General features: G+C 48.4%; 3 protein-coding genes across 10 annotated transcripts in view; 1 reads left to right on the top strand and 2 right to left on the bottom strand.

Moving 5' to 3' along the window:
• LOC123180616 (non-specific lipid-transfer protein 2) overlaps positions 1–524 on the bottom strand; it is a 579-nt gene extending 55 nt beyond the window's left edge. The window contains exon 1 of the mRNA XM_044592691.1: positions 1–524. This exon is cut by the window's left edge and continues 55 nt beyond it. Coding sequence (XP_044448626.1) covers positions 139–429 — 291 coding nt within the window. The 5' untranslated portion in view covers positions 430–524 and the 3' untranslated portion in view covers positions 1–138.
• Positions 525–15992: 15468 nt separating this feature from the next.
• On the top strand, positions 15993–50738 carry LOC123066511 (polyubiquitin 11). 6 transcript variants are annotated; one of them, XM_044489589.1, is made up of 5 exons: positions 15993–16317; positions 16416–16488; positions 49240–49313; positions 49416–49793; positions 50190–50738. In XM_044489589.1, exons 1-5 carry the CDS (start codon positions 16162–16164, stop codon positions 50556–50558), a joined length of 1050 nt encoding a protein of 349 aa, XP_044345524.1. In that variant the 5' UTR covers positions 15993–16161; the 3' UTR covers positions 50559–50738. The 6 variants fall into 6 exon arrangements, 5 of the variants coding, with proteins under 5 accessions (XP_044345524.1, XP_044345530.1, XP_044345536.1 ...); XM_044489575.1 differs by lacking the exons at positions 15993–16317; positions 16416–16488 and adding exons at positions 48497–48804; positions 48897–48969; XM_044489595.1 differs by lacking the exons at positions 49240–49313; positions 49416–49793; positions 50190–50738 and adding exons at positions 18302–19162; positions 24094–25274 and having other exon boundaries at positions 16242–16317; positions 16416–17634.
• LOC123066486 (CAP-Gly domain-containing linker protein 1) lies at positions 29554–34379 on the bottom strand. Of its 3 annotated transcripts, none has more exons than XM_044489564.1 (6): positions 34221–34379; positions 34050–34122; positions 33858–33931; positions 33378–33755; positions 31954–32785; positions 29554–31253 (listed from the first exon to the last, which is right to left on the bottom strand). In XM_044489564.1, exons 1-6 carry the CDS (start codon positions 34374–34376, stop codon positions 30595–30597), a joined length of 2172 nt encoding a protein of 723 aa, XP_044345499.1. In that variant the 5' UTR covers positions 34377–34379; the 3' UTR covers positions 29554–30594. The 3 variants fall into 3 exon arrangements, with proteins under 3 accessions (XP_044345499.1, XP_044345494.1, XP_044345505.1); XM_044489559.1 differs by having other exon boundaries at positions 29559–31253; positions 31954–32791; XM_044489570.1 differs by having other exon boundaries at positions 31017–31253; positions 31841–32791.
• Positions 50739–70955: the final 20217 nt, after the last annotated feature.

The following is a 70955-nucleotide window of genomic DNA, read 5'->3' as shown; positions in this document are numbered from 1 at the left end:
ATCGTCAGGGTAGCTAGACAGTGTTGGGAAACAAGCAAACACTGACACATCAACACACATGAAACATGCAGCGAGAGGCCAGAGAGGAGCGCGTGCGCGCTGGGCTCTCTCGTGTGGATCGATCATATATGCGTCGATCTAGCATGATGGCACGGGCACCTTGCAGGCGGCCATGACCTTCTTGCCGTTGGGGGAGTCGACGTACTGCTTCAGGTTGGGGTCGCGCGCGTACTGGCACATGCACGGCTGCTGCTCCTTCATCTTGCTGCAGCACGACGCCGTGGGCGCCGCGCTCCCGATGATGGCCCCCGCGCACGGGGTCAGCTGCAGCGCGTTGCAGGTCGCCGCCTCCGCGCCCGCCGGCGCCACCATCAGCACCACCGCCGAGAAGGCCAGGAGCGCCACCACCACCTGCCCCAAGTACTTCATGGCGTCTTTCTGAAACAACAGATTGATCGACTAGTAGTGAGCTAGTGGCTTCTGCAAGTATGGCTTCAGATGGATGTGAGCGTTTGTGGTGAGATGGGTGGTATTTATAGGCTCTCGATTGAGAGAGTGAGGCAGTGTTGCTGGGATGGTGATGATGGTGAGCTGAGCACAAGTTTAGACGTGGCTAGCTAGTGCGGTACAGGCGTGCAACGCATATTGGCTGAATTCATATATGTGCCTTCTTGTCAGAAGCACATAGCGTTCATGGAAGACAAGATGATGAGCAGAAATGGTCCACGCACTGCACCACTACGCCACTCGATGCAAAACTGAAAGGGGATAATATATACTGGCCGGTTTTAGTCGCGCTGAAAGCAACTCCAACTAGCATAACAATGCCGCGCGCACTAGCTCTGTGCAGCACCGCAAGTGTCGAAAAATGCAGGTTAGGTGGAGGTTTGTTAACTAAGCTGCTTAAAAGCACCACGAAAAGAAGGTTCAGTTGCTTTGATGCTAGTTAGTCCGGTTGCTTCGCAAAGCCAAGGGAACATAAAACATCTGTGGTAGTAATTAAGAGCTAAATGTAACAGTTAGAAATGTAAGTGATTGGTTCAGGCCTGCATGTCTGGCTCGGTGTATGTTCAGGACACTGGATCCGATCTAGTACACACATTTGCCTCTCACACTAATAGCTTCCATTTGCAGTATTATGCCACATTTAAGAGTAAAAAGTATCTGGACAACGCATACTGTTCTTTCTCAGAAAAAAATATAGACGTGCCACAAACGCTACAGAATGGTGGCAACCCCCCCTAAAAAAAGGATGGTGGCAATGACACTTTCCCAGGTCATCTTATTCAGCTAACCGCGTCACACTCACACAACGTTGTACTGTTTGCTAATTACAGTATGTTCCATGGCCCCTAAATCCTAATGAACGATCTGTCATTCGGCCATCTTCCTTGTGTGGTTGCAAGGATGGACCTGTTGCAGCCTTCTTCCATCAATTGTGTGACGCCCCGAGACCGATGTGCCAGGTGTCTTTCAGCTATTCGCCATCGTTGTCATGTCTTTCACTTGCGTGCTGCATCTTGTCATGTCATCATGTGCATTGCATCATCATGTTTTCAAAACTTGCATCGTTCGGGTTCTCCGAGTTCTCTCCGTTGTCCGTTCTGAGCCCAGACACATTTGCACGCGCCCGCGGCATGTCTGAAATAGTATTTTATAAGTGGCCGGGAAATGTTCTCGGAATGGGATGAGAGTTGACGTGTGGTCTTATTACAGTGTAGATAGATCGCCTGTCAAGTTTCATCGCATTTGGAGTTTGTTTGACGCCCCAACGGATAACTATAGCGGCAGTATAGCCGGTCTAACGTCGGACGTTTTCGGTCTCCGGAAACAGTCGCCGGGCCTCCCCCTCTTCTCTCCTCTCAGCTCGAGACCGTCTACACAGCCCACCTAGTCCATCCTCCTTCCCCTCTTCGCTTCTGGAGTTGTCCGATGCGACCGAACGGTCTGAAACCCTCTCTGCACAGTGCATCGAACCCCTCACGTGCGCGTCCGAAGTTGTCCCGGACCCGACCTGGGTTGTCGCCACCGTTGTGTCCGGATCATCCCCAAACGTCTACAAAACGTCACCGTTTTCTTATTTGGACTTCCTAGCTATTTTATTTGCGATTGTTCGATTGCGATCGGAGGGACGATATACCCCTAAGTCTAACCCACCTACCTGCTATATAACCAGACCAAACCCTAAAATCTAGGAAGATGTCCCATCCATTCCATCACCGCGCCACCACTCCATCCGGTCTCTCCTTCCACCTCGGGATCTTCCCAGATCCAAATCCATCCCCTCCTCGATTTCACACCAGTCATCCAAATCCAGCCAATTCCATCGATCCATCCATCCACCGCTCCACCACCTCACCTCGACGACCGGCGCCGCTGCCGATGACCACCTCCAGGAGTTCCAGCGCCATGGCCATCCCGAGCTCGGCCCGCGTGCCCCGAGGAAACGCACAAGGTTGTCCTCCTCGTCCCCGCACCTCTGCTTCGCCATGGATTGGCCTCATCGTCGCCCTCGTCCGAGAGCACCCGAGGCTCCTGCCTCCTCCTCGTCACCCGCGCCTGCAGCTCCTCGCCGGAGCAGGCAACCGGACTGTGTCACCAGGCCATGCCCTCCTTCTCCTCCTTCCCCGCTGCTCTCTCTCTCTGAATCGCTCTCCCCGTCCCGTTGTTCCTCGCAGGGAGCCATGGCCGCCGGCCACCGAAGCAGCAGCAGTCCCGAGCGTCGCCCGACCCTGCTTCCACCTCGTTTTCTCACCGGAGCAAGCCCCACCACACCGTCCGCCGGCGCCCTGAGCTCCTCATCGCCCGAGCGCCTACAGAGAACCCCGCAGGTTCCCGTCGCCATGGACGACCTCCTCGTCGCCCGTCCGTCGCCTGAGGCTCCGCAGCCGCGCCAAGTTCCTCGCTGTCGTCCTCGCCCTGCTGACCTCGCCGGAGACCTCCTGCGCCCGCCTGAGTTCTTCGTGCGCCAAGTTCGCCGTCATCGCTCCCGCCGCCGGCGTCCTCTGCTTCCAGGACGAGCAGAGCAGCTCGCCCGACCCCTCGCCCGTTGACCGATCGAGCTAGGCTCCCAGATCCAGCAGGCCCAGCGCTGCCGCACCAAGCCCAGCCTGCCAGCTTCCTCCTCCACCCACCGGGCCAAAGCCCATGGGTGAGAAGCCCCAGCGCCTCATGGTGTTTTTTTTTCCTTTCCCCCGCTGTTGGGCTAGCAGATTCGACCCGTATATGTTCTTTTTCCTGGTTCTGTGATTTGTCCAATTATCCAGAGATTTACTGTTTTATAGATTGGACCCTATACTTCATGCATATAATAACTCTCAGACCATGCATCATATGTAAAACCTTTATATATGAAAAATGCTTAGAATTATGTGTAGGTTAATTATATGCCATTTCCATCCATGTTTAAAATTCTTAAAATGATGTTTGCTTTAGTTTACTCCTATGCCATGCTAAAATGCTTTAATTCATAACTAAATAACCGTAACTCGGGTTTTAATAAACTTTATATGTAAATGGGGTAGAATTTTGCCTAGCTTAACATGGTGGCATCATCTTGCATGTTTAACAACTCTAAAATATGGCTTAGGGAAGAACGGTACCAAATCTATAATATGCTCATGGGGTTTTACCAGAATTGTTGTTCCTTACTTTCGGCCTCATTTAAACTTGACTAGATAGGTAGTTTTACTTTGCTTCACCCTCTTGCCATGTTTAACAACATTTAAATTTGTTGAGTACCTAACCGAGAGTGAACTAAATAATTGATGTGGTGTTCCGTCAATATGCAACTCGTTACATATTGAGCTCCACTTAAGTTGTAGGATTGCTTGTGCATTTTGCCATGCCATGCCTCTTTAAACCGGACATGCATCATACTTGTTGTGCATCATGCCATGATCGTGTGATAGTTGTTTACTATGTTGTGTGCTTCTTTCCAGTGTTGCTTCTTCGGGTTGGTTCCGATGACGTCGCGTTTGTGAGGACCCGTTCGTCTATGTCCGTTTGTCTTCTTCATGGACTCGTTCTTTTTCCTTGCGGGATTTCCGGCAAGATGACCATACCCTGAAATCACTTCTATCTTTGCTTGCTGGTTGCTCGCTCTTTTGCTATGCCTATGCTGCGATACCTACCACTTGCTTATCATGCCTCCCATATTATTGAACCAAGCCTCTAACCCACCTTGTCCTAGCAAACCATTGTTTGGCTATGTTACCGCTTTGCTCGGCCCCTCTTATAGCGTTGTTAGTTGCAGGTGAAGATTGAAGTTTGTTCCTTGTTGGAATATGGAGATGTTGTTCCTTGTTGGAACATGTTTACTTGTTGGGATGACACAATATATCTTATTTAATTAATGCATCTATATACTTGGTAAAGGGTGGAAGGCTTGGACTTATGCCTGGTGTTTTGTTCCACTCTTGCCGCCCTAGTTTCCGTCATATCGGTGTTATGTTCCCAGATTTTGCGTTCCTTACGCGGTTGGGTAATAATGGGAACCCCTTGACAGTTCGCCTTGAGTAAAACTCTTCCAGCAATGCCCAACATTGGTTTTACCATTCGCCACCTAGCCTTTTCTTTCCCTTGGGTTCTGCAGACTCAAGGGTCATCATTATTTTAACCCCCCCGGGCCAGTGCTCCTCTGAGTGTTGGTCCAACCTGTCAGCTGCCGGTGGCCACCAGGGGCAACTCTGGGCTGGCCTACCCGTACCTTGGACAATCTGACTGTGCCCTGAGAACGAGATATGTGCAGCTCCTATCGCGATTTACCGGCACATTCGGGCGGTGTTGCTGGATTTGTTTTAACTTGTCGAAGTGTCTTGTAGAACCGGGATGCCGAGTCTGATCGGAATGTCTCGGGAGAAGGTATATCCTTTGTTGACCGTGAGAGCTTGTCATGGGCTAAGTTGGGACTCCCCTGCAGGGTTATGAATTTTCGAAAGCCGTGCCCGTGGTTATGGGCAGATGGGAATTTGTTAATGTCCGGTTGTAGAAAACCTGAAGTTGACCTTAATTAAAATGCATCAACCATGCGTGTAACCGTGATGGTCTCTTTCTGGCAGAGTCCGGGAAGTGAACACGATGTTGGAGTTATGCTTGACGTAGGTTGTTCTAGGATCACTTCTTGATCATAGATTCTCGACCGTGCTTTGCCTTCTCTTCTCGCTCTCTTTTGCGTATGTTAGCCACCATATATGCTAGTCGCTTGCTGCAGCTCCACCTCATACCTTTTACCTTACCCATAAGCTTAAATAGTCTTGATCACGAGGGTGTGAGATTGTTGAGTCCCCGTGACTCACAGATACTTCCAAACCAGCTTGCAGGTGCCGTTGAACCGTGCAGATGACGCAACCAAGCTCAAGGTGGAGCTCGATGAAGACTTTGTTCGTTGTGTTGTTTTCCGTTTCCAGTTGATCAGTAGTGGAGCCCAGTCGGGACGATCGGGGATCTATGTAGCATTTGGGGTAGTCTTCTTTTATTTTGATTCCGTAGTTGGGCCTTGATTGTATTTGGATGATGTAATGCTTTATTCATGTATTTGTGTGAAGTGGCGATTGTAAGCCAGCTATGTATCCTTTCCCCTTTAATTATATTACATGGGTTGTGTGAAGATTACCTCATTTACGACATTGCTTTAAATGCGGTTATGCCTCTAAGTCATGCTTCGACACGTGGGAGATATAGCCGCATCGAGGGCGTAACAAGTTGGTATCAGAGCCTTCCCCGACCTTAGGAGCCCCCACTGCTTGATCATTTTTAGCAGCCGTTGTTGAGTCTAGAAAAAAATGTTTTGAGTCTTTTAGGAACTATATATCAGAGAGTTTAGGAATTCTTTTTACTCCCCAGTCTCCTCATCACTCTGGTAAGGCATCCTGACATAGTGTTTTGACTCTTCTCTTCTCAAATTTCGCTAATTTTTTTTAGGATCACGCGGGTATCTTGGAATCGTTCCGATCGATTTGTGATGAGAACATTGTTCTTGGTGCCTCCTGTCTTTAGGGGTTGTGGCAGTGTCCCGGGGAGTTGAGCTCCGAGGTGTTGTCGTCACAATTTTATCGTTGCAGTTCTGGAATACCTGAGATTAGTTTCGCCGACATCGAAAATCTCTTTTATGCAGTTGTTGGTGAGATAACCTCGACGCCACCCAGTACTGGGGCGGGAGTTCGGGAGTATTGCCATAACTCGTATAACGGATGCTTTTCGAAGGTTGAGGTAGATGATTTCCGAAGGTTTCTTGGTTATGTGTTGAAGGATGGATACAGCTGGATGTAGGATTTGCTAGTTTTGGGTGAGATATTATGCTTCCCCTGTATCCCCAACACTTGATTGCATAACCGAAATTTTTTGGGAGTTTATAAGTGGGAATTCAAGTAGCTCTTAGGATATCTTTCCGACAAATGTATTATATGAAATTGGGGTTCGACGTCTAGTGGTCCACCTATCCACGGTTGGTTTTACATTGGTCTCATTGTGTCTTAAAGAGTCCTTGGCTATGCCGACTCGGGGACGCTTCGTATGTCATGTGCACTGCCTTGTACATGATGGTGCTGTACGGTCGAGCCCGTGTAGGCCCCACCACAAAAACTTCGGACGAAATCTCTATCATATGTTTGTTCTGGCTTATTTTGCAAGCCAATCCTTTGTTTTTGTTTTGAGTTGTGGTATTCGAGTTGCTTCGGAGTCAAATGTTGATTCCATACCTTCTCTAAACGGTGTCCTCATACTCCGATGTGAATACCAATCCTTCTTAATCATCAAGATTGTTTTGTCAATCCTTTTCAACCGGTGTGTCTCTCTTCAAGTGGATCCGATCACGTCAACATCCGCAAGATCAATTATCAGTTCTTCTCAACGGTGTTTATTTCATTCGTTCCAAGCTTCCTTTGTTTTCCCACCCACCCACCCTTTTTCTTCAAGGACTTGGATTTCTTAATAAAGTATCCATTTTATTCATGTGAAGACTCTTCATTTTTGTCTTTGAATGTTCTTATCCGGTTATTCTCTTGAAGATCCTAACGGAGCTTCAAGTTCATCATTCGTCATTCTTTTCTTCTCCGATGGATTCAATTCAAGCTTTGTTGATCATATTCCTTTCCTCGTTTTAAATGTTGTCTCATGCCGGTGCACCTCTTAATCATCCACTTCTCACTATTCAATTGATCCGGAGTGCTGAAGATATCTCTGAAGGCTCGTCTTTTCATTCAAGATCCGTTCAAACATATCTTTGAGGACGTTCTCTCATTCAAAACTTTTTATTCAACCGGTGCAATCTCTCCTTCAAATCGTTCTACGGTGTATCTTTTGAGTGGGCCCTAACCCACAGGTCTTTTCCTAGGATCTTACCTGACTCTTCTAATTTTCCCGGAGCTATCCTAAATTCTTTTCGATGTTTGGCGTTAGGATGATTCATCATCAGTCAAGTGCCTTTCTCCAAGATCGTTTTCAAATTCTTTTCATTGTTGGCTCTACCTCTTCGCTTTTCATTCTCCCGGAGTATCTCAACAATTCTTGGTGGTGTTTCTCCTTGTCATTCTCGGATTTTGAAGACCGAAGAAGAGTTTTTCCTCCATATCTTATCTATTCTCTCAAAGATTCATGGTTCTAGAGTGATGACATCCTCTCATAATTGTTTTGATCGTGAGAATTCTTTTCACCCATCCGGAGCAATTCAAGATTCTGTTCAGTTTGATCATCCGGAGCCCATCACCTCAGGAGTACTCATTCTCAGCTTTCAGCTCTCATTCTCCAAATCATACCGGTGCTTAAATCAAGGATTCTCTAATCAGCTCGTAATCTCGTCGTTCTCATGGATCTAAATTCTCTCAAGCATCTTCGTGTATTTGCTAATCCTTCCTGGTATTCTTCATGTTTTATTCGTTCTTTTTCAATTCTTACGGTGGTTCGTTCAAGAGTCTTCTTCCTTCGTGTATCATATCTATGCATTCGTGCTCTTAAAATTCTACCGGTGGATCGTTGAAGACTTTCTCAAGTTTGTGCCATATCTCTCTAAAACCTTCCAGCGGGAATAAGTTGTTTGCAATCCGTTGCTTGTCATCAACTTAAATTGAGGAAGGATACGCATAACATAATTCTTATTCTTGTTTCATTCTAGTGATCTAATTTCCTGCTTTCCGGCGTGGTTAATCATATCACATTCTCGGTTTGAGATGCTTTATCTTTCTTTTCCGGAGTTCCAAGCTCTCGCATTTATATCATCACGGAGCACCTAAAGCATTACAAGGTTTCACCTTGTGTTTTCTACTTCCCTTTTCTTCTCGCTATCCTTTTGTTACCGGAGTTCTTCACGGAGGTTCTACATGATGGTCCATCTATGATTTAATTCATTCTCGAAGTGTTCATCGAGATTCTTTTCTAAGGACCTTAAGTTTCTTCATCTTGCTATCCGGAGTGCAATTCTTTCTTCCGTATCATTGGAGGTGGTATTATGTCATTCTTGATAACTTGAGTTCATGTTTCATGATTCACATGCTGTTAAGGATGAGATATTTTAAATCCATCATCTCGTCATTGGAGTTACCTTGGGTTATATTTCACCTAAAGCCTTCCCTAAGGATTGTTGTTATATGGTGCTCATAAATGACCCAAGTTCTTCATGTATCCTTCCGGTGATAAGTTTCTCGTCTCCTTGTTCATTCCAATCCAATACTTTTTCCGTGAGTGGCAGGTTGTCACCTCATAATTTGAGATGTATTCCATAAGACCATATCAAGCTTATTATTTTCGTTGTTGGTTTTCCAACAACTCCGTTCTAGCTGTTGTTGTAAGAATGCTCCCTCGAGATCGTGTTTCCCTTCGTTCACTCCATTCCAATCTTACTTTTGTTCCGGAGGCATTGTGATGTTGCTCTCTTCGCCCCTTCTTCTTATTTTGTCAGGACCTTATTATTTTCATGCTTATCCATTTAACCGCAGTGTGGTGCCATTTTGCTCAAGTTCTTCCGTTATCAAGCCGTGCATATCTTGCCAATCGGAGTGCTGCCCGAATTTGTTCTTCCTCGTTACTCTTCTCAAACGGAGTGCGGTCTCACTCGTTTATTAAAGAGGCAACTTAGTTTTACCTCTTCTCTTGCTCTTCTGTTTTTCCCTCCGGTGCCATTCTAGATCTCGGGACGAGATCCTCTCGTAGTGGTGGAGTGTTGTGACGCCCCGAGACCGATGTGCCAGGTGTCTTCCAGCTATTCGCCGTCGTTGCCATGTCTTTCGCTTGCGTATTGCATCTTGTCATGTCATCATGTGCATTGCATCATCATGTTTTCAAAACTTGCATTCGTTCGGGTTCTCCGAGTTCTCTCCGTTGTCCGTTCTGAGCCCAGACACACTTGCACATGCCCGCGGCATGTCTGAAATAGTATTTTATAAGTGGCCGGGAAATGTTCTCGGAATGGGATGAGAGTTGACGTGTGGTCTTATTATAGTGTAGATAGACCGCCTGTCAAGTTTCATCGCATTTGGAGTTTGTTTGACGCCCCAATGGATAACTATAGCAGCAGTATAGCCGGTCTAACGTCGGACGTTTTCGGTCTCCGGAAACAATCGCGGGCCTCCCCCTCTTCTCTCCTCTCAGCTCGAGACTGTCTACACAGCCCACCTAGTCCATCCTCCTTCCCCTCTTCGCTTCCGGAGTTGTCCGATGCGACCGCACGGTCTGAAACCCTCTCTGCAGAGTGCATCGAACCCCTCACGTGCGCGTCCGAAGTTGTCCCGGACCCGACCCGGGCTGTCGCCACCGTTGTGTCCGGATCATCCCCAAACATCTACAAAACGTCACCGTTTTCTTATTTGGACTTCCTAGCTATTTTATTTGTGATCGTTCGATTGCGATCGGAGGGAGGATATACCTCTAAGTCTAACCCACCTACCTGCTATATAACCAGACCAAACCCTAAAATCTAGGGAGATGTCCCATCCATTCCATCACCGCGCCGCCACTCCATCCGGTCTCTCCTTCCACCTCGGGATCTTCCCAGATCCAAATCCATACCCTCCTTGATTTCACACCAGTCATCCAAATCCAGCCAATTCCATCGATCCATCCATCCACCGCTCCACCACCTCACCTCGACGACCGGCGCCGCTGCCGATGACCACCTCCAGGACTTCCAGCGCCATGGCCATCCCGAGCTTGGCCCGCGTGCCCCGAGGGAATGCACAAGGCTGTCCTTCTCATCCCCGCACCTCTACTTCGCCATGGATTGGCCTCATCGTCGCCCTCGTCCGAGAGCACCCGAGGCTCCTGCCTCCTCCTCGTCGCCCGCGCCTACAGCTCCTCACCGGAGCAGGCAACCGGACTGCGTCACCAGGCCATGCCCTCCTTCTCCTCCTTCCCTGCTGCTCTCTCTCTCTCTCTGAATCGCTCTCCCCGTCCCGTTGTTCCTCGCAGGGAGCCATGGCCGCCGGCCACCGAAGCAGCAGCAGTCCCGAGCGTCGCCCGACCCTGCTTCCACCTCGTTTTCTCACCGGAGCAAGCCCCACCACACCGTCCGCCGGCGCCCTGACCTCCTCATCGCCCGAGCGCCTACAGAGAACCCCACAGGTTCCTGTCGCCCGTCCATCGCCTGAGGCTCCGCAGCCGCGCCAAGTTCCTCGATGTCGTCCTCGCCCTGCTGACCTCGCCGGAGACCTCCTGCGCCCGCCTGAGTTCTTCGCGCGCCAAGTTCGCCGTCATCGCTCCCGCCGCTGGCGTCCTCTGCTTCCAGGACGAGCAGAGCAGCTTGCCCGACCCCTCGCCCGTTGACCGATCGAGCTAGGCTCCCAGATCCAGCAGGCCCAGCGCTGCCGCACCAAGCCCAGCCTGCCAGCTTCCTCCTCCACCCACCAGGCCAAAGCCCATGGGTGAGAAGCCCCAGCGCCTCATGTTGTTTTTTTCCTTTCCCCCGCTGTTGGGCTGGCAGATTCGACCCGTATATGTTCTTTTTCCTGGTTTTGTGATTTGTCCAATTATCCAGAGATTTACTGTTTTACATATTGGACCCTATACTTCATGCATATAATAACTCTCAGACCATGCATCATATGTAAAACCTTGATATATGAAAAATGCTTAGAATTATGTGTAGGTTAATTATATGCCATTTCCATCCATGTTTAAAATGCTTAAAATGATGTTTTCTTTAGTTTGCTCCTATGCCATGCTAAAATGCTTTAATTCATAACTAAATAACCGTAACTCGGGTTTTAATAAACTTTATATGTAAATGGGGTAGAATTTTGCCTAGTTTAACATGGTGGCATCATCTTGCATGTTTAACAACTCTAAAATATGGCTTAGGGAAGAACAATACCAAATCTATAATATGCTCATGGGGTTTTACCGGAATTGTTGTTCGTTACTTCCGGCCTCATTTAAACTTGACTAGATAGGTAGTTTTACTTTGCTTCACCCTCTTGCCATGTTTAACAACATTTAAATTTGTTGAGTACCTAACCGAGAGTGAACTAAATAATTGATGTGGTGTTCCGTCAATATGCAACTCGTTGCATATTGAGCTCCACTTAAGTTGTAGGATTGCTTGTGCATTTTGCCATGCCATGCCTCTTTAAACCGAACATGCATCATACTTGTTGTGCATCATGCCATGATCGTGTGATAGTTGTTTACTATGTTGTGTGCTTCTTTCCGGTGTTGCTTCTTCGGGTTGGTTCCGGTAACGTCGCGTTTGTGAGGACCCGTTCGTCTACATCCGTTTGTCTTCTTCATGGACTCGTTCTTCTTTCTTGCGGGATTTCCGGCAAGATGACCATACCCTCGAAATCACTTCTATCTTTGCTTGCTGGTTTCTCGCTCTTTTGCTATGCCTATGCTGCGATACCTACCACTTGCTTATCATGCCTCCCATATTATTGAACCAAGCCTCTAACCCACCTTGTCCTAGAAAACCATTGTTTGGCTATGTTACCGCTTTGCTCAGCCCCTCTTATAGCGTTGTTAGTTGCAGGTGAAGATTGAAGTTTGTTCCTTGTTGGAACATGGAGATGTTGTTCCTTGTTGGAACATGTTTACTTGTTGGGATAACACAATATATCTTATTTAATTAATGCATCTATATACTTGGTAAAGGGTGAAAGACTTGGACTTATGCCTGGTGTTTTGTTCCACTCTTGCCGCCCTAGTTTCCGTCATATCGGTGTTATGTTCCCGGATTTTGCGTTCCTTACGCGGTTGGGTAATAATGGGAACCCTTGACAGTTCGCCTTGAGTAAAACTCTTCCAGCAATGCCCAACATTGGTTTTACCATTCGCCCCTAGCCTTTTCTTTCCCTTGGGTTCTGCAGACTCAAGGGTCATCATTATTTTAACCCCCCCGGGCCAGTGCTCCTCTGAGTGTTGGTCCAACCTGTCAGCTGCCGGTGGCCACCAGGGGCAACTCTGGGCTGGCCTACCCGTACCTTGGACAATCTGACTGTGCCCTTAGAACGAGATATGTGCAGCTCCTATCGCGATTTATCAGCACATTCGGGCGGTGTTGCTGGATTTGTTTTAACTTGTCGAAGTGTCTTGTAGAACCGGGATGCCGAGTCTGATCGGAATGTCTCGGGAGAAGGTATATCCTTCATTGACCGTGAGAGCTTGTCATGGGCTAAGTTGGGACTCCCCTGCAGGGTTATGAACTTTCGAAAGCCGTGCCCGCGGTTATGGGCAGATGGGAATTTGTTAATGTCCGGTTGTAGAAAACCTGAAGTTGACCTTAATTAAAATGCATCAACCGCGTGTGTAACTGTGATGGTCTCTTTCCGGTGGAGTCCGGGAAGTGAATACGGTGTTGGAGTTATGCTTGACGTAGGTTGTTCTAGGATCACTTCTTGATCATAGATTCTCAATCGTGCTTTGCCTTCTCCTCTCGCTCTCTTTTGCGTATGTTAGCCACCATATATGCTAGTCGCTTGCTGCAGCTCCACCTCATACCTTTACCTTACCCATAAGCTTAAATAGTCTTGATCGCGAGGGTGGGAGATTGCTGAGTCCCCGTGACTCACAGATACTTCCAAACCAGCTTGCATGTGCCGTTGAACCGTGCAGATGACGCAACCAAGCTCATGGAGGAGCTCGATGAAGACTTTGTTCGTTGTGTTGTTTTCCGTTTCCAGTTGATCAGTAGTGGAGCCCAGTCAGGGCGATTGGGGATCTATGTAGCATTTGGGGTAGTCTTCTTTTATTTTGGTTCCGTGGTCGGGCCTTGATTGTATTTGGATGATGTAATGCTTTATTCATGTATTTGTGTGAAGTGGCGATTGTAAGCCAGCTATGTATCCTTTCCCCTTTAATTATATTACATGGGTTGTGTGAAGATTACCTCATTTGTGACATTGCTTTCAATGCGGTTATGCCTCTAAGACGTCGTGCTTCGATACGTGGGAGATATAGCCGCATCGAGGGCGTAACAAATTGTGATCTTAGTCTCTCTTGTAGGAGTAAGTTATGAGTTGGGCCTTGTTTCATGTGGCAGGGAAAGCTGGTTTGAGGATGCACTGCGTAGTTGCAATTTAAACTGCTCTAACCAATGCTGAATTGCTTAAATCCAAGCTTTCTCTTGAGAGAGAGGAATTACCACATTGTCCATTAAACAAACAAATTACAATGAGTACATATGTGGCCACTCCATGAAACAAACAAAGTGCCTAGTGTCTTGGAGATTTGCACAAAGGGCTCAAAAAATTACAACTTTACTTTGGGAGATCCATATTCCCAACCTAATCATCACCTGTCGTCGATCACCGCCACCACCATGGCACCGCCGGAGAAAAACGCCAGTAGCCTCCACATCTAGATATGGAAGAACTCCATTGTAGACCACACTATTTTGTGAACCGATTAAACGGTCAGTCAGAGGCGACGGAACCGAGTCTTTGTGACACGTCGGTCAGGGATCATCCCCAAGTCTGCCAGATATTGATAATGTCGTCTTCATCCAACGTGATCGGAGAAGAAGAGCGCCACCGCAAGCCGCCATCTGCACACACACTCCAAGACATCCGCATACTCTGGACCAGCTGACGCTGTCGTCCGAGAAGACACCAAGCACCAGCCACCACAACCTAACATCGTCAAAACCAAAGTCTGACGAGACACAGGGGCTACTTGCTTCCCGGCGTTGCTAATTGAAGCATCACTAGGGTGGGGAAGAAGAAGAGTCATCTTATTCCGACGCGGCATTGATTCTACCACAAATGCAACACCTCTGAGAAAAACTAAGCTTAAATCCAAGCAGTTGAGCATGACTTCCTTTTTTGAAAGTATGCATGTCAGTGTTGATTTCACAAGTGGCATGCTTTTAAAACTTTAAACTGAAGTCAGTCAATAGAACAAGTTTATTTGATTGCATCATAGACAACCTAATGCCGGATGCGACTTCCCCTCTTCATGGTGATGGCCCAAGATGACAATTTTGCTTTCCCCCTTCCCAGTTTACTTTGCTTCAGAGACGCGACAGACATGACCGAGGAGAAATTCATATGATGTTATGGTGTTGCCATGGCCTTGTCCATCCCCCGTTCTAACACCGGGGGAACCCCGAGGCTCGGTTCGTCGGCCAGGCAGCGGCGATGCCACGACGCCATCCCCTTCTTGGAGGCGTTGTCTAGGTGCTCGGGGTGTCTTCCAGAGGAGTAGCTGGTGTGATTTGCCACGGCAGTGAGGCTTGGGACGTCGGGTTGTCATGTATTCGGTGTTGCCGCGGGCATGAGCATCCGGGGCGCTATGTACTCTATCAACGACGCCTCATTTACGATGTCTTCCTCGAGCCAGGCTAGCTCCTGCTGTCCACTTGCCGATCTCCTAGATGGTATGAGTGGAGGGTGCGTTGATCTAGTTTGGTTTTGTGTTTTTGTCGTGCTTTGAGGTGTTCGTTACGGTTGTGACACAACCTATGTGCTCTGTGTTCAACCTCTTTGCCGTTCATGGCTTGAGTTTGGTCAAGGCGAGTGTGTGCTAGTGTAGTCGTGGTGGGTGTGGGTGTCGAAAGGCGTTGCATCGGCCATCTTGACTACTCTTTCTATGAATATATGATACACATGCTTGTACGTATTTTAGAAAAAAGATTGCATCATAGAAAAAATACTTTTTTACAAGAGTTTTGAGCGGGTACTAAGTTTTCTAAAGAATGTGGTAAAAATCAATTTATAGTTTTTTTATAGGAGTCAATCTTAGAGCATCTACAAACAGACCCCATATCCGCTGCAAACGCCATGGCGGACTGCTAGGTCACTGACCTGGCGAAAAAGTAGCACCCAATCGGGCTTCCCACAACCAGCCCAAACGTTCGGACTGACTGGCACTCCTCATATTTAGCCCAAATATGAGACGGATAAATGAATAATGGATATGAAGACATCCGGATGCGTCCGCTATGTCAGACTGACCGTTAGGGCCCGCGACAATTTGCTCACATTCGTCCCAAATATGATCGCTTTGGGTAGGATATGAGAAACAAAGGGTAAGTGACAAAATGATTTAACTTAAAAAAAAGTGGGGTGCATTGACGGCCTGGATGCGCCCACTTTTGTACAACGACGGTTATTTAAGTCGATCGTGTTGCTTCTCGCACGGCACGATGGGACTAAACCTTAACCCGAAGGCCCAACACGGATGCTTCATTCACACTAAAATTTTTAAGTACGAACAACTTGTATTTTTGTGCATTGAACTATGTTTGACCAAAATGATCAATGTGCATGTGTTTGCATGTATTTGGTTTCTCGAAAATAAGGTTTGTGATTGTAATCGGCAAAACTTGAGATCTGCCTCGGCCGTTGTCTGTGGGCGCGTCCACGGTCGTATAGAGACCCAGATTATGCAATGCTTACGAATAAAATGGCAAATATAATAGGAGAAATTACTGAATTCAAAGAGAAATACTGAATCAGTATTTCTTTTCTATACTTTTATTAGGTACCAGGATCAAAATTAAAAACGAGATGTCAAAAATAATAAAAGGACAAAAAAGTGAAGGAGCCACGAAGTGACTGACTTGTCTTCTCCCCAAATGTCTCGCGGCCTCACCTCTCCAGTCTCCACGAGTCCACCGCCGTCTTCCTCCAATGGCGATGAGCTGCTCAGCGTTTAACTAGTAGTACTCCGTAGCATCTTCTCCGAGAGCATTGCAACACACGAGATTGAGAAAAATCAGCACCCACGCCGTCCGAATCGATGAGCAGCGGCGGCGGCGGCGACGACGCGGGGGACGGCGGGCGGGCCGAGTGGCAGCGCATCTACGACCGGGTCGAGGCGCTCGCCGCCGGCCGCGCGCGGCTGGAGGCGCGCAACAGGATCCAGCACGAGTTCTGGGACGCCCGCCTCCACCAGGTGTGATTCATCGGACCGTTCCTGTCCTCTTCCTCTTAGGGTTTTCTCTTGGGCTTCCCTGCGCCTGATTGATGGCTTACATGTTCTCATCCCGGAAGGCGGAGCTGAGCAGAAGCAGGTGGGAGGCGGCCTGCAGGGAGCTGCTCCCTTCCGATGATCCCAAGCTCGCCGGTCAGGAAACATTGTGCCCCTAAATTTGGCATACCTTTTTTTTGTGAGTGAATTCCATTTTTTACCTTGTAGTTGTACATTTGTGACACATATTACCCTATTTAGTGGAACTTTTATCGAAATGTCAGATTTTGGAGACTTTTAACACGGTTTTATCCCAGTTTTACATTTTGTTTGTTTATGGTCGATAGGATCGGCATGTTGCGTCATTGATTCGTAAAAAAAACTGTAAGGATCGGAGGGCATCATTGCGATCTTGTGCAAACTTCTCTTGTCTATCTGTTCCACTCCTTGTGGCCGTCCACATGTTTTTGGATACAGGGCGTCACCTCACACCTTACCTGATGGACACGCATCAAAAAACGAGGGTCCAAAGATTTTAAAAGGGGTATTCTAGACGAATTTTCACTCGAAGGGGTAATAAGTGTCACAAATGTATAAATATGGGGTAAAAAGTGGAATTCACTCTTTTTTTGTTGATTTATGAGAGTTTTCATGATGTGCCTGCTAAATGTCAGTTTTGTTGGTCATTCCGCTTCGCCGCAGCCAGATGGACAAGACCTTAGGGTTATTAAGATTAACTGAATAGCATTTCCATTTTATATCTTTTCGATGAAGATAACCTGTACAATGAGGCACCTAATGTTGCTACTGATGCCACTGTTGGTACTTATTAATTATCCCAGAAGCATTTGGTTCAGCTTGTGAATGCCACTGATTTTCTTGATCATGGATTTGCATCCGTGCTTGTCTTTTTGTAATGTTTAGGTACAGCTGAAGGAAGTTGGAACTTGTGTACTGCTTAATGAAAACACTGCGGATCATGAGCACAATTCCGGAGATTTAATATCAGAGCGAAGAAAGTTAAAGCAGGTCTATGAGTCCATATGCTCGAATAAGGATAAGGAAGCTACTGAAGCAGTGCAGAAGTTTCAACAGAAGTTAGAGGAGCTGCACGTGGCAGCCTGTAAGAAGGATGATGAGATTGGAAGATTGCAGGCAGAAGCTCCTGCATCCACAAATAAGACACTGGTTCTTGAGGGCAAGCTAAATGAGATGCACTCCTTGGATAAGGCGAATGACATCCAGAGCCTCAAAGTTGGGCAACCTGTGACTCATAAACACAAGCTTGCCTTCTTATCAACTGTAAGCATTTCATTTTGGAGTATATTTCTGGCTCATACTATACCTTGTTTCCTTTCCGTGGTATTTCTTATTGACCTGCCTCCAAAGTTACCATACATAGTCAGTAGTGAATGTTGACCAGGTTGATATTATGATTAATGCGCTGCTAAATAATTTTCCATGATATCTTTTCTAGAACCGAGTAGATCTAGAGTTTCACAAGAATTGTTGTCAAGATCAACCTTCTATGATTTTAACACATGAAACCTTCGTTCGCTTGTTCAGCACTTAACATTGCCCCATAATTGTTCCTGGCCAGTGAGCCATCTAATTTACAGATTGTCAGCAGTTTGCTGGCCAAAGATGAACTTAAGGGATGATATTCTAAATTACAATACACTTGTTGGTCTCAATCTCTAGTTCACCCTATGTAGAGCAGATGATCTTGGATTCATTGTTCTGTAGCATTCTTGTATTTTTATTTACAATACGTGGATTAATTTGGATGGGTTGTCAACTCAACCTTATTCACCCCCCTCCCCTTCCGTGTCTTGTATATACTTGTAGTTGTACCTCTTGTCTCCAACATCAATTCCATAGCTGAAAAGCTTTCGGTCCAGTTTGTGCATGTCGCTAATTTTCTTAATCATTGTGCTGTATCCATACTCCTGTATCTTAATAATGCTAGATACAATCCAAGGAAGCTGGAAATAGTGTAGAGATTATTCAAGAGAATGCAGATCATGGGGCCATCGCAGGAGATTTAAGAGCAGAGCTAAGAAAACTGAAGCAAGCTTATGAGACCCTTAGCTCAAACAAGGATAAGGAAATTTCTGCAGCACTTGCAGTGGAGGATTTTCTTTTGAACAAACTGCTGAGAATGGACAAGGACAGCGCAGGGCTCCTCAAGATAAAGGAAGTGGAGGCAGCACAAGCTAACGAAGCAGCACAAAAGCTTCAACAGATTGTAGAGGAGCTGCAAGTGGCAGTCCGATATAAGGCTGACGAGATTGGCAGATTGCGAGCAGAAGCGGGGCCCCTTAAGATAAAGGAAGTGGAGGCAGCACAAGCTAACAAAGCTGTGCAAATGCTTCAGCAGAATGTAGAGGAGGTGCAAGTGGCAGTCAGAAATAAAGATGATGAGATTGGCAAATTGGGAGCAGAAGTGGGGCACCTTAAGATAAAACAAGTGGAGTCAGCACAAAAGCTTCAGCAAAATGTAGAGGAACTGCAAGTGGCAGTCCGAAATAAGGATATTGAGATTGGCAGATTGCAAGCAGAAGCGGGGATCCTTAACATAAAAGAAGTGGAGGCAGTAAAAAAGTTTCAGCAGAATGTAGATGTGCTGCAAGTAGAAGTATGAAATAAGGATGATGAAAACTGTAGATTGCGAGCAGAAGCTGCTAATGCATTAAAAATGGTACTGACTCTTGAGGGTAAGCTACTGGAAATGCAGTCCTTGGTTAAGGAGAAGGACGATGAAATACAAAAACTGAAAATTTGGCAACCTGAGAGTCTGAAATGCAAATGTGCTTCTTCTATACCAGTTGTAAGCATATCATTCCAAGTATTTGGCCTGCTCATACTAAACTCTGGTTTCTTTTCCATATGTGTGTTTAGTGACCTTGTCTTGCCATGCATACATATAGTCAATGTACAATGTCATGTTTATATGTAAACATCCTTGATCAAGTGTAACTATAATTAAATGCAATTTTAATCCAAAGTCACTAACAATTTAATTGACCACCTGTTGATATGTGATCATAGTTTTTTTTACTGATAGGCATAGGCAAATAGTCTAATTTTCCCTTATTGTTCAAGAATCATATTTCGCCGTGCGCTGCTGTATAACTTGTTTACTCAGAAGGTATAAGCATCATTATTCTTGATAGGCTCACACATGAGTCTTGTGTTACTGAAAGCACAAACTAGTGGTAAATTGGTTAGTTTGCTGCTAATCGATTTTGCAGTGCCATCTTTTGTAGAATCTGAGTAGATGTAAGTATAAATGTTCCTTACAATAAGATGCCCGTTTCTTTCTCCTTTTGTCATCCAAGTGAATCCAACTTTGCCTACATACACACTGATGAATAACCCTGTACACGAGAATTGTGGTCCGGATCAGCCGATTATTACACCTGAAAATCTTTCTGCTCCTGTTCAGCACATAACATTGTAACTCATGTAATTTACAAATTGTCGACACTTTGCTGGCCAAAGATGAATTTATGGGATGATATTTTCGATCACAATACACCTGTTGGTCTTAATCTCTAGTAGTGTCCACCCTATCAGTGGTGGAGCTAGCCCGTGCGTTGAGCTTGCGCAAAGTACAAAGGGAAGTAGCTGATGGCTATTTGCCTAGAAAAGCTACTGATTAAATCTTCGTATTCTTGTATAAGCTAAGGAAGGTTCATGTAGAGCCCGTCAGCCGCCGGGCTTTGGCTCCGCCACTACACGCAATGTATAGCGGGTGATCTTGAATGTATTTTTTAGGTAGCATTTTAGTTTTTGTATGTACAGTAAAAAGGACAGACCCAGTGCATAGAAGCTCCCACACAAGGTGGGGTCTGGGGAGGGATTATAAGAACCTAGTCTTACCCCTCCAAAGTGCAATGCAGAGAGGCTGGTTCGAACCCAGGACCTCTTGGCACAAGTGGGGAGGACTTCACCACTGCGCCAGGCCTGCCCTCAGTTTTTATATGTACAGTGTGTGTGGATTAATTTAGAAGGGTTGTCAGCTCATCCCTATTCAACCTCCCATCCCCCCTTGGCTCGCTTTTATATAGTAGTACCACTTGTCTTCATATGTGACTGATCTCATAGGATTTGTTAGATCTTAGGATTGGATGGATGAAGAATATCAAACCTTTTCATGTTTGATTCATATCTAAAAGGAAAAAGGGAATCGAACCAGCGCCTCGCGAGGACGGTTGTAGGCCGGAACCATCGCGCCAAAGGGAGAGAAAAGAGTCTCGCTCCCGCCCTCGCCGCCAAAAACGTTCGAGACCGAACTCTGAGAGCCACCCGCTCCCGCCCCCGAAACCCTCGCCGCCGCCGCCTTCCCCTGCCCGTCTCCGGCGGGATCCGGCCGCCCTCGCCGGCGCGCGGCCCGGATCCGGCCCCCCTTCACCCGCCCTTCCTTCCCCGCCCCTCCTTCCGCCCTCGCGCCGCCTCCCCGGGAGGCGGCCGGGGCGGCCCCCGCGCCTCTGCTCTCGGCTTCGCCCCCTCATCCTCTCCCCTGCCGTCGCCGGTGGGCGCCCCCGGGTCATACCCAGGGGGTGCCGGCGGCGGCAGGATCTCCTCTCCCCGCACGCGCGTCCTCCTGGCCAGGGGCAGGGGGGCCGCGGCGGTGTCGCTCGGCATGGCGGCGGTCCGGTGACCCGGCGGGGTGGCCGGCGGCGGACGTGGTGGCGGCGCTGCTCCTTGGCGGCGGGGCGGCTTGGTGGCGTGGGGTGGCCGGCGGTGTGTCCCCAGCTCAGATCTGGGCCTTGCGGGCCCCATCTGGGTCTTAGCGGGTCGGTCCCCGGCGTGGCTTCGTTGTCTTCTGCGTGGTGAGGCAGTGGTGCGGCTTGGACAGGGGCGGCGGCGCCGACGGCGTGCCGGCTGCAGCGCGAAGGCGAGAACTTTACGGGTCTCGAAGATCTCGGCCGGGCCTGGTATGTTCCTGCTATTGCGTCTGGTCAGCTACCGTCTTCGACGGTGGAGGTGGGGCCCTCCCGCGTGCCGACGGTGCTGCTTCCCTAGTCCCGGCTCCTCTTCTTCATTGTGCAGGCCTTGCTTCACGGTGTCGTGGGGAGACAGCGTGGGAAGCTTCGTGACCGGGTTGGCGCAGGGTGGGGGTCGGTTTGGTGGCGAGCTTCGGAGTGCCTGAGGTGAAGGTTGGGATCGGGAGAAATCCCTGTTAGCTTGGCCGACACCGACGTGGTGGCGCATGAGGGTGCCGCCGGACCTTCCTGGAGGGCGTCGGGGCTACCCTTTCTCTCTCCTCACCGCGTACTGGGGGAAACCCTTGGCAGTAGCGTCGTCATCGTCGCGTCCCCTCTTGGAGGTGTTGATTGGTACCGGTACTTCAGAGGCTCGGAGCTTGGTGGGCGATCTCCGGTGGATGCAGCGGCCACGAGGCTTCTTCGTTTTTTTGTCGATCCGCCGTTGTCGGCATTTGTTTCTCTTGTATTTTCTCTTTCTTTTCTTTTGGGCGTGACTATGCAGCTTCCACCCCAGCACCTATTGTTGGTTGTCTTGGTTGATTGCTTTGTATACAAAGCGGGGGGAAACCATTTTTCGGTAATCTAAAAGGAAAAAGGACTAATCTGTAGGATTCTCATACAATGTGTCTTTATCACAATCTCTAAAAACAAAATTGTTATACATCTACGATGGACTGACAACATATGCCAACTATAGTCATGATGTTTATATTTATCACCAGTTTCCTAGTCGTTCTGGTCTGAACAAGATGTCTTACTGACATTTGCAACACTAAATGGTATCATTGTGGAACCTATTGATTTGAGAGCCTTTTGTCTACGAAATTATAATGTTTTGTGCTTTAAAATTTGGTATCTCAGAGAAATTTGTACAAAGGGCTCGCCACATTTTTTCCTGTCCCCGCATCGCTCCCTGGAGCAGCTCGGGCGGAGACCTAGCTCCCGCCGCCGCCACCCCCATTCCATCCCCCTCCCCCTTGCCATCTTCGGCTCACGCCATCGAGCAAAGCTCGACAGTGGCCGACGGTAACGGGATCTGGTCGGCTACAGCCTCCCTTAAACGGCATGGAGGCGTGAGGGCGCATGACTGCGGGGGCACGGAGGGCCGAGCTTCGGGCGGCGCTGAGGTGTGAGGGCGGGGAGGCAAAGGCTCCAAAGAGGCACGGGGGTGCCTTGGCACGACACCGTACCGGATGCGCGCGCTGCGCGGAATTGCCCTGTCTAGGCACCGGTGTGGCGCCGTCGTGGATACATGCACCGGCGTGGAGGCACACTCCAGTGGGGGCCGCTTGTGGTGGCTAGCGCTGAGGTGGGGCTAGCTTGGCTCCGGGCAAGGGCGTCAAGGAGCTGCCGCCTAGGCTGGGTAGCGGACTGGTGCGGCTCAAGGGCGTCGGGTGGCCATGGACGCCGGCATTCTCGATGATGTGATGCGGGTCCGCAAGGCACCGGGCGGCGCGGATCTGTCGCCTGGAGGTCGTCTGGTGGGCGTGTGTGGTGCGTGTGCGTGTATGGAGCTTGCCTGCGGTTGGGAACCGAGGAGGTTCCTGGCCTCGGGCTGCACTTCTCTTGTCTCTTGCCGGCGTGGTGCTTGGCAAGGCTTGGTGGTTCATGTTGCGTCCCGTGGCTTAGCTTACGGTCGGCGGTAGACGGATTAGTCGACTGGTGCTCATAGGTGGCCATTGGCGGCCTCCGCAAGTTGCGGTTGGCTGCTTCAGCGGTGGGCTTCTTCGACTGCGAGATGTTCAGTGGTGGTGCTTGGTGGACTTGCCGACGACGGTGTAGGTTGGGTGTTTGGGCGCTTGGGTGAAGACCCTGTCTCGGTGGCGGCTGCCGTCGTCGTAGACCTTCTTGGAGGCATCACTGCATTGCTGCCACACCCCTAGCGGATGGATTCATCTCCGGGGGAAACCCTAGATCATTTGCAATTGGATGATGACGGCGCATTGGCGTCCTTTCCCCTCTCGATGGCTTCGTTCTTGGAGCTGGGCATTGGCAAGAGGGACTGGCAAGAGGGACAAGTGGATGGCGTTGGTGTTGGCATCGATACTTTTGTGGCAATAATAAATGATGGGTGAGCAATGTCGGAGACGTGACATTGGTTGAGGTAGTCGACTCTTCTCGGCATGTCCGCGGGATTGCCTCGGCTGGTTTGTCGCTGTGAAGTCGAAGCTGCGGCGGCGGGTCCCGGTGGCGTACGATGACGGGCAGCAGGTGGTTCGTTCGGTGATTTTCTGCGGCGCAAGACGTGCCTAGTTCTCCTACATAGTTTTCCGTCAGAGTTGGAGCTGCTTTGTCGGATCGCAGGTGGCTGAGTTCTGGCGCGGACTTTCATACAACTCCACACGACCTCTACAGCGTGGGTTGAGTCAATGATCGCCTACGGCGAGCGGGAGTCGTTTGCTCAGGGTTTAGGTATGGCGATGACTCCTTCTAGGGGAGTGATGACGATGACGCCTGCATGCTGTCTCGGCGAGGCCATCTTTGGAGTAGTGTGCGTGGGTATCTTTTGTGTGCCGCTCAATGGTTGTGATGGTTTTTGCCCGGTTTTCCATAATTAACTGTGCAATCTGGTCTTCGCTCGGTTTTCCCTAATTAACCGAGCAACACTTTTCTTCTTAATGAATGCTGGAATCCTTCCCATTTCGAAAATGATAATAATTTGGTATCTGTTGGAATTGTTGCTGTTGTATGAGATCTTTTCTCTATGATGTTAATTTTTTGTGCTTTCGTTCAACAGATGTTGATGTTTTGTGCTTTCGTTCAACAGATGAAGATCAGTGTCAGGGTACACAACGGCATGAGCAGGTGCCACTCTCTTGAGGTTGCGGAATCAGACCTGATTTACAATGTGAAGGCTAAGTTGAAGGCGGAGGTCTTGTTTATAGACGATGCCATAATAGAGTATGGCAGTAAGACGCTGGCGGACAGCTGTGCCCTGAAGGATCTGCACATCCAGGAGGGGGCCCAATTTGAAGTCCGATATCCGAACCTAATCTTTGTGAAGACACCGACTGGCAGAACAACTCGGTTATTGATTGATGATCACTTTTCAGACACTACCATATACAGTCTAAAGGAGAAGATAGCCAATGAAATCGGAGTTGCCCCAGATGAGCAGCGCCTCATCCATGCTGGGAGGCAGGTGGAGGACGACCGCACCTTTGCTGACTACTACATACAGCATGGGTCTATCCTTCATGTTTTGGTGAGACCCCGTGAAGCCAAAGCCCAGATCTTTGTGCGGACGTTAACTGGCAGCAAGACGATGAATTTTTGGATTGATCATCACTTTTCAGGCACCACCATACGTAGTCTAAAGGAGATGATAGCCGATGAAATCGGAGTTGCTCCAGATGAGCAGCGCCTCCTCCTTGCTGGGAAGCAGGTGGAGGACCACCGCACCTTTGCTGACTACCGCATACGACCAGAGTCTATCCTTCATGTTGTGTTGAGCTTGAAACCAAATGTTGACAATCCCCGAATAAAAAAGAAAAGGAAACTCAGTCGTGAGGAATGCGAGCAACTGATCCGAAGCCGAAGCCACGGTTCAGCTTGTTGATGTCCGCTTCCCTGCTTATACAGTTCAGAGTTTCAGAGTTCCGATGCCCACAAGTATTGTGTATGTCACCTGGGAGGCTGGGACGTGTTGTCTGCACGTAACAGGGGACTAAACTTTTGTTGATTTCGCCGTACTTATTAATAGGGGACATATGAGTATGTGGCTCGGACCAACTAGTAGATTGTTGATTGCGCGCATCACGTGAATGAGATGGCCTTTATTTGCATCAACTAAACCCAAAATTGCGAATATATATGGTAAGCTCAGTATGCATGCAAATGCAACCATAGTTAAACTGTACTAGCAAGTTTGGTTGATTATCTTATTGCTGAATCCTTGACGATAAAGGGTTTTCCCCTGCTTTATAGATAAAGCATCATATTGCTGAATCCTTGATGTGGTAAAATATTTGTGCTTTGTTCTATCACGTGGGTCTGGCTCTCAATACATGTAAAGGTTTGCTGTTTGAATTTTTTACAGGAAAATTTGAGGCATTGAAGACCAGGTTTGTGCGAAGCAGCGATGCTGTTCTCCTGGGCCTGCTGCTGCAAGGCATGCACAGACAATAAATATAAAAAAGAAAAAAAACATAAATTATACCACTACAGCAGTTCACATAGGCCGATATTCATACACATATTAGTCGGATTATATATTATGCATACACGAAAGGAGCGGTCCAAAAGAAAGTACAGACAAACAAACAGGAAGACACTGACAGTATTATTACATAGACACGAGCACTTATTTTTGAGGAAAAAGTCAAATTTTCAATTAACTTAATCCAGGAAATAATGACATATTGATTGCTAACTAAATAAGCACGTACTACACATATAGTAGAAACATCTATGCACATGGCTAGTACTGCTAAGATAGAAAGAAACTGGAGTGGGATGACCGTGTTATACCCTCCAGTTGGCCGTAGTAGCAGCAGTGGCGGCAGCCTCCTTGGCCGCCTTCTGGTCAGCAGCAACCTTCTCGGCGGTGGCTCTCTCGGCGTCGGAGGACATGTTGACGATGCAGCGGAGGTGGACGAAGTAGAGGAAGCAGGTGAACGTCGGCGAGCAGTCGCGTAGAGACGCTCCCCAAAAACCTAATGCTCCTCTCCCGTACAACATTCAGAGAGACGGGGTTTCGAAGGCCTGCTCTCCCGTTGACCGTGTACGCGGTGGACAGAATGGGATCACAGGCGGCAGATGCAAACTATTTCGCGCAACAGCTAGGGTTGGCAGACGCCTCATATGTGTAGGCGCGGTCGCGTGGAGAGACGTGGGCTGGACCCATGTTCGAGTTGGTGACAACCCATGATCCGACGTCTCAGATCATGGCCCGGCTGTCAAAAACTCTTTGTTCCTGACCGGCAAAAATAAGGCATAGGTGTGAGCTCGGCTCGGCTCATTCCCGCAACTTCTCTTCTCAAGCTTGGGTTTGCAGAGGCCTCGTATGTGTAGCTCATTTTATCCTTTGTTCCCAACATTGTTTTGATATACCAGTATTTCAGTGGAGACTTGTTAAGATTGAACTCCACCTAGAGCAAGTAGCTATACTCCTTCACAACTAAACAATGGACTATGTCTTGAATTGTCAGTTTGGTGTAAAGAAGTTTCACCACATGTCTTAATAGTACTAGACTGCCAAAGGCTGACCTTTCGGGTAGAGCATATTAGCCACACTCCTGGACTATTCATGTGTTTGCTAGAGATCACCCCAATCTCATGGACTATGACCAGCAGTTGGGCTCATATAGGTGTGTTCCTTCAAAGATCACTCTGTAGGATAGCATCTTGCTTGTATAAGCTTTGGAACACATTAAGATAGTAGTCAACCTACCGAAAATCCAATTTGGTGTCTAGGCTCATCTGCACCCGGTCAGAAAAAATCAAAATTTCAACTTATTTTTTGTGATAGATAATTGTATGTGTGAGGTTCACTCCAAATTTCAACTTATTTGGACATCTGAGCAGCTCTCAACAAAAAAAAATCAGGTCAGAACAATGTGTGAACACTAAACTTTTTTACAAACCCTGAATTTGTCTTTTTTGCTATGAGTTGCTCAGATGTCCAAATGAGTTGAAATTTGTAGCTCACCTCACGCATAAAATTCTCTACCACACAAAAAAATTGGATTTTTTTTGAATTTTTGTAGTATTTGTTTAGATTTTTTTTCGTCGGGGGTGCAGATGAGCTCAGGAGCAGAAGCGCCGCACTCACCAACCGAAAATATAGTTTCCTAGAGTATTGCATCTCCAACAGAGTGAGTTAGTAAAGTTACTCTCCTCAGTTCATCACTGACTTGTTTTTCCAAGTCCTACTTCACGGAATCTCCGATCACATAGGTTGGGTTACCGCCATGGCAACTCATGTGGGTCTCATACCCATCTCCCTCGATGCATTATGTATCACAGCACGCCATAACCCTTTAGTAAAAGGATTTGTCGGATTCTTAGCTGTTTGGATATAATCCAATGCTATCACTCCTGAGTTTCTCAAACGTCTAACAACTTCTAATCTTATTCTTATATGTTTGTTGGACTTCATGTTGTCCTTTGAACTCTTTACCTTGGAAATGACTGTCTGATTGTCACGGTTCATAAGGATAGCCAAAACCGACTTCTCGACCACTAACAAGTCCATCAACAGATCTCGAAGCCATTCTGCTTCGACACCAGATGTGTCCAATACTGTTAATTCTACTTTCATTATCGATCTCGTTAAGATCGTTTGCTTGCAAGACTTCCACGAAACAACACCACCTCCAAGCATAAACATATACCAAGTCGTGGCCTTCATCTCATCAGCATCAGAGACCCAATTTGCATCACTATACCCTTCAAGTACCGACATGTATCTGGTATAGTGAAGTCCATAGCTCATATTACCTTTTAGATACCACATAACTTTTTTCAATAGCGTGCCAATGTACATCACCCGGTTTGGAAACAACCGGCTCAGTTTGCTCATAGCAAACGCGGTGTCAGGCCTTGTTCCACTTGCTAGATACATGAGTGAACCTATAATTTGACAGTATCTCAATTGATCATTAGTTGTGCCTTCGAACTTTCAAATCCACACACTAGGATCATATGGTGTTTGAGATGGTTTGCAGTTCAAATATTCAAAACGATTCAACACCTTCTCAACATAATGGGATTGCAGAAGTGTAATCCCACCCTCATCGTCTCTCAGTAGCTTGATGTTCAAGATAACATCAGTCACACCAAGGTCCTTCATCTCAAATTTCTGAGATGAAAACGACTTAACCTCCTCAATCACTTTGAGGTTGGTTCCAAGTATCAGTATGTCATCAACATACAAGCACAATATAACTCCTTCGCCCCCACCATAGCGATAGTACACACATTTGTCAGCTTCATTAGCAACGAAGCCAACAGATGTGAGAGTTGTATTAAACTTCTCATGCCATTGGTTACGTGCTTGTCTCAGGCCATATAAAGATTTTAGCGACTTACACACCTTTGCTTCCTGACCATCTATCACAAAGCCATCTGGTTGTTGCATATAGATTTCCTCGTCTAGCTCTCCATTCAGAAAAGCCGTCTTAACATTCATCTGGTGGATGAGAAGGCCATGCAAGGCCACCAACGAGAGTAACACTCGAATGGTGGTGAGTCTGGCCACAGGTGAATAAGTATCGAAGAAATCTTCTTCTTCTTTCTGGACATAACCCTTAGCCACAAGCCTAGCCTTGTATTTTTCAATCATACCGTCGGGCCTAAACTTCTTTTTGAACACCTACTTACATCCTAACAGTTTGCAACCATAGGGACGTTCAGTGATCTCCCATGTCCCGTTAGCCATAATGGAATCCATCTCGCTATGGACCGCATCTCTCCAGTGGTCAGCTTCTGGAGAGGCATACGCCTCTGAGATAGCAGTGGGAGTATCATTCACGGGGTACACGAGAAAATCATCACCAAATGTCTTTGCGGCCCTTTGTCTCTTGCCCTTATCAAGGGTTTCCTCGCCATCCTCCTCAGGATTTTCATCACGTGTTCAGTGATCTCCCATCCTTTGTCTCTTTTTCGTAAATTTTTTAACTCTCTCTCTCTCCCTCCCCCCTCCCCTCCCTCTCTCTCGGTGTGTGTGTGTGTGTAAGAGAGAGAGAGAGAGAGAGAGAGAGAGAGTGTGTGGAATGGTGTGTGTCACTACTGCAGATTGGGCCTAAGAGAATGCATCTATCCCACATCATTCGACCAAACTGTGTGTGATGCAGACATCGCAAACGGTAGAAAAATAATCTCATGTGCTAGAAAATGAAACATGTGTGACGGCCTATCCATCGGGAACGGTTATTGGATGAAGATCATGTGTCATACGGGGCACACGACAAAGTCTAAAGCTGTGTGTGCGATTTGTTGTTGTAACGCGCACGATTGAAATGTTGGTAACACATGTGTTCATTGGCAAACGCTTTACAAAACTACTCCCTCCGTTCGGAATTACTTGTCACAGAAATGGATGTATCTAGACGTATTTTAGTTCTATATACATTCATTTTCGAGACAAATAATTCCGAACGGAGGGAGTAAATTGTTTGTGATGGATTGAAATGTTGGTAACATATGCGTTCATTGGCAAACGGTGGACATATTTCATGTTTTGGTCCCCTTCTCTCAGCCAATGGCGCGCGACCGTTGTAGCCACATCATCTCCCGAATCAGAAGTTCATCCAACTCACCGGACACCCTTTTAATTTGCTCATCGTTAGCACTGGACCTCTGCGACTGCATAAGTTTTCTAAGCTTCTGTCTCTTCTTTTTTATGTTCCATGACACTGAACTGAAATCTTTTTTAGGCCAAGCTGCCAACGACTTCTGAACTTTTTCAACTTTAGTGCAACCTTGGACAGGTTTTGTGCCGTACCCTCGCCGTCTCATATCGCCTGAACTGCAGGTCCCAGTGACCCCACTCTTTCCCACATCAATTCGTACCTGAACGAGGTATCCGTGTTCTTTCGAGAGCGTTCCCTCCCATTTGAGGGTAGGAGAGGAAAGTGGTCTGATCTTGAGATAACAACATGCTGAACATGACCATATGAAACATGTGGTAAGCAATCCAAACAATTCAAAAAAAAAACATGCTGAACATGAGCGTCCAGAAACACGTCATTCCATTCCGGAGTAGCCACACATCTGTCAAGCCTTGCATGCACCTTGTCCCGCCCTGCTTGTTTATTTTCATACGTCCAACCCGGCCCTTGGTAGCCGAGAACGTACAGGTTACACCAAGATAGACACTTTCTGAAATTCCCTGTTATATGTTTCAGACCGTTTTGCAGCAGAGAAATGCAACCCTTGCCACATAGTCTCGTTGAAATCCCGGATCATCATCCACAGTTCAGTAGAGTTTCGTTTAATTCTCTTGAGCAGAATCCACATGTGATGTCTCTCATGTGACTTGGGTTCGCCAGACACAAAGGTGCCCCGCCATCCAGGGCCATGGGGATCGTCACGGATATGAACATCAATATACCTCGAACCATATGAGAGCAACTTTACGTCAATGCTATTGTCACAAAATAGGGGGATGCCAGCACCCTTTCCTACCCCCATCATGGGTGATACATTGCTTGAGGCCTAGCCTCCATCTGCCATGTTTCAGAGGGGCCATGAGTGCACACTAGGCACACCAGTTCACGAACTGTCCCGGGCTGGCCCAATCCGCGGCAGTTCCAGCTAAGTATCGTCATTCCTCCTGATGGGCGTCATCCTTTGCGCCCATCAGTTCCCCAGTAGCCCCTATACCGGTAGCTTCCTTACCACCTAACACACCTATGTTGCTCTCAGCCTCTCCACTAACAGACCCTCTCATTTTCTTATACATGTCTCTGTTCATCTCCTCATTTTCACCTAGACCTACATTAGACTCTGGCCTGTTGCGCTCCATCCTCTTCCCTAGGATCGAGTCCAGCTCTGTACCTTCCTTATCAGCCTTGCTCTGCTCCTTTGGTCTTGGCTTGCCCTTCAGCATGCTGCTCTTGGTCTTGGTTGTTGTTGCTGCAGGGGGCATGGGGGCAGTGTCAATGTCGAGCCCACCCGCATCATCAGTAGTACCAGCGATGCTCTGGTCAGGGTTGCCGTCCTCCTTCGCAACCACCACCGCCAAGGTTGCTGTCGGAGCGGTGGTAGTTGTGTCCTTGAATCGGGCCACCGGCCCGAATCCCGGAGGGAAGGGCGGGCTGGCCTCCCTGTCGCCGACAAGCCGGGGAGGGGTCAGATCGATGTCGATCCCCGCCCCTGGCTTGGAGCTTGTGACGGGTGGAGATGCTGAAGCAGCCACCACAACAGCCAAGGCTTTTGTTGATGCAGAGGCCTCGGCTGTTTTTGGCTCAGTGCTATGTGTTACTGGCCACAAACAAGTACGAGACAATGTTATGTGCCAAAGAGGAGCAGGGAAGATTTTCAGGTGTAATAATCGGATGATTGGTACCACAATTCTTGGGTTATTCACCAGTTGGATTCACTTGGATGACAAAAGGAGAAAGAAACGGACATCTTATTTTAAGGAACATGATTACTTAGGTCTACTCAGTTTCTATAAAAGATGGCACTGCAAAATCGATTAGCAGCAAACTAACCAAGTTTACCATTAGTTTGTGCTTTCAGTAACACAAGACTCATGTGTGAACCTAGCAAGAATCATGATGCTTATACCTTCTGAGTAAAAAAGTTATACAGCGGAGCACGGGGAAATATGATTCTTGACCAATAAAGGAAAATTAGACAATTTGCCTATGCCTATCATAAAAAACTATGATCACACATCAACATATGGTCAATGAAATTGTTAGTGAATTTGGATAAAAATTTCATTTAATTATGGTTACACTTGATCAAGGATGCATGGCAAGACAAGGTCACTAAATATACAATATGGAAAAGAAATCAGACTTTAGCATGAGCATGCCAAATACTTGGAATGATATACTTACAACTGCTATAGAAGAAACACATTTGCATTTCAGACTCTCAGGTTGCCAATTTTTCAGTTTTTGTATTTCATCGTTTTTCTCCTTAACCAAGGAATGCATTTCCAGTAGCTTACCCTCAAGAGCCGGTACCTTTTTTTCTGCATTAGCAGCTTCTGCTGGCAATCTACAATTCTCGTCATCCTTATTTCGCACTTCTATTTGCAGCACATCTACATTCTGCTGAAGCTTTTGTGCTGGCTCCACTTGTTTTATGTTAAGGATCCTCACTTCTGCTTGCAATCTGCCAATCTTATTATCCTTATTTCGAACTGCCACTTGCAGTTCCTCTACATTCTGCTGAAGGTACTCCACTTCTGCTCGCAATTTCCCAATCTCGTCATCTTTATTTCGGACTGCCGCTTGCAGCTCCTCTACATTCTGCTGAAGCTTTTGTGCTGCTTTGTTAGCTTGTGCCACCTCCACTTCCTTCATCTTTAGGGGCCCTGCTTCTGCTCGCAATCTGCCAATCTCGTCATCCTTATATCGGACTGACACTTGCAGCTCCTCTACATTCTGCTGAAGCTTTTGTGCTGCTTCATTAGCTTGTGCCACCTCCACTTCCTTTATCTTGAGGGGCCCTGCTTCTGCTCGCAATCTGCCAATCTCATCATCCTTATATCGGACTGACACTTGCAGCTCCTCTACATTCTGCTGAAGCTTTTGTGCTGCTTCGTTAGCTTGTGCTGCCTCCACTTCCTTTTTCTGAAGGAGCTCAGCATTGTCCTTGTCCATTCTCATCAGTTGGTTCAAAAGAAAATCCTTCATTTCAAGTAATTTAGAAATTTCCTTATCCTTGTTTGAGCTCAGGGTCTCATAAGCTTGCTTCAGTTTTCTGAGCTCCGCCGTGATGGCCCCATGATCCGCATTCTTTTGAATAATATCTACAATATTTCCAGCTTCCTTGGATTGTATCTAGAATTATAAAGACACATGAGTACGGATACAACACATGTTGAAAACAGCAAGTATATACAAGACATGGAGGGGGGGGGGGGGGGGTGAATAAGGTTGCTTTGGCAACTCCAAATTAATCCACGGTTTGTGAATTCAAAAACTAAAATGGCTACCTAACAAATAAATCCAAGATCACTTACTATACACAAGGTGGACTCTACTAGAGACTGAGACCAACAGGCGTATCATGATTTAGAATACCATCCCTTAAATTAATCTTTGGCCAGCAAAGTGTCTACAATCTGTAAATTAGATAACTCACTGGCCAGAAACAAGTATGGGGCAATGTTAAGTGTTAAGCAGGCACATGAAGATTTTGGGGTGCTAGCTTCAGTAGTAGTATATTCTCATGAAACTGTAGATCAACTAGGTTCTAGAAAATATATTACTGGAAAATTGTTTACCGGTATAATAACCAAAAATATCAACCTGGTCAACATTCTCTACTGATTGTGTATGGTAAGGCAGGTCACTAAACAAATACTGCAGAAAGAAAACACGGTCTAGTATGAGCCGGCCATATACTTCAAAAGGAAATGCTTACATTTGGCAAGGAGGCAAACTTGCTTTCAAGAGTCTCATGTTGCCCAACTTTGAGCTTTTGGATGTCAATGTCCTTATCCAAAGATCGCATTTCATCTAGTTTACCCTTTAGAAGCATTAACTTATTTATACAAGCAGAAGCTTCTGCTTGCAATATTCCAATCTCATCATCCTTCTTACAGGCTGCCACTTGCAGCTCCTCTATCTTCTGTTGAAGCTTCTGCACTGCTTCAGTGGCTTCCTTATCCTTGTTCCAGCATATGGTCGCATAGGTTCGCTTTAACTTTCTTACCTCTGATATTAAATCTCCAGAAGTGTGCTCATGATCTGCAGTGTTTTCATTAAGCTCTACACAAGCTCCATCTTCCCTCAGTTGTACCTAAACATTACAAAAAAAGAAAAAGCAAGGACACAAAACAATGATTAAGAAAAACAGTGATATTCACAAGCTGGACCGAATGCTTTTGGGATAATTAAGTACCAGCAGTTCTGAGTTTTCGGTGTCCAAAAGAGCTTCACAAGTTCTTGAATCCTCCAAATCACTCTCTAGCAGTTCTGCATTGGACAGAGAAGGCAGCAACAATGACATCAGTAGCAACATTAGGTGCCTTCTTCTACAGGTTATCATCATCCCAAAGATCTAAAACGAAAGAGGGGCACAATGTTTCCTGACCGGCGAGCTTGGGATCATCGGAAGGGAGCAGCTCCCTGCAGGCCACCTCCCACCTGCTTCTGCTCAGCTCCGCCTTCCGGGATGAGAACATGTAAGCCATCAATCAGGCGCAGGGAAGCCCAAGAGAAAACCCTAAGAGGAAGAGGACAGGAACGGTCCGATGAATCACACCTGGTGGAGGCGGGCGTCCCAGAACTCGTGCTGGATCCTGTTGCGCGCCTCCAGCCGCGCGCGGCCGGCGGCGAGCGCCCCGACCCGGTCGTAGATGCGCTGCCACTCGGCCCGCCCGCCGTCCCCCGCGTCGTCGCCGCCGCCGCCGCTGCTCATCGATTCGGACGGCGTGGGCGCTGATTTTTCTACACCTCCCCACTACTTTTGCGCCCCGATACCTGAAAGTATACTCCCTTTCATTCCTAAATGTAAGGCTTTCTACAAATTTCAATATGAACTACTCCTATGTACGAAGAAGCAAAATGAGTGAATCTCCACTCTAAAATATGTTTTATATATTTGTACGTGGTTCGCATAGAAATCTCTAAAAAAACTTATATTTAAAAATGGATGGGGTAGAAAATACTGATTAGTATGCCTCTTCAAATTTTAGTACATACGTAATTTCTCTTATATTGGCCATTTGATTCATAAGATTGACTCTTCTTATAAAAAAATACGAATTAAATCTTACTGCATGCCTTACAAAATTTAGTTCCCACTCAAAACTCTTGTAAAAAAATTGTTTTTCCTATGGTGCATTCCAATAAACTTGTTCTCCTGACTCACTTGAGTTTCAAATTTAAAACCATGCCACTTGTGAAATCGACACTAACATTCATAAGCTAAAAAAAGTCATGCTCAAAGATTGGATTTAAGCAATTAAGCATTGCTCAGAGCAGTTTACAGACTGATTCCGCAGAGCATGCATCCTCAGGCTAGCTTTCTCAGCAACACAAAACAAGACCCAACACCCATAATTGAAGAGCAATAGAACGAAAGTTTTCCTGCAAAAAAATAAAATAAGGCCCAACACTCATATCTCAGTCCTACGAGACAGGCGGGGCAACCCTCACAAAAGAGACTAAAAGCATCTATAGTCAGGCACCTCAAACCGTCCCCAAACGTCCAGGAGGTGAACCGACCGGTCACTGATCGGTCAAAAAAGAACGACCCATCCAGGTGCCTCAAACCGGCCCCAAACGCCAGGCCGTCCGACACCCCTCATATCCAGCTTAAATGTAGGGCGGATATGAGACGGCCCGGGCATGTCCGGACGCTTTCGCCATGTCAGCCCGGCTCATCACCGAACCCACAGATACCCCCTTTGATGAACCCTAAACTGCAGTCCGCTCAGTCAATTCCACTCTCTGTTCACTCCTCTTCCCAATCCATCACCTCCTTTCCCAATCTGCCCCACGACAGATGATCGTATCAGCTCCAGCTCCAGTGGCTATGAGAGCGACGTCGATGCGGTCACTCTCCGCATCGCATTTGCGCCGCTCAGGGTGGCAACAGCGGCGGCGGCTCGCAGAGCGAAGCGCCATCCCCCTTCGCCCACCGTCGCAGTGCGGGCGATGTTGTCGGGCCCTCCCATCTGGCATGCAGGACCGGTGGCAGCGCCGCCCGCTCCGTCCCAGTTTAGGTACCCTCCACACCCCCTCCCCCCCTCCCCGATGACATCTCAGCTACCTTCGAAAGGCGTCCATGGGCACCGTCGGGTGCTTGTGGCCTCGCCGACGTCGGCTCGGTCGAGGACGCCCGAGTTGGAGGCGCGGGCGGCAACGCATGAGGGAGAGGCTGGTGGCGAGCGACGCGTTGGTGAGGCGTCGGGCAATCGCGCGTGCATCGGTTGATCCCAAGGACACGCGCGCTCATCATGTCTGTCCTCCGCCACTCCCTGAAAACGCGGAGTCAGATGCGTGGCGGCTCGGGCGGAAGAACGCTAAAGCACTCCGGCTTGTCATCAAGGTGTCAGAGCACGAGGCGGCGACGCAGGTGACGACGAAGGCGAGAAGGCACGCCGAGGAGCAGGAGCACTTCCTCTGGAGTCTAGCCGGTGTGCAGATGGACCTGTCGGACGACGTTAATGACGAATCAAGCTCCGACGACAACGACCCTCCGGCGGCCGACGCCTACACCGACGGCGAAAGCAGCACCGCTAACCGCAAGGGAACAGGCCGGCGAGGAAATAGTGATTTCCTCCACCGTTCCCCATTTAATTTAGTGTTTTATCTTATGTGTTAGGTACTGTTCGATGGAAACTGCATATTTTGGTAGATCTGGTGGTGTTACATTGATCTAGGTAGGTTTTTTTATATGTTGCATGTGTTGCATAAATATGAGGAACCAAATTTAAGATATATGGGTGTGAATGTTTGTGAGGCCAGATTTGATGTCCTCGCCTGTAAGATGCTCTAAGCAGAAGGCTGCATCAGGATCCATGCATCCTGCGACCACACAAAGGAAGATGGCCGAGCCAGATCATTCATTAGGCCGAGCCAGATCTCGTTCATTAGGAGCCACGACATTAGGGGCCATGAACACATAGATAATTAGATAGATATGCAAAGACCGGGGGTTATTCTCATTTTCAGAAAAAATGAAACATACTAGCAAAAAGTACAACCTTGTGTGACGCGCTTAGCTGAACCCTGAACAAGATGACCTGGGAAAGTGCTGATCATTCTGGAGCGTTTGTGGCACGTCTATTTTTATTTTTATTTTTATTTTTTGCTGAGAAAGAACACTATGGTTGTCCAAATACTTTACTCTTAATCGTGGCATAATAGACTCTGCAAATGGAAGCTATCCATATGTGTAGAGGCAAACGTCTGATCCAGTGTTCTGAAGATACACCGAGCCAGACATGCAGGCCTGAACCTTCTATCACCAACCACTTACATTTCTAACTCTTACATTTATCTCTTTATTACAACAGATGTTTTATGTTTGCTTGGCTTGCAAAGCGACCGGACTAACTAGTAGCAAAGCAACGGAACCTTTTCATGATGCTTAATTAACAAATCTCTACCTAACCTGCATTTTTCGACACTTGCGGTGCTGCAGAGAGCTATCTAGTGCGCGCGGCATTGTTATGCTAGTTGGAGTTGCTTTCAGCGCGACTAAAACTTTCCACTATATATTATCCCCTTTCAGTTTTGCATCGAGTGGCGTAGTGGCGCAGTGCGTGGACCATTTCTGCTCATCATCCTGTCTTCCATAAACGCGATGTGCTCCCGACAAGATGGCACCTATGGGCGTGTTTGGTTGTCCGCATTAGGCCCAGCCTGACCCGCACGGAAGAAAGTCGCCCGTTTGGTTGCCTGCGTTTATTGTGTGGCCCGCATCGCACGGAACTCAAAGCATGTCCAGGCCAGGCCCAGGGGAAACGGCCGAATCGGCGGTAGCTCGCGAGCCTGGCTCGGGCGAGGCAGGGGAGGGCGACATGCTTCTCCCCTCGTGCGAGCAGGGGAGATGGCGCGAGCTCGCCCGCGTCGTCGAAAAATCGGCGGGAGGATTTTGGCTCACCTCCCGCCGAGTCCACCCCTATTTAACCCCTTCCTTACCGCCCCAACTCCCGCCACCATTCTCCCTCCGTTCGAGCTTTCCTGCCGACGCGCATCGGCACCGACGAGCAGGTAAGAGGCGCATCTTCATCGGCCGGTGGTCCATGGCGTCGGCGCTCCTTCACCGGCCGGTGTTGATCTTCCACGACCGTCCTCCCTCGTCCTCAAGCTGCAGCCATGGCCTCTGTGAGTTCAATCCCCCTTTCTCTCTGCTCCTTCTAGCTAGATTTCAGCTACAGCTAGGGTTTGATCTAGATGCTTGGTTTATTAGTGGTCTGATATGTGAACTGATAAGATTGATTGCTATCGTGCGGTTGCAATTTATGGTAGGGCTAGATATTCAAGCATGTGGTAGGCTAGATTAGTAGTAGAGTTTGAAGTTGAACCTTATGCTTGTGTTGAATCATGATAGTGATGAACCATGTACATGTATGCTTCTATTTTCATGGATTGTCCGGTATATTGTGTGCTATGTTTACTGTCAATGCGTGCTACGATTGCAGGACATGACCACGCAGACGCAAGATCTTAGTCAGGCCCTTGTCCTGTCCGACAGACAGTTTGCTCCATCGTTTGTCGAGGACTCGTGGCCTATGTCCGAGATGGCACCTGATTCAGAGGTGTTCGCGTCTAATTCCCTCTATGTCCCAGTAGTGCTCGTTGAGCCAACTCCTCCTGCTGCTGCTGCCGCTGCAATCAAGCTAGCAGCAGCAAAGGCAAAGAAGGATGGTAAGTCGAACAACATGAAGTGGCAGCCGTTCATGTCCATGTTCGTGCTGAACAAGATGTGTGAGCTCATCTCTAGTGAAGTTAGGACTCACAAGGGCTTCAAGGAGGTGCACTTGAACACCGTTGTGAAGTAGGTGTTCGAGTTCTGTGGGCAAGAGGTGTCTGCCACCCAGGTGTACAACCACCTGAGGAAGTGGAGAAGTCGATGGATCCAAGTGTCCAAGCTGAGAGACCTTAGCGGCGCCTCATGGGATGAGAACACTTGCTCCATAGTTCTGAAGCCAGAGCACTACGCCAGCCATGTCGCGGTTAGCTCACAACCCTCTTCCTTTTCATACTGTCCACCATTGCCTACTCCTAATCGCAACTAACAACACTTGTGTTTCATTCTTAGGATCACCCAAGGGATGCTGAGTTTCTCAACACACCATCCAAAACTACAGCCAGATGCAGCACATCTTCTCCTTCGGGCTGGCACCTGGGAAGCATGCCATGGGCTTGGGGGAGCCTCTTGGTTCTCCCATGCCAGACTTCCCTGGGACCCCGGACGTCGAGGTCCTTGATGGCCCTAACAAGCCCACTGCGAAGCCCTTCGACAAGCCATTTGACCCAGTCCATGATAGGAAGAGGAAGAGAGGAGGCCTGATGGAGGAGGAGATCAATATCTTTTGCAGCATGACTGAGGCGGTGAAGGAGGTGGCAACAGCCATCAGGGAGTGCAAGCCCCTCGACGTCCACCCTGACCTGTATGGCGCTGTCATGACCCAGGGTGGCTTCAGCGACGAGGCTCTCATGGAAGCTCTCAGCCACCTGCTTGGCAACAAGGCCCAGGGTGTTGGGTTCGTTGCCATGGCCGACGCTCGGAGGGTGTTGTGTCTCGGGAGCTGGCTGGGCAAGCACTACTACTAGAGTAGTGCTGCCTGTGAGCGTGCATGATCCCCGACGGCGATGGCGGTGGCGACGACGATGACGATGACGACATACATTTTGTGTAGCTAGGGCTCAAAAACTATTTGATGGTCTGTATATTTTGGTGAGGTGGTATATACTAACCCCTCACGCTGATGGTGAACTTGCGGTGGTAGGACGACACCCTCTTTTGGATGTGGTGGTAGGTTAACACCAAGGTAGTGCTAGGAAGAACTTGCTATGCCGTATGATCATGCATGCTTTACTTCTCTTCTGCTCCATTGTTGTTTGTGTGCTACTTTGCTTTGCTTGTGTGCTCCATTGATTTGCTGCTTCAACTCTTGCTCTTGTGCATTGGCTGGGCAAGTGGTATGCCGTGTTCATCGGTAAGGTCCCAGAGGTTTATAGTTAATGGGAAGAAGCCAGTGCACAAGTGGCATCGTATAGCAACAACACCCATAGAGGGTTCAAGACTAGGCAGGCAGCAGAAAAAGATTACTCCGAGTGGGTGCAAAAGCATGGCAGCAGTGTTGACAGTCGCAAGGTTGAAGGTGTTAAGGTGGATCGTCAGTTTGGGCTGAAACTGAAGAACTTCATCATCTTCGTCCAGTTCATCGTCATTGCTGTGTTGTGGCGTTGGTGTGCTAGGTATGGGTAAGCTCACCAACTAGGGTACAAGGTAAGCACAACATGTACGCCGTATGCAACCAAACGCCGTATTCATGTGCCGCTTGGGCCAATGCAGGCAACCAAACAAAGTGCATTTGCGTATTACCTAATGCACGGACACTAGATGCAGGCAACCAAACAACTAGCAGATGGTGTATTAGGGTCTGATTTTGCTCAATCAGACTAGGTTGAGAAGTGTATGCGATGCAGAAACTATTTACAACGGCAACCAAACACTTCCTGTATGAATTCAGCCAATCTGCGTTGCACGCTTGCTCCGCACTAGCTAGCCACGTCTACACAGTGTAGACTACACTTGTGCTCAGCTCAGCGTGGTCACCATGCAAGCAACACTGCCAAGCTCTCTCGATCGAAAGCCTGTAAATACCACTCATCTCACCCCAAACGCTCACACCCATCTGAAGCCTCCCGTCTGACGATTCGTTCGCCAGGGGGAGGAGCTCCCAACGACCGTTTCTGGTTGTTCAAGTGTTTTTTTGTTTATAAAATTGCTACACTAGAACTTTAAAACAAAAAATGTTGGGTGGTCTAGAATTTTTTTTCATGCTAAACTTTAAAATTGTCATCCTCTATCAGGGCCGTCCACATGCCTGTGCGGGCTGTGCGACCGCACAGGGCCCCCAAATCCTATGGGCCCTCAGTTCTGGGCGCATATTGCTGTACAGTCACTATTTTGAGCCTTTTCATTTCGGCCTTGTAGGCCTGGTCGCTGCAGCTTCCAGTTTGGGGCCTTCTCGGGCTGGTCGCTGGAGGTTCTCTTGTTCGATCGCTCGAGGCACACAAGTACACAACCCCCCGTGAGCCCCCTCAATCGAGAAGGGGAAAAAAAAATACAAATCCCGGGAGAGCTGTTTTTCCTTTCTCTCTATTTTTTCGGGAGAAACAAGAGCTCTTGTTTCGCGTGTAGGCGTCTTTTCTCATTCACGGCTAGAGGCGCCAACCAGAAAGCAGCCATTGGTGGAGAGCCAGTGTATAACACCGACTAATCCATTACTTCATCAATTAGGTGTACCTAAGCCAATACCCTATCTAATTCATTTTAAAAAATCCTATCTAATTTATGTTACTTTTTCCTGTTGAATAATTATATTAATTAGGATACATATCCATTTTGGCAAACAATATATTGAATAATTATAATTTTTTCACATCTGTTCATCTTGTAAACACTATATCGAATACTTATAATTATAAGTATTATTATTGTTATAAGAATAAGATAGAGGGGAGCCTCCCTCTTTTCTTATTCTTTTTCTTAATACATATAATAATTATTGTTATCATCTTTTGTGTACATACACATTGGCTCATCCATCGTTTTGTTGTTTGCTCATGTTGTCACGCATCCAAGATTTCCAAGATAGTCGATCATTTAAAATTCAAGGATTGATCTTGTTTTGTTTTATTATCTTTGTAAAACTACAATTCGTGTAGTGCTTGAAGCCACTTATATTACATTTTAGGTTTGTAAAACGGACAAATCGTGCATGAAATAACAACTATGCACCCAAATTTTAGGGCCTCATTCTGTGTTTCGCACCGGGGCCCCGAATTCCTGGAAACGGCCCTGTCCTCTATATAAATATATGCACAAATTTATAAAAATGCCATGCTCTGAAAATAATTTAAAAAATTGTGATACTTTACATAACAGCATTCCTCTAGATAAACATTTTAGCTGGATAAGCCCAAAGAACTGCCATGCAATAAAAAAATAAAAAAAAAGAATCCTCTCAACATTAAAATTTTCATCCTCTTTATAATGAAAATGTCATGTCATTAATAATAAAATGTCATGCTGACATGGAGCAATAACGGCATGACACCGTATGAGGCGTGGCACGGGAGGAAGCCCGACGCGCGCTTCCTTCGCGTCTTCGCTTGCATCGGTCATCACAGCTGACAAAGCTCGACGATAGGAGCACCTTGATGCTATTGTCTGGCTACGAGACGGGTTCCAAGGCGTACACGATATAGGACCCTGTCACGAAATGCGTGCACATCTCCCGCGACGTTGTCATTGACTAAGAGGCGCGTTGGAGCTGGGAGGCGCCGGGAGAGATCCATCGAGCAACTCATTCACCGTACAGTACACGGTGTGCACAAGTGTTGGTGTTTGAGCAGCAACCCCGAGGACGATAGCGATCTGGGCAAAACGACACCGAGCTCAACGACCCTAGGTACAACCACCCCGAGCACTGCGGCCCCATGTCCAGTGGCTCCGAGCACCGCAGGCACAGCAGCCCCGCGCTCATTGACCCTGGACACCCCAAGCGAGATCGTGTCGGTTCAATTTGCAACTCCACCGACAACGCGGTCAGACATGATCAACGCCGATGATAGTGTTGGCACCCCCACACTGATACCGATGCACGTTGACCTTCTCACGGAGCCACCACAATTGGCGGAGAGCCTCAACGCCGATGAGGTGTTTATCCGATGGCCGGCGAGGAGAAGACCTCGTTCGCCGTGGCGGAGAGTGAGGACTGCTGACGCCGCGCAATACTGGACGAGCTATCATTAATCAACGACAACGCTACATGGATACTCATCATGCTGCCTATAGTACATCGAGCTATTGGGTTCAAGTGAGTGTTCAAGGTAAAGAAGGACCAGTATTATGCCATCGTTAAGCACAAGGTCCGACTCATCGCAAAAGGGTATGTGCAGCGGGCAGGGGTGGGCTTCGAGGAAGCCTTCACACCCGTGGCAAGACTCGAGTCCGTCAATTGATCCTTGCCCTAGCGGCACATCGAGGCTGGGAGGTCCACCACATGGACATCAAGTAAAACGTTCCTCAACGGTGACCATGAGGAGAAGGTCTACGTCTCCCAACCACCTAGCTTCATTGCCGAAGGATGCGAGCAGGGCGTGTACAAGCTTCACAAGGCCTTGTACGGTTTCCAACAAACAATGAGGGCGTGGAACGCCAAGCTGGATGCAAGCTTGGCCTCACTCGCCTTCACTTGTAGCGCCCCCGAGCACGGCGTGTACACACATGGAACCAGGGAGACACTGCTCATCGTCGACATCTACGTCGAGGACCTCGTCATCGCTGGTGTCGAGCACGTCGAGATGCTCTGCTTGAAGAGGGGATGAAGCGCTCTTCAGAATGAGCAACCTGGGCTGCTCCAGTATACCTCGAGTTGGACGAGAACTAGGAGCATGGTCGCACGACGATCATTCAAGCGGCCTTGCTGCCAAGATGTTTGGACGAGCAGGCATGGTAGATTGCCATGCCGTGCACTCCCCGATGGAGGCACGGTGGAAGCTCATCGAGGAGAGCAAGGAGAAGCTGGTGGGCGCTACTTTCTATCGAATCGTCATCGGCAGCCTAGGGTATCACGTGCACACCCAGACGGACATCTCATTCACCCTAGGGTTCCTGAGCAGGTGCATGCAGACCACTAGTGGTCATCTTGCAGCCGTCAACTGCTTCGGTACATCGTGGACACAATCACACATAGATGTGTGTATCACCGTGGCGGCGACGAGAACCTGGTCGGCTACAGCAACTCCGACCACGCTGGTGACGTGGACTCCACAAGTGCAACTCTACGTGTTGTTCTTCCTTGGGAGCAGTCTCATCACCTGGCAATCGATGAGGTGGAAGGTTGTCGCCACTTCTTCGTGCGAGATGGAGAACACATCACGGTAGCTAGCTAGTCTTCTCGGCAAGATGCTGAACCAAGACACTGCCCCGCACTCATCTTCGTTGAGAATAAATTGGCATTTTCCCTCTGCAAAAAACAAGCGATTCACGACCGCAACAAGCACATCGAGAAAGGCACGGTAACTATGTCGAGAAGGGCATGGTGTGTGGACATGGAGTTCATCAGGACTAGTGAGTAGAAGACTGACATCCCGACGAAGGCTCTTGGCCGTGTACGCTTCCAGGAGCTGCGCGGCAAAATCGGGATCATCATCCATCGACATCAAGGCTCTCCGACAGGGTTGAGGGGGAGATTGTGGGCTCCACCTCTGTCTCCGGATGGACTTGCATATTTACTTAGCTAAAGAAGTAAAAGGCAGGTGGGCAGCCTCGTGGCAGACGTTCGCCAAATAATATTTTCATTTAATAAAACTTAAAACACAAGTGAGTCAGGAAAACAAGTTTATTTTATTGCATCATATGAAGTAAAAATAAATTCCTAGTTTTTTTTTCTATTGAAGGTCAATATAGGTGAAATTACTAATAAAACAGTAATATTCAAAGAGGCATACTCAATCAGTATTTCTTTTCTATACTTTTAGGTACCAGGATCAAAAGTAAAAAACGAGATGTCAAATAAAAAAGGACTAAAATTGAAGGAGCTGCAAAGAGGGACGACCTGTCTTGTACCCAAATGTCTCACGGTCTCACTCTCGCCTCTCCAGTCTCCACGAGTCCACCGTCCTCTTCCTCCAATGGCGTGAGCTGCTCAGGGTTTCACTAGCATCTTCAGAGAGCATTATAGCGCACGAGATTGAGAAAATCAACACCCACGCCGTCCGAATCGATGAGTTGCGGCTGTGGCGGCGGCGCGGCGGCGGGGGGCGGCGGGCGGGCCGAGTGACATGCGACTGTCGCAGGTGAATTTCATCAGACCTTCGGCTCGGTTCGTCACCATCGGCATCAGGAAAGATATGCTCGGTTTGATTCAGTTCAGAGTAAATCCTTGAAATGCCAACAGCTAGGTAGGAGTAAATCCTTGGCTCGCTCGCAATCGACGATTAAATGGTGGGGTGGAGTGGAGAGGACTGGAGATGGATGCTTGAAATGAAATGCAATAGTCGTCAATCCAACGCTGGCTTGGCTGACAGTGCAACAAGCAAGCAAGCTAGCTCTCGATTGATGTGTGGACCATGCACCGCAATGCAAACCGGTCGAGGCCGATGGACGGGCCTCGACCATAGCCTTGCTGCCTGCAGTCTGCCTCTGCCACTAAAAGCATCTCCACTAGTCCCCCAAGAATCCTCCTCAGGGCACTTTTTCACCGCCGGCGAGTAAATTCCTCCCACTCGCACCCCCAGCCTCTTAATTTTCGCCGGATTCGACCAAAAACTAAGCCGGCTTCCTCAAGGCAAACCCAGAAAGCTGGGGGCGCCTGAAGGGCTTAATCTCGTCATTTGCAGGCGCTGGCCCACCTGCCAGCGTCTCTCTGCTCTCTCCTCCCTTTTTATTAGCTACAACGCTCGCCTGTACGCTCATCTCTGCCCGACGTTGACCCAGCACCAGGATGGACGCCGTGCTCGCCTGGCCACCCACGCCCAGCCGCCCGGCTGCCCGGCAGCCTCAGCCTCGCCGCCGTGCTCGCCCTGTTTCTTGCTCCTCCCCCTGGTTGGTTCTTGCTCCTCCCACAGAGCTCGCGTAGGAGGAGGCGGTGGCCGCGTCAGTCGACGAGGATGAGCTGCTGCAGCGAGATGCAATCGGCGGGGATGCCCGCAGCGGCACAGTAGGCAGAGAGCGCACACCCGACGCCGTTGATGGGGCGCGAGCGCGACGCCCGCGGCGAGGACGAACGGCGGCAGCGCGGACGGGCCGTGGTTGCGGAAGAAGCCGAAGTGGCGGGGCGGGGAGGCTGGGCGCGCGGGACACGACGCAGCGCCAGCGGCGGCACACCGCCGCGCACCGGCGGCCCCCCTGAAGACCTCCAGCAGCATGTCGTGGGGCAGCGCGGATGTGATCGGCATCCACGGCCTCGTCACCTCCCGCTCCTCCGCCAGCATCTACCTCGTCTTCGAGTATATGGAGCACGACCTCGCCTCCTCCCATGACCTCTCCAAACGGAGGGACTGCGCCGCGAGCAGGCCTTGTATGCACCGGAGCGTGCCCACGGCGTCGTCTGTGACCTACTTGACGAAATGCCGCTGCCTACTTGAGCCTCAACACTGCTCCTGGGGGCGCAACAAGTGGAAAAATTTGCGCCCCCCGGCAAAAAAATTCGCCTGCAGCCCCCAAGCGGCGAAAGCAATGCCTCCTGGGAGTGCCAACAAATGGAGATGCTCTAAATCGATGTGATCCATTGATCGTACACATACATTCATTATCAATCCATCGTCTCACTTGTGACCTCAAGCGAGGAGCCTTAAAGGGTTGTTACGATCGATTCAATCCTTGTACGATACCTCTTTCAGACGTCCAACTGGCAAACGTTTCTAGCTCCATACCGAGGCCACCAATTCCGATGGTGGCTAAGGGCCTACGACAAGCGTCGTCCATCTGCACATAAATGGAAACAAGGTTCAGTTAAGGACATGTTTGCAGTGGTCTCCGCCTGCGGCTCCAACGGTCGGTGGTGGGGAAGAGAATCCTGGTGTCTTGGCTTCCACTAGTAGATAGATAGGGTTTTAGTCCTCATAGCAGCGACGTTTGGCCGGATGGTGGCGCTCCATCTTCTAATCAGTCCTCCGGGCTCCGATCCTTCTCAAGTTCGTCCGTTGGGACGGATTAGATGAAGCTCCGGCGTAGATTCGTGCCGACTCCTTGGGGTGGCGAGGTTAGGGTTTCTTGCCGTGCATACGCAATAGCGATATTTGGTGTAAGATTCTTCATATCGATTCAAGGATTCAATGGCGACTATTGCGGCTCCGTGGCGCTGGTTCTTAGGAGCACGTGCACGAAGACTTCCCGGTTCTCATCGACAAGGTCAGGTCACCTTCGGTATGGGAGCGGCGACAGCGGCACGTCAGCGGCTCGTTCTCGCGGCGACAATGGTCGCTTGGTGGTCCATGAACCTTGATATAATTTTTATTTTGTTTGAGGTACATTGTACTTCCGGTAAATCTTTATAATAGATCCGATCCTTTTCGCAAAAGAAAGACATGTTTGCAGTGGTAATGTACAAATAAATTTAAAATGAATAATTGACTACCTGTCGGTACAATTAGGTCAGTGTCGCCGAACCCCAGCTAAATTTGTTGTCCAAGACAGTCAACACCTTGAGCCACATCCATTGAGCGGTCCTGCCACTGTCATTGGAAAATATAGTCCTAGAGATAACATACAACATGTACACGAGCATAATCACATCATCAATAGTTGGGACAGGGTAATGCGCAAAGTTCTATACGATCCACATGTAAGTAGCGCCGGCTGGGACTCTCTCTTTACTCTTGTCTTCACCCTTCACAGGAGCCATACCAATAAGGGCCTCCATCTGTGTCACCCATCAAAATATGTGCTCATACACAAGGACTTCCCCTCGACAGGAAGTCTAAGGATCATCGAAACATAATGAAGTGTCACGGTCATCTCCCATGTCCGGAGGTGGAAAGTGTGCGTCTTCGGCCCCCACCGGTCCACAAGCGCGGTGATTGCCGCAGCGTTCAGGTTTGGAGTCGACCAGCTCACAAGCTGGATGAATGGGAGGAGTCCTAGAGTCTTGATGTACGGTGTATACTGCTCATCGTACAACATATGTCACTCGAGGAGGCCCCGTGAGACTGAATCTTCACGGGTCCAAGCTTCTGCAGAGTATTACGACATATCCTACACATTTGAAACAATACAAAATTGAAAACATACAAGTCCAAGAGTACTATTATTATCATCTTCTTCTCCACCATCAAATAGGCCTGGTGTTCAACATCATAGTAATCATCGAGAAGCGACATCATCTACATTTTTGAAACGATAAGACATTGCACTATGCGAGCATCTCATAGAAATTCCATAAGAAATTGCACTATGTGAGCATGTGGAACATATTTGAGACATGGTTTCTACACATATGTTCCTAATATGAACAAATATTGAAACAAATAGACATAATTCTACACGTGTTTCTAATTTGAACAAAACCAACTACCATAGTACATTCGGTTCTAAGCAAAATTAACCTCCTAATTTTCCCCAATGAATACTATACCAATGCTAATGCCACAGATCGAACAATCATGTCATTGTTCCATAACAATTTCAAAATCCAATAGGACTTAGGGTTTCACCGAAACTTGCACAAAGAGGACAAAATATGATGGAATTTTCGGGTGAAAAGAAAGGGACCCGGGAAGAATACCTTAGGGGATGTTTTGAGAAACAAATCTCAAGCTGATTCCTTCAGATTTGGCCGATTTAGGAGAAGATTTGGGAAGGGGAGATGAACCCTAGCCGCTAGTCTTCCCTCTCCGTTTGTGCGCATGGGAAAAAATGAGGTTGGGTTGGGATGTGGGTCGACCCTCGTGGCCTAACCATTACAGGAACATAGCGCCGTCTTAGGTGCTACGCTCTACGCTCCATAGTATAGCGCCTACGTGAACGACGCTACTTAAGCGCGGGTTGGGGCATGACCTGACCCCACAACACCACGTTGCTAAGGAATGTTGTGCATACGACGCTACGACACAGCGCAAAGCGCCTACACATTGGGAGCTACCCGACAGAGTTATTTCTGTGAAATACTTTGGCCGAGAGTTTATTATTTTAATTTATTTTGCCTTTGGGTTATTTTTGTCCATTTTGGTACCAGGGCCAAAAATAAACACGAGATGTCAAAAAGAAAAGGACTAAAAAAGTGAAGAGCCAGCTCCTGACTGTCCGGTCTTCTCCCCAAATGTCTCGCGGCCTCACCTCACCTCTCCAGTCTCCACGAGTCCACCGTCCTCTTCCTCCAATGGCGTGAGCTGCTCAGGGTTTAACCACCGTCTTCAGAGAGCATTGCCGCACACGAGATTGAGAAAAATCAACACCCACGCCGTCCGAATCGATGAGCTGCGGCTCTGGCGGCGCCGCGGGGCCGGGGGACGGCGGGCGGGCCGAGTGGCAGCGCATCTACGACCGGGTCGAGGCACTCGCCGCCGGCCGCGCGCGGCTGGAGGCGCGCAACAGGACCCAGCACGAGTTCTGGGACGCCCGCGACAAGATCAACCACTCCCGACTCCACCAGGTCTGAATCTGATTCATCGGACCGCTCCTGTCCTCTTACGCTTAGGGTTTTCTCCTGCGCCTTATTGACGGCTTGTGTTCTCATCCCGGAAGGCGGAGCTGAGCAGGAGCAGGTGGGAGGCTGCCTGCAGGGAGCTGCTCCCTGGAGATAATCCCAAGCTCGCCGGTCAGAAAACACTGTGCCCCTCTTTCGTTTCTGTCCATAGATATTTCGGCCTAAATTTAGCGGAGCTATTTGTGTTGATTTACAAGAGCTGCAATGCTGTGCCTGCTAAATGTCAGTTCTGTTGGTCATTCGGCGCTGCCGCGGCTAGATGGAGAAGAGACTATTAAGATTAGATGTGCCGTTTTATATCTTTGGGGTGACGATAACCTGTAGAAGAAGGCACCTAATGTTGCTACTGATGTCATTATTGATGCCTTCTCTCCAATGCAGAACTGCTAGAGAGTGATTTGGAGGATTCAAGAACTTGTGAAGCTCTTTTGGACACTGAAAACTCAGAACTGCTGGTACTTAATTATCCCAAAAGCATTCGGTCCAGCTTGTGAATGTCACTGTTTTTTCTTAATCATTGTTTTGTGTCCTTACTTTTTCTTTTTTGTAATGTTTAGGCACAACTGAAGGAAGATGGAACTTGTGTAGAGCTTAATGAAAACACTGCAGATCATGACCACAATTCCGGAGATTTAATATCAGATCTAAGAAAGTTAAAGCGAACCTATGAGACCATATGCTGGAACAAGGATAAGGAAGCCACTGAAGCAGTGCAGAAGCTTCAACAAAACATAGAGGAGCTGCAAGTGGCAGCCCGTAAGAAGGATGATGAGATTGGAAGATTGCAAGCAGAAGCTTCTGCATCCACAAATAAGATACTGGTTCTTGAGGGTGAGCTAAATGAAATGCACTCCTCGGATAAGGAGAATGACATCCAGAAGCTCAAAGTTGGGGAATCTAAGACTCTTAAACGCAAGTTGGCCTCCTTATCAACTGTAAGCATTTCATTTTGAAGTATATGGTCGGGTCATACTAGACCTTTTTTCTTTCGGCACTATTTGTGCAGTGACCTGGCGTACCATACATAGTCAGTAGAGAATGTTCACCAGGTTGACATTTTGGTTAATATACTGCTAAACAATTTTCCAGTGATATCTTTTCTAGAACCGAGTTGATTTTTGGTTTCATGAGACTGCTACTGAAACAGCACACAATCGTCTATGATTATAACACCTCAAATCTTCATGTGTCTGTTCAGCACTTCACATTGCCCCGTACTTGTTTCTTTTCTAGCCAGTGACTCATCTAATTTATAGATTGTTGACATTTTTCTGGCCAAAGATGAATTTAAGGGATGATATTCTAAATCACAATACACATGTTCGTCTCAGTCTCTAGTACAGGCCTCGGTCCTCGGCAAGGCCGAGCTACTCTCCAAGGCCAACGACTCCATCAATGACCTGAAGCTGAAGCTGGATGGCCTGGAGGGGACGCTTTCGGAGGCCAAGGCCTGCGAGGAGACCCTGAACCAGGCCCTGGCGGACGAGAGGCAGCAGAGGAAGAATGACGCCGCCAACCACGAGGACTATGTGGCTAGTGTGGAGCTCTGGGTCAGCCGCCTCCTCGACGTCGCGGGGAAGCTCACCGCCCAGCTAGCCACCATGGGCATGCCGAATGTCAGGCTCTCCGAGGACAGGAGCATAAGCCCCAACGCCAGGCTGACCTTGTTCTTCGAACGCATCCTCGACGCCCTAGATTAGCTTCGCTCCAATCGGGCGACTTATCTGGCTAATGAGGCTCGGAAGATTTGCCGGGGTGCCTTGACCAAGGTGCTCACCAAGGTGGCGTTCTGGAACCCCACCGTTGACTTTGCCGACGCGCTGGAGAGCTTGCCGGAGGAGGCGGACCTCGCGGCGCTCAAAGAGCGTATCAAGCCCATCATCGACTGTGTCGACGGGATCAAGAGGGTGGAGGGCCAGCGCCGGGACTAGGCACCCCATTTCTTATCGCCGCTGTGAGTTCATGACCAAGACAGATTTACCTTAAGTTAGAACCGCAACAACTTATTTGATGTAATATATACTCTGCAGTACTTTTAAAACGAAGCATGCTATCTTCCTGTTGGATCTTTCTTTGTATGTACACACCCTATGCATAGTTGGATAAGGGTGCCGGCGCGTAAACCCATGCTGGGGTGCTTTGAGGACGGATCCCTAGCAGCCTGCCGGGGTGGGCGCTTGCTGCCGAGCAAACCACCTCGTCGCTCTCAGTGCGGCCTCTTGAACTGTCGAGCGGACTCGAGACAAGACAAGGCGTTGCTAATAGCGGGTAGGCCACCTTGCCGCTCTCAGCGCAGCCTCTTGAACTGTTGAGCGGGCTCGAAACAGAGCAAGGGCGTTACTAATAGCGGTAGGGTTCCATTGCGTGCAGGTTTCCCATACAAGGAACGAGATCCTTTGAGGAAGACAGATTTATGTAAACGAAATTACTCAAAATTTTGCGTGACTTAGCTTTCTGCGGCCGCGCGAATGGTTGTTGCGGCTGTGGACGGCACCAGAGCGTGGCCGATCGTCGTTGCCTTCTTCTCGCGAGTCATGCCCATGAGGGAGTCGATGCGTCGGCTTCAAAACCGGATTTTCACAGCTTGCGCCCCCTACCTGGCGCGCCAAAGATGTCGGGGGAAACGACACCTATGGGATCACGTGGAATCCCTTTTGCTACGGTTGGCGGGCGCGGGGCTGTGGAAAGAGCGGGTTGAGAAGATCAACGCAGGGGGTTTATCCAGGTTCGGGCCGCAAGCGATGCGTAATACCCTACTCTTGCTAGTTTGTGTTTATCTGGTGTTCTTGGACTAGCTACAGAGCGTGCCGGGTCCAAAAGTCCGAATCCTTCCTCAGTACGCCGCGGGCCTCCTTTTATAGAAAAATGGGCTGCCACAGTGGCACACAGGAGGTGTAAAGTTATACAGTAGTTGAGTCTATCCTTTGGCACCGTAGGACAAACGTATTTAATGCGCTACCGACGTGCCCTCCTCGCTTTATCGGGGACGACAAGAAAGCTCGTCCCACCTGTCACCGCTTCACCTCGCTTTGACACGCGTCCAGGCCGACGGGGCATGCAGCGCCACACTGGCTGGCAGGCTGCTGAGCTGGTGCGGTGGCACAGTCTTCACGAAGATCTGCATGCCACCACGCAGGTGCTTGCTGATTTGGCCTGGAAGATGCATGCCGCCACGCAGGTGCCTGCCTAGTTGACGGGCTGGCAGCTGCGCTGGGACGGCGGTGGAGCCTTGAAGTGGGCCTGGCTGTGGCCCTATAGACATCCTCGGCAAGGGTCTTGCCGTGGCATCGTAGGCGTCCCCGGCAAGGGTCTTGCCAGGGGTCTCGTGGGCGTCCTCGGCAAGAATCTTGCCGGGGATCTTCGTCTTCTCGTTCTCATCTAGTCTTGTAAGCTTCTGATCTTCACAAAGATCTGCATGCCACCATGGAGGTGCCTCCCGAGCTTTGGTTCCAATGTTGTCGATGGTATCGGAACTCTCAAGCCCAAGGGTGGCGGCTTCGTTGGTGTTTGGGCAAGTCCCCCCGGCAAGGCTCTTGCCGGGGCCGTGAAAGCCGTCCCGGCAAGGGCCTTGCCGGGGGAGTTCACCTCGCCCTTCCGCTCCTCATGCTTCTGGTCTTGGTGCTGCTCTGGTAATATTGCGTCTTGCTTCCTCTTCCCTGCCAAGCGTGGCCGCAGGTGGGGCTGCAACTGCCCACGCACAAGTAAAGGGGTACCAAAAGGACCCCTACTTTTGTGCACCGACACTGTTCGTCTCAGTCTCTAGTACAGTCCACATTATGTATAGTAGGTGATCTTGGATGTATTTGTTAGGTAGCATTTTAGTTTTTCCATTTCCAGTCCATGGATTAATTTGGAGGGCTTGTCAAATCAACCTTATTCACCCCTCCCCCTCTGTGTCTTGTATATACATGTACGTCATAACTCTTTGCCTTCAACGTCAGCTCCATAGCTGAAAAGCTTCCAATCCAGCTTGTGCATGTCACTGATTTTCTTAATCATTGTGTTGTATCCATCTCGTGTGTCTTTAATGCTAGATACAATCAAAGGAAGCTGGAAATTGTGTGGAGAATATTCAAGAGAATGCGGATCATGAGGCCATCGCAGGAGATTTAAGAGCAGACCTAAGAAAACTGAAGCAAGCTTACGAGACACTTAGCTCAAACAAGGATAAGGAAATTTCCGCACCATTTGCAGTGGAGGATTTTCTTTTGAACAAACTGCTGAGAATGGACAAGGAAAACGCAGGGCTCCTTAAGTTAAAGGAAGTGGAGGCAGAACAAGCTAACGAAGCAGCACAAAAGCTTCAGCGGACTGTAGAGGAGCTGCAAGTGGCAGTCCGATATAATGATGATGAGATTGGCAGATTGCGAGCAGAAGCTGGGCCCCTTAAGATAAAAGAAGTGGAGGCAGCACAAGCTAACAAAGCAGTACAAAAACTTCAGCAGAATGTAGGGGAGCTGCAAAAGGCAGTCCGAAATAAAGATAAAAAGATTGGCAAATTGCGAGTAGATGCGGGGCTCCTTGTAGATATGCTCAAAGTAGAAGTACAAAATAGGAATGCTAGGAATTATGGATTCCGAGAAGAAGCTGCTAGTACAGGAAAAATGGTGCTGACTCTCGAGGGTAAGCTACAGGAAATGCATTCCTTGGTTAAGGAGAAAAACGATGAAATACAAAAACTTAAAAATGGGCGACCTGAGACTCTGAAATGCAAATGTGCCTCTTCTATGCCAGTAAGTATTTCAAGTATTTGGCCTGCCTATGCTAAACTCTGGTTTCTTTTCCATATTGTATGTTTAGTGACCTTGTCTTGCCATGCATACATATATATCATGTTTATATGTAAACCTCCTAGATCAAGTGTAACCATAATTAAATGAAATTTTGATCCAAATTCGCTACTCACAATTTAATGGACCACCTTTTGATGTATGATCATATGTTTTTACTTATACGCATAGGCAGATAGTCTAATTTCCTTTATTGGTCAAGAATCATATTTCCTGTGCGCACTTGTATAACTTTTTTTACACAAAAGGTATAAGCATCCTGATTCTTGATAGGCTCACACATGAGTCGTTTGTTTCTGAAAGCACAAACCAATAATAAAGTTGGTTAGTTTGATGCTAATTGATTTTGCGGTGCCATCATTTCTAGAAACTGAGTTGACCTAAGTATTCATGTTCCTTGCTATAAGATGTCCGTTTCTTTCTCCTTTTGTCATCCGAGTGAATCCAACATTACTGACACACTCACTGATAAATTGACCTTGTACACAAGAATTGTGGTCATGATCAGCCTTCTATGATTATAACACCTGAAAAATCTTCCTGCTCACGTTCAGCACATGACATTGTCCCATGCTTGTTTCTGGCCAGTAACTCATCTACTGTAATTTACAAATTGTCGGACACTTTGCTGGCCAAAGATGAATTTAAGGGATGGTATTCTAGATCACAGTACACGCGTTGGTCTCAATCTCGTGTTGGTCTCAATCTCTAGTAGAATCCACTATAAGTGGCAGAGCTAGCCCATGTGTGGAGCCTGGGCAAAGTACAAAGGAAAGTAGCTGATGGCTATTTGCCTTGAAAAATTACTGATTAAATCTTCATGTCCTTGTATAAACTACTGATTAAACTCAGAACTGAAGGTACTTAATTATCTCAAAAGCATACAGTCCAGCTTGTGCATAGTATTGATTTTCTTAATCATTGTTTTGCATCCTTTCTTGTCTTTTTGAAATGTTTAGGTTAAACAGGAGGAAGTTGGAAGCTGTATTGATCATGAGCACGCTACAGCAGAAATAATACCAGAGCTAAGAAAGTTAAAGCGAGCGAATAAGGATAACACTGAAGTAGCACAGAAGCTTCAACAGAGCATAGAGGAGCTGCAAGTGGCAACCCAAAAGAAAGATGATGAGTTTGGCAGATTGCAAGCAGAAGCTTCTGCTTCCATAAATAAGATACCGGTTCTTGAGGGTGACATCCAGAAGCTCAAATTGCAAACAGAAGCTTCTGCTTCCATAAATAAGATACCGGTTCTTGAGGGTGACATCCAGAAGCTCAAAGTTGGGCAGCCTGAGATTCCTAAACGTAAGTTTGCCTGTGTAAAAACTAAGCATTTCATTTTGAAGTATATGGCCAGCTCATACTAGACCTTGTTTTCTTTCCGTGGTATTTGTATATTGACCTGCCTTACCATACATAGTCGGTAGAGAATGTTGACCAGGTTGATATTTTTGGTCACTATGCTGCTAAACAATTTTCCAGTGATATCTTTTCTAGAACCGAGTTGATTTAGGGTTTCATGAGAATTGTGATCATGATCAACCTTCTATGATTGCGATGCCTGAAAATCTTCCTGCTCCTATTAGCACTTAGCATTGCCGCCACATACTTGTTTCTGGCCAGTGAGTCATCTAATTTACAGATTATCAGATGTTAGGACTGGTTAGATGAAGAATATCAAACTTGTTCATGGTTAATTCATATCTAAAAGGAAAAAGGACCAATCTGTAGGATTCTTTGACAATGTGTCTTTATCACATTCTCTATCAACATTGTCTAAGATACTTGATTTTCTCAACAATTTTTTTTTTGTTCTGCATCTATGAAGGATTGACAACATAGGCCAAATATAGTCCTGATGTTTATGTTTATCACTGATATCCTAGCTGTTCTGATCTGAACAAGATGCCTTACTTGCCCGCTCAACACAAATTGTATCACCCGAACCTATTGAGTGGTTGCGGCTAACATGTATCACAATTGCCTGTTGGAATTGTTGCTGCTGTATGAGAGCCTTTTGTCTAAGACTTAATGTTTTGTGCTTTTGTTCGACAGATGAGAAGCGGTTTCAGGTTAGAATCCGCGTAGTCACATACCACTCGATTTCATCGAATTAGATACAATTTGCAATGTGAAGGCTAAGATTGAAGGCAAGGTGCACCTCCCCATAAGCAGGAGGGGTCCAGATGAAGCAAAGCAGATGTTTGTCAAGAGAAAGAAGACTGTCGAGTCGATGCAGTTTTTGATTTTTTGGCTTTTGAGACACCACCGTGAAAGGGCGCGCCTCATCTATGGTGGTAAGTTGATGGAGGACGCCCGCATGCACCTTGGTTGAGTACCGCATGTGATGTATAGTGGTGAAAGTGATACCCTTGTGTTGCTTTTCCAAGGGGCTGATATTGACAGGGCCGTGAGGAATGCGAGCAAGTGATCCGAGGCCAGGGTTCAGCTTGTTGATGCCCGCGTCCCTGCCCACAGATCTTATGTATGTCGCCTGGGACGTGGTGTCTGCACGTAAGGAACTGGTAATTCTGAGTTGATCACGCGTATCACGTGAATGAGATGGCCATTATTAATTTGCACCAACTAAATTGCTACTACGGTAAGCTCAGCATGTATGCAGGTGTAGATAGATGCATGTAACACTGGTGGTTTAGTCGAGGGCAAACCAGTCATTTCCCTAAAAAAAATTCCGACGCCAACAAAAAACAAAACGAATAGACATGGTTAATAAAGCTTTTTTCTTCAGTTATATTATAACCTAACCACGACGACTTGAATGGTTTGATATGATATCATGCATGATTCATGAGTATCTGTGAAGAGAAACACTTTGTACCAGACGTCTGATGGAAACCATCCGTCAGACCAGTCGCGTACCGTGGATTCAATTTAAATCTTGTGGCCTAGGGTGCATCCCACCATTCACGCCAAATCCTCTGCCATAAGGGCATCTCTAGCATCCTGCAAACCGGGCCATCTGCTAAAATAACCACCGGTTTGCAAGATCCATCCCATATCCCAGGTGAGAACAGATCCTCCAAATCCGGCCGCCTTAAACTTTTTATTATGGGATCCCGCATCCGCGAGCCTATTTTCTTCATATATGCGGGAATCCATCCGGTTTTACAGCCTCCCCTTTCCGTTGGCGCGGACCATTTTCGCCCGCTTCCGTTTCCCGCTTCCACTCTCCGCCGCCGCCGCAAATCCCCGCCCCTTGGTGCTGCCCCCGGCTACCCCGCGCCGCCCGAAAGCTCCGCCGCCCCCGCCGCATCCACTCCATCGACCATTTGCGCCCGTGGCTCGTCGCTGCTACCGGCGCCATGAATCCGCCCGGGAGCTCGGCATGCGGGCTCATTCCTTGCGGATCCGGTTGGTTCCGGCAATTCTGAGCGGCGCGCGTCGGGGGAAGAGGGTGGCGCGGCACTGCTTCAGCCGAGGGGAGAAGAAAGGGGCGACGCCGTCGGGCGGTGTGGAGAAGAAAGGGGCGACTCCTCCTCGGCCGGCGGGAGAAGAAAGGGCAGCGCGACGCGACTTTGCTTCACGCGAGGTATGTTCGGGTGAAACTCATGCCGGCTCGTGCTCAACATTTGTGAAGACCATTAATGACCCCGAAATCAAGAAGCATAAAATTTTGCGGAAGCACAAGAAGCTTTTTGAAAGGATATTGAGAGGGCATTTGGTGTGTTGCAAGCTCGGTTTGCCAATGTTCGAGGTCCTGCTTGCTTCTGGGATAAAAAATTCCTTCGAAACATCATGATTGCTTGTGTAATTGTACACAATATGATCGTCGAGAATGAGAGGGATTTGGACTTGGAGTACAACTATGACAATGTTGGTAGCCGTGCAAAGCCGGCCATGGATGCAGATGAGATCAGTGCATTTCTTGAGACCTACCGAAAGATTGAGGACCGTGATTCGCACAACCAACTTCTGCATGATCTTATGGAGCATTGGTGGCAGCTCTATGGGGCGAGATAGATCCCCATTTGTATCCATTTCTATTCGTGTGAGTTTTGAACAATTTGGTTTTGTAATAATTATTTGAATTTGAACATTTGTTGTAATGATGACTACTATTGTACTGTGAGTTGCTTGACCATTTATATATTTGTATGTTGAATTTATTTTAGATTCCATTCAGTTGAAATTATTGTGAAATTACGGTGCGGCGAGCACTCCGGCCGAACAGATCCCGCAAATGCGTCCTGCAAAACATTTGCGGGATACGTTTGCGGGATCTATTCGGCTGGAGCGCTCGCCGCATCATAAAAATAATTTACGGGAGCCCTTATACGCGTTTTGTGGGACACGCGGTTGCAGAATATGCTAGAGATGCTATAACTCTTTCCATGTAAATCTCACTTGGCCCAAACGGCTAAACCCACTCTGTCGCTCCTCCTCGTTGTGCTCCCGTGCCGGCAACTAGCCAATGCCCTCGCTCCCTCACTTCTCTACCATGTACCAGCCCCCGTTCTTGTGCCCCAGAGACCCACCATGCCGGTGCGCCGTCCCATCGGGTGGATCCAACCGGCGACGCCATGACCAGCGAACTCGCAATCCCATTACTCCCCGGTCACCTCCTCTCGCCTTGGCTGTACAGTTCGGTCTTATGTGTTTGTCTCGATTTGTTTTTGATACATAACTCTTGTGTTCGCTATCTGATGTGTTTTTCATTGTTGCAAGTTAATTGGATGTTATTGCAGGATCGGCAGTACTCCATTTCGACATGAAAAAAATGCTTCATACGTTTTTTTTTTGTGGGAGAGAAATGTCGGATTTATTGATTACTTAAAACAAAGTTACAAAAGTCTCCCGGATACATTCTGGAGCAGAATGGAAAACAACAAGACTAGGTAAATTCTTACAAGACTTAGCTAAAAAAATGAGTGGCTACATTAACTTGTCGACAAACATACTTAAAACACCACAGAGCCAAAGATCCTCGAAGCAATCTTGATATCATTTACCACAGTACCGATGATGGAACAGTCAAGGGTGTTGGCATTAATCCTATTCGCAAGTGACTGGCAATCTGTAGCAAAAATCACATTGGAGAAGTGTTCATCCCATGCTAGTTGCACAACCCTTTGATGAGCCATAGCTTCCAGCAAGTTCAGGTTCTAGTGCACCTTAAAGAGGCTTAGTGAATGCAGCAACACAAGTGCCCTCATGGTTTAGGGCCACCGCACCAGCCCTAGACATGTTGATATCTGAAAATACCGCAGCATTCGAATTGATGACAATAACACCTGACGGCGGCGGAGTCCACATTGTGCTGGAAGAAAAGGACTTACGCCCATTGACATATTCAGAGTTGAAAAGGTGTTACAAAATAAAATCAATGTATGCATGAATTTTCTCCACCGTATGGCGAGGCTGAGGAATATCAGGCGAGTGAGGCGCCTCATTACGAGCTTCCCGTATATGCTACAAAGACACAACCGTAATCGTGGCATCTTGTTTGAAGATCTTGAGAAGAAATCAAAGAGCTATTGTTTTATGAATCTGACGGAGGACCGACAGAGTTGGATGCCAGACCATGATTTGGTTGCGTCCCAGACCGCCCGAACACGAGGACAAAGAAGTGTAGCATGTTCCACACTCTCCAAACGACCGCAGAAGCAGCAACTCGCAGAATCAGGAACATGGTGCCGCTGCAACTGAGCCCCAAATGAAAGACAATCATGCGCAAATCGCCAAAGGACGACCTTCATCTTATTGGGAGCTTTGACATACCAGATTGCCTTCCAACACTTCTCAACAACTACATTGGAGGTTTGGCAACCCATTTGCGCTGTGAGTTTCAAAAAATGGAGCGGACCTTGCCATGTTGTACGCCAAGCGAATAGCATATTCTCCAGACTTTGTGAAAGGCCAACAAGCAAAATCAATTCCGCCATACCAGCTTATAGGAATGCGTAGTATCTCTGCATCAATATCATCACGGAAGAAAGCATTGAGCGAATCCACATTCCATGAACCAACTTCCTTATCGATCAATCATTTTACCACGGCATTTGTAGGTATAGGCAATAGAGGATGAAGGCGTTGTGGTGGAGTTGAGGGGTTCCAATGATCCGAGAGTATGGACACGTTTTGACCATTGCCAATGCCCCACTTGACACCCTTCTGAAGCAGATCCCGGCCAGCCAAAATTGCACGCCAAGTAGCATATGCTGACCTTGGCGCCAAAGCATTTCATATTGTTTTGAATTTACTGTTCATGAGGGTGTCCCTGCACCCGGGAGCTGAAAGTCCAGTCTCTTCAAGAAAATCTGAAGTAGGAAAATATCGCCCCTTCAAGACACGAGCACAAAGAGACTCTGGATCCGTCAGTAGCCGTCAGCCCTGCTTGGATGCTTCATACGTTCATTTTACATGCTTCTGACAATTTACTTAGGTGCTACCTTCAAGTTGTTGATATTACAATACACCAGATGTTCTTCTTATCGCATGCTTCTTACATGACACACATTTGCATCAATTTGCTTGTAAAAAATTCCCGGGAAACCAACCGCAAAAAAAAAAAAAAATCCCGGGAAACACTTTGTACCAGACGTGTGATGGAAACCATTTTCGTGGTCCATCACGTGGTTGAAATTGAATGAATCCCAGTCAATTGCGGTGGTAGTAATTATCGCAGGTCTTATTATGGGATCATATCAATGCTGTTAACCGCTCCCATGTTTAACGTTAATTTGTTGTAACCTACCATCCGTGTATATCGCACATAATTAAGGATACTCGTGATTGATTTCCGGCGAAGAGCACATGATGGAAACCAAATAATACTTCACCATTTATGCAAAGCTTTCGTGTTTCACCCTTCGATCGGGGTCTTGTTTGTGTGCTTGTGGCGCTGCTAATGTCACGTCCACCGTCTCCTTCCTCCTCCACCCTCGACGATGACACCGCCACTCCACCGGTGCCGGCGACGCCACTAGCCACCCTGACGCCGCCATGGCAGACCGCCTCGGACATTGTGGCGTGGCGCAGGACACCCCAGTTCGGATCGAAGGTCGTCGAGATCGACGGGTACTCTGGGCGCGCCAAGTGTGTCGGCACTGGCGGACACATGACCTCCGACGCGTTCGGCGCCGGGGTCTATGACTGGTGCGTGAAGATCTACCCCGACGGCAAGAGTTCGTCCGACGCCGGCTGGGTCTCCGTCTACCTGCAGATCCAGGCTAGCCGCGCCAACGACGACGGCTTGACTGTCATGGCGCGATTCAGCATCTTCTTGCTCGGCCAGGACAGACAAGAGGTGCCGTCGTACAGCAGACGGTGGGCCAAGATGCTCCCCTTCGCTCCTGAGGAAGAACATGGGTATCGCCGGTTCATAGAGGTTGACGCCTTGAAGGCCTACCTGGAAGACGACGATTGTTTCAGAGTCAGCTGCGAAATCGTCGTCTACGACATGTATTCCGAACCCGCCGTCACCCCGCGGCCCGTCGTCGTCCCGCCGTCCGACCTGCATCGGCAGCTCCTTGCCCTCCTCGGGAGCGGACGGGGAGGGGACGTGACGTTCTCGGTCGGCGGTAGCTGTTCCCGGCGCACAAGTACATGGTCGCCGCTCGGTCCCCGGTCTTCATGGCGGAGCTCTTTGGCCCGATGATGCATGCGGAAAACCCTTGTGTGGTGCGGGTCGACGACATGGAGCCGAGAGTCTTCAAGGCTATGCTCGAGTTCATCTACACGGACTCGCTGCCCGAGATCGACGCGGGCGAGACGGTGGAGATGGCCCAGCACCTCCTCGTGGCGGCCGACAGGTATGATCTCCGGAGGCTGAAGTTGATCTGCGAGGACAAGTTGTGTGACAACATTGACAGGAGAACGGCGGCGACTACCCTGACGCTGGCCGAGCAGCATGGTTGTCGCGGGCTCAAGGAGGCGTGCATGTACTACCTCGCGTCACCGGGCAACCTAGAGGCGAGTCAATTGCAAAAAACTACCACATTTGCGGCTAGGTTTGCAGAAAACCACCAAGTCGCTAATTCGCTGCAAAAAACACTGCAATTTCTCTAATCTTATTGCAAAAAACATTGATAGGGTGATTTGGTCTGTTTGATCATTTTCTGACAAGTGGGGCCTCATTGTAAGGAGTTGACATGGCAAAAAATTAACACACACACCCCCTAAAACAAATAAGAAAACGCAATCAACCCCCCTGCTCCGAATCCACTGCTCCCGATAATCTAGGCGCCGGCGCGTCCCAACTCCCGAGGCTCGTCGACGGGCGCCACCAATCCATGCGGCGGCAGTAGTGCCCTGCCCTCACAGTGGCGTCGGCCTTGGGCTACTTGATGGCCCACGACTGCAGAGGGAGCCATGAGGTCGAGGGAGGTCGGAGATCCGAGGACGCGACAGTGGTTGCCGGAGCAGCGTGATGCAGGGAGGCATCGGGAGGTTGTGGCTGCGGCTGCAGGACGACAGGCTGCGGGAGATTCAGCTCCGGTCGCGCCCCTCCACAACGCCATCCCCGGCTCGGAGCGTGGCCGGCAGTGGCGACAGGGGAAGGCCAGACCGCATGCTGCGGGAGGAGCTCTGGTCTTCACCCCTCCATAGCGCTGTCCCGGCTCGGAGCGTGGCGGGCGGCGGCGGCGGCAGGGGAAGGCCGGAGGGCATGCTGCGGGAGGTGAGTAGGTTGAGCTCCGGTTGTCGCCCCTCGACAGCGCCGTCCGGCTCGGAGCATGGCGGGCGGCGGCAGTAGGGGAAGGCTACGGCCATGGCGGGGCGAAAGGCGCTGCCCTCTCCGGCACCTCGTCCGATCCTCCGCCCGCCACCCTCCCCCATCCATGCGAGCTCGCCGTTGACCTCCTGTCGCCCGGAGCAGGGGCGGAGGCGCAATCGGCCATTGGGGGGAGGGGGTTGATTGCATTTTGTTTTAGATTTCAGGGGTGTGTGTGTAAATTATTTGCCAAGTCAGCTTCTTAAAATTTGGCCCCACTTGTCAGAAAGCGATCAAACGGACCAAATCACCCGATTAGTGCTTTTTGCAATAAGATTAGAGAATTTGCAATGTTTTTTGCAACGAATTAGCGACTTGGTGGTTTTCTGCAAACCTAGTCGCAAATATGGTAGTTTTTTTGCAATTGACTCCCCTAGAGGCCGTCACGGCTTTACATACCTGACGAAGAGCTGCCCCGCCCTCCACAGGGCCATCGCCGACCAGGCCACGGCTGTCTCGGGGTCACACATTGTCACGATAGTCGGCTACTCCCATACCAAAACGCTCGGCTACGGAAATTGCCTCACGTCCAAGATGTTCGTCATCGGAGGCCGTCGCTGGTGCATGGAGTACTACCCCGACGGCCGTAGCCCAGAACACGCCGACTGGATATCCGTCCTTATCGGGCTTGATCGCTCCGACCCCATTCGGGGCACCACCGCCAAAGCACGGTACGAGATCAGTTTGCTTGCCCTTGACGGGAGCCCGGTGGCGCCGTGTATAATCGCTAGCAAGGGATGATGCAAGTTCACCGGGAGAGGGAAGCCGGGCGGTGAACTCGTGGAGAGGAAGGTCCTGGAGGAATCGGGCTACCTGAATGATGATGCTTTTAGTATCAGGTGTGATATCACCATGGCAAAGTAGGGAGGCCTTGAGTGGCGACCTAGGAAAATAGTTCGAAAATACTAGAACAATGATGTGTGATGCGTGGTTAGCTGAATAAGAGGAGCCGAGCAAATGACATGGCCATTTCGAGGATAGAACGGAGGAGCACCTGATCAGTTTGTTGAGCAAATGCTATCGCCAGTGACGACGGACAATGGATGCATGCAAGCTACATAGCATAAACTGTAGAATGGCATTTCTCTACACATACTATGTGAACATGTCTGCTGTGTTGGTGAGGTAAAAGGGAGCGTCTATGTCACAGTTGCCTGAGTTTTGTTGTTGTTCCGATCACCTTTTTTTTTTTTGCCTTACGATTTGCTTCCAGCGGGGACACCTAGATCAAGCAGAGAAAATGTGCAAAATAGTTTTCTAACGGAACTGCTGCATAACGGCGAAGCATCAACCATTCAGGGTTTGCATCGAGATTCTTTAGACCTTTGCGTGTATCCACCGGTAAATCATTTGACATGAAAGCGGAAAATCGAGCTGTTCTGTTAGGTACCGGTAGATCCTGGGCCATTCATTCAATTCGCAAGATTCGTGCGTCAGAATAATGTATAAGACCATCTCCAATAGCCGCCCAACACGCGGAGCGCTAAAAAGCAGTTTGCAGCGCGCCCATCGTCGGGAAAAACGTGGCGGACAAAGCTGTCTCCAGCAGCCGCGTTAAAACTTAACGCGCGCGCGTAGCTCCAGCAGCCGCGCTAAAATGCAGCGCGCGCGTAGTTCCAACAGCCGAACATCACATACATATTTTTAAATACAAACAATACTAAATAAAAATTCATAGATAAAAACGATACATAGATATTTTACGTAGTTTCATAGCATAGATAGATAAAACTACGGTCCAACGACATAAAAAAACTACCAGATAGTGCAGTGTAACTACAACCTACTCCCAGTTGTCATCATCATCATCATCGTCGTCCTCGCTCATCTGGTCCGAGGTATCGAGCCACATGTCATCTCAACGAGGATCATTATCCGTAAAGATCGACTGCCCATCATTTTCAACGATATCACACTGCGCTAACGCCAGGACCTTCCGCCGACGCCTGTCCAACCATTCCTCGCGGCGCTTTGCCGTCTGCTTCGCCCAGTAGGCTTGCTCGTCAGTGACGTCCTCCGAGTGGCGCCGGCGCCACTCCGCCATGGCCCGCTCGTCCTCCTCGGCGATGAGGAGGCGGCGCTACCGTCGAGCGTGCTTCGCACGGTCCTGGTCCGTGATAAGACGAGGCGGAGGGGCGACGTCATGCGCCTGCTGGCGCGTGTGGACATCCTGGAAGTTCATCTGCGCCCGCGGCCTGTCTAGACGCCACGCCGCCGCGTCGTACACGCGCGCGGCCTCGTGCGCAGTCTGGAAGGTGCTGAGGCCGAGCCGGACGTCGCCGGACCGGATCTCGACGTAGTACGAGCCGTTGGGGCGCTGGCGGACGCCGCGGTAGCCCGACGCTCCTCGGCGGTGTGGCGGCATGGTGGCGCGTCGGCGGTGGGGCGCTGGAGCGGCGAGGAAGCAACGAGGAAGCGGGGAAGGCGCGGTGACAGTGGAAGAGGAAGAGAGAGTGTGGAATAGCCGCGTGGCGTGCGCCGCAATTTAAAGGCGCGCCGGAAGCGGTGCGCCAAAAATAGCGCGCGAGCTGCCGCCTTTTCCCGCGCGCGCAAACGATTCCCCGCGTGCTAGTTTCCCATCACCGTTGGAGCGTGCGAAAACGTCCCGCGCATGCTAAAAACTCAGTTTACCCCGCGCGCGCCTTTTGACGCGGCTGTTGGAGATGCTCTAACTCCCGAATTATTTTTCAAATGAAATACACACCAATACACAGATGACGCGGTAGATCTCATAATTTTCAGTCAGATGCAGGGGCGGAGCCAGGATTTTGGTATAGGGGGGCCAAGTCAAGTTCATATTTTTTTGTCTTGACTGAAAAAAACTATCATCATACTATAATAATGCGCCACACCTATAAAATATTGTACAAGTTTAAATTTTCCTCTACAATTGCCAATAAAATGAGAAAATTTAATAATTTCATTGAAAGAGAAATTACCTACTAATTTTTTCAATGTATCTGACCATGTAACACCGAAGTAAGTCATATCCCATTTGGCGGCGCTTAAATGGTAAATTACTGTTTAGAGTTTTTTGGGGCACTTTTCGGCAGATAAGGTCCCTCCGATATATAAAAATGTCGACCTTCATCTTGCTTGTCCAGTGGCAGCTCTCAAATTTGACAATGTTTACCAAGGTCTCTCTGATAAGCCAATTTTGTTCTTGGTCTACAACATTTACTATGTCCAACATACGTCATTAAAAATTTCACTAGGTTGAGAACTTGAAGCAACCAGCCTAAAGAATGAATTAATCTTAACGGTGTATGGCGGCGCTTTTCTCTTCATATCTGCTGAATTGCAATTTCACAATTAGCTATATTGTAGTTTGACATAGGAAAAAATTGCATCCCAAATAATAACTCATACAAGGTAATTTGCATCAGACCACGATAATTTCTAGTACACATATAATATAGGAACTGTTCATAGAATCATAGCATCACTAATCACACAACCAAAACAAGTAAACAACAAAAATCTGATGATACAAGATGAGAATTGAGATTAGTTAATTGTGTGATGTACTGATGTGTGTTAACCCTTGGGTCCTCGGCTAGTCCCGTTGGTTGCAGCCGGAAGATTTGACAAGTGAAGAAGGCAGTGTCGCGCCGTCGCCGTACGAACGAATAGGATCGAGATCACAGCAGGGCAGGGAGAGGAGAGCAGAGGCAGGGCGGGCGAGGGCACGTAACGGCGGCGACTAATTTCTGGGTACTAATACACGTACAGGCTTTTTTTTGGAGCGAAATCCACGTACATGCTAATCATCAAAGGAGAACGCAGCGCCCTACTACCTGGCCGCTAGTGGGCTTCACATGGGCCTTTTTCCTTTTTCCAGAATCAACGTTGAGATAGGGGGGCCAAGTATATATATACGTGGAAAATACGTGCCTTTTGTATAGCTAATCACCACAACATCGCTCGACGGTTAGGGGGGCCAGGCCCCTGCTCGCCCCCCCTGTCTCCGCCACTGGTCAGATGGTACAATATATTTTTTTCAGTCGCTAGTAAGTGTGCACGTGCAACGCACGTCTATTTGAACTAATAAATATGCACACACAATACGCATCTATTTGGATTAACATATTATACTAAACTTAATATAAGACAATTTATTCATAAATTTGAAATTTCCTTATAAAGTACACGATCTCTTATTTCCAACTCGTACAAATAATTTAAAATATCGTTTCTCCTTAATGAACATGTCTCCTGTATTAAAAGACCACCCAATTTTCTCAATGTATAAAATTCAAAATTATTTAGAAGATTCATCATGATTCTTCATATGCACACATTTATGCAAGTATAGTCACACATGAAAATGTCATTTAGGACAAGCTAAGGAACCGTTTCAGTGCCAACAAATTTTAGTCAAGAATTACACAAGATCGTCATGAACATATACAGAGAGAAGTGACCTCTCTTTCTCCGAGATTGATCGAACAACAAGTTTTTGTATATATCTATCCGACACTACTACATATATACAATATAACATCTCTTATAATCCCTAATATCTAAAATCAATTTCAACTTTCACATGGCATTCTCCATCTTTATGTATGACATGGTCAAGAAAGAATCCCGCCACTTCCTCTTGAATTGCTCATATGCAATCATGTGGTATGAGTTCATTCCGCATCTGTCACATCTAATTTATAGAAGAGGGTCAATACATATATATGAAAGAAACTCAACACAATTGATGGTAATAAAATAAAATTGTGAATATTGTTTATTTACTAAATGATATGAGAATTTACCATGACCACAAAATATCCTACATTCATCATCATCATAATCAACATGCAGTTTTTGCTTCTCTTGTATGTAGTCCAAGTTTTCTATCAGGAAAACATGTTAACTCAACTATAGATAAGGACGGTATGAAAATGCTCATGTAAAATTACAATTGCCATGTATCTGCTCGACAAACAAATACACTTATGCAAACTTCAGGCTTTTTTTAGTAAATCTTATGCGAACTTTAGTTTTTTCATTAAAACTTATGCAAACTTCTGGGTTTTTTCAGTGAAACGTAATTTCATGACTGCAAGTAAGGTCTTGGTTCAGCAAATTTGTCTGTGAGTTCACTATGTAGTCGTGAGTTGGCCATGTAATAACCGGTAGTCAGTACTTAAAAAAACAGGGATGTCTGTTGCAGGTACGCGAAAATCAGTGAAAAAATAAAGAAAGAAAAAAGGCGAATGTCTCTGTGTGTGCTCCAGCGCTCCTCTGTTTCTCATTGTCTCATCTCTAGTTCCTTTACTTCTAGATGTGTCACCACCGGCGAGGTAGCGATGACAGTAAAAAAACAACACTCGATACTTACCTGATTAATGCGTGTGTGTAGTGCGTTCGCATGAAGGCGAGCGTCTCCGTCGTTCAGGCATGCGAGCGGCCGCGGCGACTGTGTCCTCTCACCAGCTGGGCGGCATTGTCGACGCAGGTGAGTCAGTCGTCCAACTTTGAGGCGGCGGCCTCTGTCGTGGTAACGATTCCGACAATAAGAGAGGGGTAGGATAAAGGAGCATGATATATCGAGATGCAAATGGGGACGGTGGTTTTAGCGAGTTCGGGCCTCTCACGGTGGAGATAACAACCCTACGTCTCGTGCTCCGGAGAGGCTTCGTTTTATCCAAGTATGTATCCGGGTATTACAATGTGTGTTTGAGAGAGAGAGGGGAGAGCGGATCTCCATGCCTGAGCTATGTCCTGAGACTAATGGTTAGAAAGAGAGAGAGGTAGAAGAAAAGAGCCCCCTCGTCTAGTGGTGGGGGTGGCTTATATATAGAGTGCGCCACCCCCTCACCTCCTATGTTACAAAGTGGGGCATGAATGCCATAATACCAGCCCACTACCAAGCCCTCACTATGAGAATGATGCCGACTGCTTTGCTGTCTGCTGGTCTTCGTATATCCGAGTGAGTCGTACGGTCGAGTGGTGAACTATCATCTGAGTGGATGGTATGCTGCTTGGTCAAGTGGATAGTATGCTGCTTGTCCGAGTGGATAGTATGCCTGTATAAAATTTATCTGGACCCACATGTTGTGTGGACCCCATGCTTTATGATATTTCGACCATTCGTGGGCCTACCTATTATGTGTATCCCCAACATTAGCCCCCGAATCGATTGCGATTTTGCAGAACGAGTTCGTGAAAGACACAATTTGGTCCGAGTGATTACGGAAATACTCAGTACTTGTCATCGTGCTTTCAGACAACCAAGGTTTGAACAAAATCTCAATGGATTCTGGTACTATGCTTCCCGACTGATATGGGATAAGTGCCCGTGAGGAGCAACTTGGTGACATTCGATCATCTCTCGGAAGAGGTTAACTTGTGATCAGAGTATGGATGTGTCATTAAATCCAGGCTACAAGATTGACGCATGGGCTGTTCTCTCGGAGAGATGCCATTCTTATCCCGGAGGAACGTCAATACGAGTCGGTTCTTGATCCAAACTTATGAGTTTCACGCTTTGAGTCCTAGAAGAAGGCTCAAGACAGGTCCACAGAGGAGCGTTAAACTCACCTTATAGCAATTTTTTGGTAGCCGATGGGAGCCTTTAGAACTTGTTTGTTTGTTGTTCATCACTCGGACTGGTCAGGTCGTACCGAGTGGAGATTACTCCAGTGGGGGCACGCTGAGTGCACCCACTGGGTGTAGTCCCCGAGACCGCCGTCGACTGCGGGCAGTCGGCGGGGGTCTGAGAAAAGTAAAAATCTTCTTGGCCGGTACCGATTGAACTTGTTCCTCTCCGACTCAGAGGTCGAGTAGTACTTGAGAATCTGGTATTGGTCTAGCTTGTTTCTCCTCGACTCGGAAGTCGAGTAATACTTGAGTGATCTGGAGCTGGTCTTGACCGAGCAAAAATGTTTCTTTCTGAGTTCTCTTCCAGTGGGGGCACGCTGAGTGCACCCACTGGGTGTAGTCCCCGAGCCTCTGTCGGACTAGATGAGTCGGGCAGAGGGTTTAAGTCTCCTGGTAAACCTCCATGCAGTCGACACGGTAAATATCTTTTAGGATGAAATTGAGTGAATCGGATGCATCTTCAGACGCTTGACATGGTAAATAAGCTCAGCCTGGAGCTGAGTCAGTCGGACTGATCTTCGTGCACTCGGCACGGAATAAATTCAGCCTGGAACTTGGTCAAGCAGGTGAATCTTCGTGCTCTCGGCACGGTGAATGAACTCGGCTTTGAAACTGCCGACTGTAGAAAAAAGCTGGACACTCCAGGGAGTGGTCGTTCCAGTAGTACTTCTTATATTGACCGTTAGATTTTGCGTGAAAGGGGTATTTGTCCGAGTGGACGTGCTTCCCAACTGATCTGGGTATGTTGACTGCAAGGAAAAACTTGGTGGCATTCGTATGTCTCCCGGAGGAGATAGACTAGTGGTCTAACTTCGACATGCCATGAAACCCGAGTGGCGAGGCTAGTGTGTGGGCTGACTCTCCGGAGAGATGCCACTCATCATCCCGGGGGAACACCAGCGCATGCCATCTCTGAGTCCAAGTTTGTGAAACTGACGCCTTGGAGCCTAGGATAAGGGCCAAGTGTATCCGTAGAGGACCATCGTTTCACCCTTTTGCAGTCCTGAAGATGACTTCAAGAAATGACTTGGGCGATCGTCCGAGTGAACGGTACCTACCCTTATAAATTTTCGGCGGAACGAGCCTGTATGGTCAGAAAGATACTCCTGATGTGATCAATGGGTTGATCGAATGGGCGTAACCCCTGAGGGCAGCATGGCCAATGGCTGGGCGTAGCCCCCGAGTGATGCTCGATAGAGGTAAGCTTGCTACAGAGTGTGATATGAGGTTTGATCATATGAGTAACTTAGTCGTTCCCATGCTGGGGGTGTAGAGGTAAAGATATGTCCAACTGATGGTGACGCGCGAGGTGGCCGAGGGGCGATGATGTGCACAACCGAGCGATGAAGCGCGGGGCGGTTGAGTGGTGATGAGGTGACCAACCGATGGAGATGCGCGGGGCGGGCGAGTGGTGATGAGGTGACCAACCGATGGCGACGCGCGGGGCGGCCGAGTGGTGATGAGGTGACCAACCGAGTGACGACGCACGGAGCGACCGAGTGGTGAAGATGTGCACAACCGTGTGGCGACGCACGGGGCGACCGAGTGAGGATGCACGAGGTGGACGAGTGAATGACTACGTGTCCAGCCAAGTGGTGACACGCGGGGCGGCCGTGTGGTGAAGGCACGCACAACCAAGAGGCGACGCGCGGAGCGGCCAAGTGGTGAAGACGTGCACAACCGACCGGCGACGTGCGGGACGGCCGAGTGAGGATGCTCAAGGTGGCCGAGTGAAGGACTATGTGTCCATCCAAGTGGTGACGGGCGGGGCGGCCGTGTGGTGAAGGCATCCACAACCGAGAGGCGACGCGCAGAGCGGCCAAGTGGTGAAGACGTGCACAATCGAGTGGTCACGTGCGGGATGGCCGAGTGAGGATGCTCAAGGTGGTCGAGTGAAGGAATGCGTATCCAGCCAAGTGGTGATGCGCGGGGTGGCCAAGTGACGACGCGCGGGGCAGCCGAGTGAAAGATTGCGTGTC

The sequence above is a fragment of the Triticum aestivum genome, chromosome 1A (genome assembly GCF_018294505.1).
Source record: "Triticum aestivum cultivar Chinese Spring chromosome 1A, IWGSC CS RefSeq v2.1, whole genome shotgun sequence".
NCBI lineage: Eukaryota > Viridiplantae > Streptophyta > Magnoliopsida > Poales > Poaceae > Triticum > Triticum aestivum.
The sequence above is the reverse complement of the archived record's forward strand: the minus strand, read 5'-3'. Positions and strand labels throughout refer to the sequence as shown.

Excerpts from the sequence above, each read along its gene's own strand:
- LOC123066486 (XM_044489559.1), bottom strand. The coding sequence starts at position 34,376 with ATGAGCAGCGGCGGCGGCGGCGACGACGCGGGGGACGGCGGGCGGGCC. Across the intron at positions 34,123-34,220 it reads GGGACGCCCGCCTCCACCAG|GCGGAGCTGAGCAGAAGCAG; the intron begins GTGTGATTCATC and ends TCATCCCGGAAG. Across the intron at positions 32,792-33,377 it reads AGTTTGCCTCCTTGCCAAAT|ATACAATCCAAGGAAGCTGG; the intron begins GTAAGCATTTCC and ends TTATAATTCTAG.
- LOC123066511 (XM_044489575.1), top strand. The coding sequence starts at position 48,625 with ATGAGCTGCGGCTCTGGCGGCGCCGCGGGGCCGGGGGACGGCGGGCGG. Across the intron at positions 48,805-48,896 it reads ACCACTCCCGACTCCACCAG|GCGGAGCTGAGCAGGAGCAG; the intron begins GTCTGAATCTGA and ends TCATCCCGGAAG. Across the intron at positions 49,314-49,415 it reads CTGAAAACTCAGAACTGCTG|GCACAACTGAAGGAAGATGG; the intron begins GTACTTAATTAT and ends TGTAATGTTTAG.